The sequence below is a fragment of the Marmota marmota genome, unplaced genomic scaffold, assembly GCF_001458135.2.
Source record: "Marmota marmota marmota unplaced genomic scaffold, marMar, whole genome shotgun sequence".
In the NCBI taxonomy this organism is placed as follows: domain Eukaryota; kingdom Metazoa; phylum Chordata; class Mammalia; order Rodentia; family Sciuridae; genus Marmota; species Marmota marmota.
The window spans coordinates 16,173,901-16,245,641 of record NW_026000205.1 but is presented as its reverse complement, the minus strand read 5'-3'; the positions used below and the strand labels follow the sequence as shown (position 1 = coordinate 16,245,641).

At 45.2% G+C, this 71,741-nt stretch overlaps 2 protein-coding genes and 1 long non-coding RNA gene across 6 annotated transcripts in view; 2 read left to right on the top strand and 1 right to left on the bottom strand.

Annotated features, from left to right (window-relative positions):
- The window catches only part of Plekhf1 (pleckstrin homology and FYVE domain containing 1), a 9,463-nt gene extending 4,152 nt beyond the window's left edge, over positions 1–5,311 (top strand). For all 3 annotated transcript variants that reach the window (XM_015496942.2, XM_048791017.1, XM_048791018.1), the window contains exon 2: positions 3,716–5,311. In XM_015496942.2, the coding sequence (XP_015352428.1) occupies positions 3,733–4,572 (840 nt within the window). In that variant the 5' untranslated portion in view covers positions 3,716–3,732 and the 3' untranslated portion in view covers positions 4,573–5,311. The remainder of the gene's footprint in view (positions 1–3,715) is intronic.
- Positions 5,312–23,388: 18,077 nt separating this feature from the next.
- On the bottom strand, positions 23,389–33,571 carry CUNH19orf12 (chromosome unknown C19orf12 homolog). Of its 2 annotated transcripts, none has more exons than XM_048791015.1 (3): positions 32,923–33,571; positions 29,427–29,597; positions 23,389–25,260 (listed from the first exon to the last, which is right to left on the bottom strand). In XM_048791015.1, exons 1-3 carry the CDS (start codon positions 33,179–33,181, stop codon positions 24,995–24,997), a joined length of 696 nt encoding a protein of 231 aa, XP_048646972.1. In that variant the 5' UTR covers positions 33,182–33,571; the 3' UTR covers positions 23,389–24,994. The 2 variants fall into 2 exon arrangements, with proteins under 2 accessions (XP_048646972.1, XP_048646973.1); XM_048791016.1 differs by lacking the exon at positions 32,923–33,571 and adding an exon at positions 32,890–32,908.
- LOC107151532 lies at positions 33,557–58,836 on the top strand. Its single transcript, XR_001504706.2, has 4 exons — positions 33,557–33,712; positions 52,886–52,985; positions 56,066–56,143; positions 56,675–58,836. It is a non-coding gene; the product is annotated as an uncharacterized LOC107151532 (long non-coding RNA).
- The last annotated feature ends 12,905 nt before the right edge of the window (positions 58,837–71,741 follow it).

The following is a 71,741-nucleotide window of genomic DNA, read 5'->3' as shown; positions in this document are numbered from 1 at the left end:
CTAAGTGGAATCCTGCAATATTTGCTATCTTATCACTATCTTATTTCACTTCATATCTTCCAGATTCATTCATGCGGTAGCATGCATTAGAATTCCCTTCCTTTTTAAAGCCAAATAATATTCCATTATATGTATGGACCACGTTATGTTTACCCATTCATCTGCTGAGGGCACTTGGGTTGCTTCCACTTCTTGGTTATTATGAATGATGGTGTTGAGTATGGAAGTGAGATATTTCTTCAAGTCTCTGCTCTCGGTCCTTTTGGATAGAAACCCAGAAAGTAGGATTCCTGGATCAGATGGTAATCCTATTTTTAATTTCTTTTTTTTTTTTTTTTTTTAATATTTACTTATTTTTGTTTTTGGCGGACAGAACATCTTTGTTTGTATGTGGTGCTGAGGATCGAACCCGGGCCGCACACATGCCAGACGAGCGCGCTACCTCTTGAGCCACATCCCCAGCCCCCTATTTTTAATTTCTAGAGGAACCTCCATATTGTTTTCCATAGAGGCCACACCAGTCTGCATTCCCACCCACAGTGCACAGGGTTTCCAATTTCTCCACATCCTCACCACCACTTGTTATTATTTTTTTTAAATAGTAGCCATCCTAATGAGGCTCCCTACCATCTGTTTTTATTCCCATGCATTTCTTAAAAACTTTTTAGATGTTAAAGAAAACATTCGGCATTTGGTTTTTTGGGATTGGCTAAATAGTGGGATAGGAAGAGGAAGCATGGGTGGAATAGACTAGATAGGGCAGAGGGGTTGGAGGGGTAGGGAGGGGGCATGAGGTTATTAATGATGGTGGAATGTGATGATCATTATTATCCAAAGTACAGGTATAAAGACACGAATTGGTTTGAATATACTTTGTATACAATCAGAGATATGAAAAATTGTGCTCTATATGTGTAATAAGAATTGTAATGCATTCCTCTGTCATATATAAGTAAAAAAAAAAATTAAAAATTTTTTAAAAAAGTAACTTGAGCATGTCTGGCAAAAAAAAAACAGTCAAACAACTTTTTAGATGTTATGCAGCTTCTGCACACCTGGTGTCCCATGATATATATATATATATACTGTTCTGAAGGTTCCTTTTTCCCACTCTTTATGTGTTGCCATTAGCTCATTTTGATCTGCATATCCATTGTTTGGATAGACCTTGCTCATAAGGGACTTCAGTTGTCACTGCCACACAGCAGTCACTGTCCTTTTTGAGTCTCCCTCCTCTGCTCTATTCTGACTCATTTATGTAGAGAAATTATCCAAACCATCCCAGGGCTCCCAGCCCACAGCCTGATGGAACTTGGAGGTGGCACTCTGGAATGTTAAGAGATATGGTTCTTGTTTTGCAAAATTGTCCATCAGCCAGGGATCTGGTGCTCAGTCATGGCAGGATGGCTCAGAGTGTCACTGATAATCCACTAGGTTTGCAAACTAAAAATAGCAGTTCTTATATAAGGTGGTGTGGGCAGCACTTTTCAGGGCATCTTGTGACCTGAAGAGGCAAGTAAAACATGACTCAAGGGACCCAGCATTTCTTCTTGCACAATGCCTCCAGCCCCCATATTGAGGCCCTGCTCTGGATTCCCACAGGTGGTCTGACTTATAGAATTGCAGCTTGGTGACTCAGAAATAGTATGTTTGTGATCAGCAAGGCCAAGGACATGCATATGAGGTCAGCTCTCATCTGCTTTCCCTGCAGTTGAATCACATGTGGTGGACTTCAGGAGCTTTAGAAAGGTTGAGTCATTTGCCACTCACTTATTGAGTACTTACTGTGTGCAAGGACACACTTCCAAGAATTGGTAACACAGCAGTAAACAAGAAAAGTCTTCTTATGGAGATAAAAATTAAGTGGGGGACACAGAAAATACATAAGCAAATAATGAATAGACAAGAAAAGACCAGGTCCTGATGTGGAGACAAAATAATAATAGTAATGATAATGATAATGGCATCAGTGAACTTTTTCTATAAAAGGCCAGACGGTAAATATTTTAGGCTTTGTAACCATATGGTCTCTATCACCACTACTCAACTCAGTCATTGCAGCATAAGAGCTGCCATAGACCATGGCGGATAAATGAGCATGGCTGTGTTCCAATAAAACTTTATTTATAAAAACAGGCTGTGAACCAAATTTAACCCTCAGACCCCGGTCTTCCATTCCCTGTCCTTGGCTGGAGGAGAGGCTGTCTGAACTGGAGTTCAGGGAGAACCTTTCTGAAAGGGGGATAGGAACTAAGAGCTGGTCACAGGAAGAAGCTGATATGGTATGGTCTGTTCCAGACAGTAGCACCTTGCTGTCAATACAGTGGTAGCATTGTGTGCTGACTTGGCTGGATTTGCAAGATGAAGATGATGAGGCTCACTCATGGGTTGAATGCTCATGGTACAAAGGAGATTAAAGACTGAGTTCTAGACTTGGAGTTTGAAACACTGGTGAATGGTGGTTCCAACTATGAAGAAGAGCTGAGAGCAACAGGCTTTGGGGAAAACTGAGCTGAATTGGAGGAACTTATTAGATGGACAGGAGGAAATCCATGTTTATAACTCAGTCAAGAGGCCAGGACCAAAGGCTTGGCCTAGAGAGTGACAGCATTCAGCTGGTCTCCAAAGCTATAAGTCTGGTGGGCTCAGAGGGAAGGTGTGTGAATGGAGCTGTGATGAGCTCCCAGGCCACCAACACTTACTGTTTGGTGCATGAGCACAGGGGCTCGGGTGGTCTTCATACCGCATGGTGGAAGGCTGGGTATGGTGCCAGATAAGTGGCCTCCTCACTTACTAGCAATCTGTTTCCCTTCTATAAAGGGAAAGGTAACCTACCTTCTAGGGTTTGTATAAGAACTGAGATAAAGTCATGATGCTTGGCATGGAGGGAGCTCTCAGCACCCGGTACCTGTAATAATGGTGGTAACCACTGAACACCCTGAATCAATGAGGCAGTTGCAGGTCTGTGATTGGTTGGGATCCCAAACACCATATGCCTGGGATGCATTGTTCCAGTATGTGTATCTGCATCCTTCCTGATGCCCTGGGAACAGCTGACAGGAGTTGGTCACTCTCCCAGGTTCTTAGTCTTTTGTCCCTGGGTGGACCCTATTGAAGCATGTTCACCCTATCTTCTAAGATCCCCCAGTAGGCACTAATCCTCCATTGCCCACAGCAGTAGCCTGCCGAGTAGCCCATTCATTGCTGCCTTTCATCCCTGACTGGCCTTTATAGTCCTCTTATTGGGGAATTCCTCTTCACCTCTGGATAATTTCTTTTCTTCCCCCTCTTTTTTTGGTATCAGGAATTGAATCCAGGAGTGCTTAACTACTGAGCTACATCCCCAGCCCTCTTTTTACTTTTTATTTTGAGGTAGGGTCTTGCTAAGTTGCTTAGAAACTTGCTAAGTTGCTGAGACTGGCTTTGAACTTGTAATCCTCCTGCCTCAGCCTCTACTCCTCAGCTGGGATTACAGGTGTGAGCCATCAAATGCAGCTACCTCTGCATAATTTCTTATACTCCTCATATCAGGGCTGGCTTCTGGGGTGGTGAGTTTCTATGGTTGGGTGGCTAGACAGGCGGGCTTGCTGGGGCCCAGTAGGACAATAAGTTGTCTGGTTTGATGAGTTGAGGGTGAGCAGTGTGGTTCTGATCCTCAGTACCCAAATACAGCTATGCCTGGGCATGCTGATGCCTCCTTGTCTGTCTCCTACAGCTGAGCCACTGGAGAAGATGGTGGACCACTTGGCCAACACAGAGATCAACAGCCAGCGGATCGCAGCAGTGGAGAGCTGCTTTGGAGCATCAGGGCAGCCACTGGCCCTGCCAGGCCGGGTGCTGCTAGGTGAGGGCGTGCTGACCAAGGAGTGCCGCAAGAAGGCCAAACCACGCATCTTCTTCCTCTTCAATGACATCCTGGTGTATGGCAGCATCGTGCTCAACAAGCGCAAGTACCGCAGTCAGCATATTATTCCACTGGAGGAGGTGACGTTGGAGCCACTGCCAGAGACCCTGCAGGCCAAGAACCGCTGGATGATCAAGACAGCCAAGAAGTCCTTTGTGGTGTCAGCTGCCTCCACTACAGAGCGCCAGGAGTGGATCAGTCACATTGAGGAGTGTGTGCGGCGGCAGCTGCTGGCCACAGGCCGCCAGCCCACCACAGAGCATGCAGCACCCTGGATCCCTGACAAGGCCACGGACATCTGCATGCGCTGCACACAGACACGCTTCTCGGCCCTTACCCGGCGCCACCACTGCCGCAAGTGTGGCTTCGTGGTCTGTGCTGAGTGCTCCCGAGAGCGCTTCCTGCTACCACGCCTCTCACCTAAGCCGCTGCGGGTCTGCAGCCTCTGCTACCGAGAGCTGGCTGCCCAGAAGCGGAAGGAAGAAGAGGCAGAACAGGACAGGGGCTCCCCAGGACAGCTGGCCCACCTGGGTGGGGCTTTCTGTGGAGCATCCAGTGGAGATGACGATGACTCCGATGAGGACAGGGAGGGCAGTAGGGATGGTGACTGGCCCAGCCACGTGGAGTTCTATACTTCAGGTGTCTCCTGGTCAGCCTTCCACAGCTGACCCTGGCCTGCAGAACTTTTGCATCCAAGCCAGCCCCATTGCTCAGGCCCCTAAGAGGTCAGTTCCTGAGCTGCCTGGCACCCTGGGACCTTGCCCCATGGTGGGCAGAGGTAGGGATGGCTCTTTCCCTCAGGATTCCCAGTGCCTTTTTGCTGGACATTGGCATTCCTTTAGGCCCACTCAGTTCTACTTTCCATTTAACAAGCCCCAGAACACTTAGACCTCTTAGGAATAAATGCCATTTTCAACTCTATGTGCTACAGCTGCAGCTCCAGACAACCCCTTGAATTATACCACCTGGGGTGCCCCAGACATTTAGGGACCAGAGAGGGGTAAAGAACACAAAGGGAAAACAGGATGATAGTGAGGGTCCACTGCACCAAGGCCTGAGCTGCAGAACCTCACCCTAACACCCCTGGACAAGCCTACCCCATGGAAGAGCATGAATCTAAGGGATGCCTTCAGGAAACCAAGGCCTGCCCACCAGCATGCTGGTGCCCACCTGGCCCTGCCAGTCCAGGTGTGGGTACTCACCTAAGCCAGGCAAGAGAACTGCTGCCTAGGACAGCCTGATAAGGACTCTGCCTGTCTTCCTTCCTTCCAGTTCTTTATATCATGTCCCCATCTCCCCATCTCTCCCTGCAGCCAATGAAATTAGTGTTTTCTGTTAGGATTCTTCAATTGCAATGACGGAAACCCTATCCAGACTGACTTACTAATAAAAAGGTTTACTGACTTACGTGATTGCAAAGGCCATGTTTCAGACATGGCTCAATTGGGGGCTAAAACAATGCTGGGGGTGGGTGGCAAAAATCAACAACTGTCTACCATGCTGGGCACCCTGGGAATGCTTGCAGCCCCGTAGAGACAGACATTCACACCACACTTTGGCCGGGTGAGTTCTCCAAGGACACAGACCCATTTGGGTGCTGTGACCGTGGCCCGGTGCCCATAGCTCTGTAAACTTTGGTGTAGATTATCTCAATGGGTGGACTAAAGGAAACAAGGAGCCATTTGTCTGGCTGTACCTCTCTCCCATGCACTCTCCTCTCTGGCCACTGGAGGTGGTGCCATCTAATGAGGAAACTGAGCCCCAAGTGCAGCTGCTAGCCTTGCTCAGAGTGAAGTGAGCCTGAAACTTGAATGCCATCCTCCTGATACCTGATCCAGACACTGGCAGGAGCTGCAGGGCCTTTAAGACAGTCTCCTGCAGATTCCTGTGTGTCAGTCTTTCCCCAGTGCCTCTTTGACCTCTCTTAGAGTGGGGTCCCTGTCAGCTACAAGTGGTGACTTTGGGGTTGGAAAAAGCTACTCCCAGCCCACCAAGCTTGCTGTTGAAACCCCACCATCCGTTTCCCCAATGCAATGTGTCCTCTCTGGGCCGGTTCTCACATATCACATGCAAACAGAGCCTCAAAGGTCAAGTTGGTGCAGATTCTGATTCAGCAGCTCAGGCCCAGATCCCATGGACCATATTGGGACAGTAAGGCCTGCTGTTGACATGTAATCACACTTTGGGGTGGGGTTCACCCAGCACTCTCCCTACATTGGCAGAGTGACCAGGTTTGGGGGAGGCTCAGAGGCGCTTCCAAGAAGGTCTTGTTTGTTTGCAGGCCCTTTCCCTCTGTGGCCTCTCTCAACCACACAGACTGGTTCAGGCTGTTCTGCCTAAGCAGACGGCACAAGGCCAGACAGGTCACAGGGTAAGAGGCAGCTTCCTGAAGACACATCTGGTGCTCTTAGAAATCTAGGTCAGGCAGCCCCACCCCTTCCCCCTGGACTGGTGGCAGGATAGGGGATATCAGCTCTAGTACTGGCCTCTTGTTCACAGCCCCACTCCCCTGGAACCTCCTTTGTCTGGAAACCCTCAGGGTCTAAAGGGCAGGAAAGGGGATGGCCCACAGCTGATCTCAAGCATCACCAGCCTCCTCCACTTGCCTGCCAAAGTGGTCACAGTGTCAGGACCCTGGGCAGGCAGGACAAGCTGTCTGAGTGCCATGTGGCACTACAGGGTCTGGAGCTGGAAGGTGCTGGCTGGGCCCTCAGCCCAGGATTCAGGCCTGTTTCCTTCTCCCAATGGACAGGGTAGAGCTGCTGCTTCCCTGAGCTCCAAGGCATTGGAGTCTTTAAGGACACAAGGACTCAGGGTGGCCAACAACCTTTGGAGAGCTCTCATTCACGGTGCCTTGCTTATTGATGTTTGCTGTAGGCCCTACCAGGTGGTAAGGACACAGCTATGAGTGAGATGGATGAGGTCCTGCCTCTCAAGGTTCTTTGGGCATAGAAAGGGGTCAGGCACAGCACTGAGACAGGGCAGGTACCGGGTTCAGGGAGGAGGGGCAGTACTCTGAAGAGCTGAGGTCACAATGACTAGGAAGAAAGGGGTGATATCATTTGGAGAGATGGTGTTAAAGGCAGAAGGAATAGCAAGTGTGAAGGCTCTGAGGAAGGAGCCCTGTATTCTGGAGCAGTGTGGCTGGAGTTGGGGCCAGAGAGTGGTAGGGCCAGCTTGGGGGAGGCTTTCAGGACCAGCCAGTCTGCTCTGCTTTTGAGAGTTTGCCCTAACACTGTGTGCAGAGGGACGGGGAGGAGAGAGTGGAGTTGGGCACTCATGGGGACCCTGTGACCTTGAACTTTCCCTGGAATTCCCAAAGGGGGAGACCACACTCCATCAAGGCCACCCCTGCAGCTGTTTCTGCCTGTGGAAATGGACAGAAGGCCTTAACTGTCCTCCCTTCTGTCCTCAACTCCTCCTAAAGGGTTGGCCCCTGTTCAGTTATGCTGAGATGTTAAAAAAATATCTAGCCTCTTGGGTGACAAAAGAGGGAGTGCTAGAAAGCAAAATGACTGTTAGGGCTGGATGTTTGCTCCAGGCCAGTGTGTGAAGTTGAGTGATGATCAGTGACCCCAGCCTATGAAGCAGAGAGGGGACCATACTGGCAGGAAATCAGGTCCTCTTGAAGTATAAGCTATGGACCCACCATATGAGCCTGGGAAAGAAGGCACTGCCTGAGACTGTCTCCAAGTCCTAACAGGTTTGTTTCCCTTGAGATAACTTCCTCAGCCAGCCTGTGTCAAGGGTCAGGCCAGCCTCTCTCTGTTTCCAGAGAGGGGTATACCTCTGGGAGCAGATGCAAACTGCTTGCTTTGGCCAGGCAGCACAGGTGCTGGGCCTATCTTGCTGGTGGGTGTCATTGTCAGTAGCATTCTCAGGTAGGGAAGGTCATATGAGGTGCTGGGAGTTGTCCTTAGTCAAGGCCACACAGCTGACCTTTCTTCTTGGCCACCACCCTGCCCCAGGCCAAGGGAGATCAGGGTGCTCAGGATGGACTTCAGTACCTCTGCTCATTGCAGATGTCCCCTTTCCCTAGAACGGAGCTCTATGACTGGCAGGAGCACTGGGCCTGCTGGGCAGGATCCAGGTCTGTCTCTGCTGCCTGGAGGCTTTCCTGCAAGGCCTGGCGAGGACACAGGAACCAACTGTCCTGCCAGCTAAGTTCTCCCACCCACCACTCTCAAATCTGTCCTCCCAACTGTGCACGGATCTATGTCTCTGCCAGAAGTCAATCCTTCTTACAGGCAGCATCAGGTCCCTGGAAGAGGCCTGCCTTGCCCCTTCTCTTGGAAGAGGCAGAGGGACAGGGGAGAGGGTCTGAGGGCCAGGCCCATGTATCTGAGGGGCATTGGAGCCCCTCTGCCACCACCTGCTTGACCATTCCTGAACTGCCCTTGCAGGAAGAACTAGCCCAGAAGGGAGCAGCTCCAAGTGGAAAATGAAGTGGCAGCTGTGGCCCCAGGACATCTGGGGACAGGTGACAGACAGGCCTCCCTTTAGAGTTCAGCAGGGGAGCAATGTTTCTGCAATACTCAAAGGGAGGCCTTTACAAGGGTTTAATCAAGTGGCTCCAACCTGTGAGTGTTGACTGTTGGGATTTTCAGAAATCAAGTTTTCTTAACCTTCCAGAAGTCAGGGAGGCAGGACCCCAAGAACCTTGTCCCTCCGTGATGATGGTGTGGGCTCCTGGTGGTGGTAACTGCCATTACTGCCACTGTGGGCTGGCTCCAGGAAAGCAGAGCCAGGTCACACAAGGCCCTCCTAAGGCCAAAGGAGGAACCACCTGAGCCCCGAGAGAGGGAAAGACCGAGCAGAGGAAGGATTTCCTACAACAGCCAGGAGGGCTTCCTGGTGAGGTGGGATTTGGTTACACCTCAAAGGTAAAGGGCTTTATCAGAGAAGCGTGGTCTCCAAGAACCCTGGGGCTCACGCTCTTTTTTTGTTTGTTTGCTAATATAAGACCCCAAAGGATAAAATTTCAAGATGAAAACATAGGGGAAGCACTTTAGAACATTAGTATAGGTGATAATTTTTTGTGTATTATCCCAAAAGCACATCCAACAAAAAATGAAACAGACAAATGGAATTCCATCAACCTAAAATGCTTCTGCACAGCAAAGGAAACAATCCACAGTGAAGTGACAATCTATAGAATGGCAGAGAATATTTGCCAATTATCCATCTGACAGAGGGTTAATGTCTAGAATAGGTAAGGAACTTGAAAACCAACAACAATTTTAAAAAAACCCTAAGTAATCCAATTAAAAATGGACAAATGATCTGAATAGATACTTCTCCAAAAAAGAACTACAAATGTCCAGGAAAAATTTTCAATATCAGTAGCCATCAGGGAAGAGCTAATCAAAATTATAATAAGATGGTATCTCACCCCCTTTAGAACAGCTACTATGAAAAAAATCTGGTGAAAATATGGAGAAAAAGAAACTCTCTAGAGTTTAGTACAACCATTTAGAGAGAGCAATGGGAAGCTCTTCACAAAATTAAAAACAGATCTACTATATGACCGAGCAATTCCACATCCACGTATAAATCCAAAGGGAATGAAGTCAACATCCCAAAAAGACAGTGGCACACCCATGTTTATACACAATAGGTAAGATATGAAATCAACCTAGATGCCCATCAATGGATGAATGGGACACTAGGATTTTTGTTAACCATCCTATCCTGTCCTTGACACTAAACATTTGTGAATGAATAAATCAAGTAAGAAATGGGGCTGGGAACACTGAGGCAGAGGGGTAGTAATGAATCAGCCACTGAGCTCTACCCCTGGAACCTCCTCTGTTGAGGCACACTGGATGTTCTCTTCAAGAACAGGGCCAGTGGGAAGGCTCTGCCCAGGGTGGGGGACGGCCCTTCCCCCAGACACTGACTATGAGTTGTCATTTAGTTAGGGACAGGAAGTGCCCATCCCAACTCCCACCAGGCAGAAGTTTCTGGAGAGTTGGTGTCTGGCCTGTTCAAGGGCTTCCTTAGGGATGTCAACCAGAGGAACTGCAGGCCTGGCCCTTCCCCTGCTTCAGTCTGTTCTCGAACACAACCACAAAGAGGTTGTAGGAGGAAGTCCGAGCCACTTAGACTCAACCACCATGACAGAGAACTTAAGGGGCTAGTCAGGGTGGAGTGACTGAAAAGCTGACCCAGTTCTCAGCCAGGATCTGAAGTCTCCAGGCCACAAGTGCAAACCAAGGTGGCCACTTCCGCTAGGCTTAGCTTTGACCTGGGCCTACAGGAAGTGACCTCCCCTGTGGGCTGTGAGCAGGGGAGAGGCCTCCTCTGAATGTGGAGCTCTTCACACCTAGCATCAGCAGGCTCTGTGTTGCTCCTAAGCCTGCCTCCTTAGCCCTTGCCTCTCTCTGCATCCAGCTCCCCATCTGTGAGGGGTCCACACCCTCCATGTGTCCTCTGCCTCAACCCCAAGCAGACCCAGTGGGACCCATGCCCAGGAGTGGAACCAGAGAGCAGGGGCAAGGAAGGGGCTCTGCCTTTCCAACCCTAGCAGATCCAAGCTGTGGCTTCTCTGGGCTGCTCCATGCCCACATTCCCCTGGCTCTGACCTTCACTATAGAACCCAACACAGATGCTACGTCCCCTCTGCATACTTCCTGGACTGCCACAGGATGGTAGGCTTGTCTCTTGCTCCCAGAGACTTTAAAGACCTTTCTCCAGCTCTTCCTTCCTTTACCTTCCATGAAGTGCCTCAGTTGGGCTATCCTCTGTTATCTGGCCTTGGAGTCTGAGCTCCTGTGGGAAGGGGGGCTTTTCATTTATCTGCAGCCTCCCTGACCCCCCAGCCCAGAACCCTGCACCACTGGCCATTTTACAGATGCTACCTATGAAAGTGGCATTGTGATCTCCCCTAGCTTCTGGGGGATGCTGAGAAGATGTCGTAGGGACCACAAGTCCACATGTCCAAAACTGATATAGTCACTGTCTGCATCAACACAGCACCCAGGCATTCCAGCCAGACCCTAGGATGTCTCCCTGACCCTCTGTTGATTCTGCCCCCTCCCACACTCTTCTAGGTGACCCAGGCTGAGAATTAAGTGAGTCTGGTGTGTCCAGGCACCTGAGGAGCTTCCTTATGACCATGGGGAAATGGCTGAAGCAATGCCCAAGAGGTGAGCATGGTGGACGCTATGCTGGACCTTCTAGGGAGAGGCCTTGACCCCTGGAGGGTGAGCCAGGGTGCATACCACACTCCTCCAGCCCTGCCCTTCCAGAGACCCAGGCTCACCTGTCTGTTTCTCCTTTCCTCTTCCCAGACTCCCCGTTATAAAACCTCTATTCCCCTCAGTTAGTGTAAAAAGGAAGAATAGCCAGGGAGCTCCCACTCAGAAAAGGAGAATGCAAACTTGAAGGTGCAGGGCTGGGGCTGGGGCTGGGCCTGGGGCTCAGCAGCAAGGCACTTGCCTGGCATGTGTGAGGCACTGGGTTCGATTCTCAGCACCGCATATAAATAAATGCATAAATAAATAAAATAAAGGTCTATTTAAAAAAAAGAAAAGAAAACTTGAAGAGGATGCCAGGCCTGCTCCCCATTTTTCCTTCATTGTTTGGGCTGGGAAACTGAGACTGCAAAGAGTGTACCCACCCTGGCGTGCAGAATCAGGACAGGATGAGAAGTTCTGACCAGGGCATTCTCCTCTGTCCTCCTGAAGTCCCTCCCCAGTATCCTATCTCCTGGTGGCTCCCCTCACCATGAGACTGTAGCTCTGACTAGAATGTTCCAATGTTCAAAACAGATAGGCAGGGAGGGAAGGAAAGGGGTGTTGGGAGAGTGCCCAGATGGAGCCAGACATTTCTGGACAAAACAAGGGAACATTTCAATCCTTGAAGCATCGGCTTGGGGGTCCTCCCAGACATTCTGCCCCAGAGAGCAGGCTTTACAGCGAGCAGTTCCTGCCCACTCTGCCTGGGAGTGACTGGAGGCTTGTGCCAGGAAAAGTGCTCCTTGGCGCCCAGAAGGTGCCAGGGGGCTCCCCTCCACTCTTACTCAGCACAGCCACTCTAAAATGACTCCTCTAGCTGCCCCCAGCAACACAGGACTGTAGAAACCCAGGGATCCAGGACTCTAACACATGTACACACGTGGAAACTTCATGTAGTTTGCAGATTACCAATACCCTTAATTTCCCCATGTTCTTTTTCCTATTCCAAACAGCCACCAAACCTCCTGGGGATCTGTGCCCCCTTCACCCACCCAAGAAGTTAAGCCTTGGAACCTTCCCAGTCCAGCCCAGAGCCATGTTAGCCACTTGCTGGCATAAGCCATTTCCTGAGCATTTCCTCCCCAAGGCCTGAGCTGGAGCTGGTCCAGAGAGTTAGGGTTGAAGCAGATCCATTCAGCCAGAGCGGGGAGGGCCCTGCGGGAACTACAGGGAAAGCAGAGTGTCAGGCCACCCAGTCCTGTGTGGGGGCCTAGGCTTCTGACAGGACCCCTCTGGGGTACTGAATTGTGCAGGCCCCAGGCTCCCTGAGCTCCCTCTCTTCAGTAATTTTGCTGTTTTCTTATTGAAACACCAGCATGCTCATAGTTGCTGCCCACCTGCTGCTGGAAGTGAGTTCATGGTACGGTGGGTACTTGTGACCCCTCTCCCCATGCATTATCATTCCTCCTTCAGGTGGTCACATTCTAGGGACCTTCCTCTTCCCTGCCTTCAGCCTCATTTTGTACAACTGACCCCTGTAGAAATGGGTACAGCACAGGGATCTGGACAACCAGCATATGCTATCCCCTGACCTTGGTCTGGAGAGGTCAATAGCATCTTCTACCCATGCAGATGGAGAAGTGGTCCCTGAGGTTACATCAGGTGAGTCACAGTCCAGCTCTCAAGAAATGCCAAGGAAGGGAACCAGGCAAGCAAGGGCTTGGGGTCTTTGCACCCCAAAAATGAGGCTGTTCATAAGCAGGCTCAGTCAGGGGAGATTTCAATTCAATTAGGGAGAAATCCACCCACAATGAGCAGCTCCAAGATATGAAAACAGAACAGTTAGAAGCACAATGGCCACAGTGATTGTTCCCTCTATTCAAGTCAAAAACAATGCCACATCTCAGTCAGCTGCCTTCCAAGTTGATTATCACGAGTCAAAACGCCTAGAAAGGAACATAATTCAGACACAAACCTGAAACAAAGCCCGCCCAGTCCTCAACTGAAGGAACAGTGATTCAAGAAGGCTGAGCGCCTTCAAGGGTTTACTTTGTTAAAGCACCAGAGTCCTCCCCCATCAGGCCCAGGAAGTTTCTGCATATTGATCTCCTCTCCAAAGGTCAAGGAGAAAGTGATTAGGAAAATCAGTGTCTCCAAAGAAATTAGCATGGGGTGGAACACACAGGTCAGAAGAGAGGGCAGTCAGTCAACTGTCTGGTTATCTCCTACTTGGGACTCTGTATTTCTTTCTTTTTTAATTTAGGTATAATCTACCTCCAATTAAGAGCACAAATCTTAAGTATACAGTTCAATGAGATTTTTTTTCACACATAAACTCAAGTATATAAACACCACCTAGATTTCCAGCACCCCTATAGGCTCCCTCTAGCTCTTCCCACCAGTGGTCTCCAAAGGTTAAGTGGATGGCATTCTAATTTTTTTTTCTGTTTTTAAAATTTAACTTCATATAAATTGAATCACCCACCTTGTGTATCTTTTTGTTCTGATTTCTTTTGCTCAACCATGTCTGTAATATTCCTCCATATTGTTTTGGGTATTCGTAATTTGTGGTTTTTTTTTCATTGTGTTATGCTCGAATTCGGGACCCCCCAAAAGACCACCAGAGACCCAAGATCGATGTAAGCAGCAAAGAGGAGTTTATTGCAAGCTAGCTCGGTCCTCCATGCGCACACACAGCAACTGGTGACACTGAGAGGCCCCAAGCCCAGGGTTTGCAGCAGTTTTATACATTCTTTGGAGAAGGCAGGGACCTCCACATACATCATAGCATCTCTTAGCAAATCATCACACACCGCGGGAAAATCAAATAACAACTCTAAAACATGATTCGCACATTCACTGGCGGGAACAAGTTGGGTAGGGGTGATTGGTCAGTACAAAAGGGGTATTCATTTGAACTGATTGGTTTAAGCCAAGAGGGGTGTACATGCTGAACTACATGGTTTCCCAACATGTTATCAACCACCATAAACTACTGGGAGGGTCATCTGGCATCCCAGGTATTTCCCTGTCTCATGCTGATTGGTGGCTGCTAGGGGGTTGCTGTGGATCCCCACCTAGCCTGACTGAGTCAGGGACACCTGGCGCAGCAGATCTCTCCTGTTATTTGCAGATAAACAACTTAGCAGGGTGGGAATGTGCCTAGGAGTGCTCTGTGGGTTTTTCCAAGGACAAAGGTGATGTCCCTTCCTTGGACAGGCTTTGCTCTGAGGTAAAGGCTGGTTTTTCAATTGTGGTAGAGGATCCCACTTTATGACCCCTCCACAATTTCTTGTTTATTCTTATATTTCCAGTTTTGAGTTATTATGAATAAGGCTGCTATAAACATCTCTGTAGCTGTCTTTTGGTGGACATAAGCACTCTTTTATGTTAGGAACAGGATAAGAAGGGGAACTGCTGGACCATGGGTATATGAATATCTTGCTTTAGTAGAAGTTGTCAGTCTTCTGCAGTAGTTATATCAATTTATGCTCCCACCAGCAGTGCCTGAGAGTGCCGTTGCTTACCAAGCCTTGGTATTATTTGGAATTCGGGTCTCAGACACTGTCCTGCGATGGAGGTGGCCCGTTGGGTTCATCAGGATGCAGCTATTTCTTGGGTACTTGGGCAGAGTGGGTGTCTGAGACTAAGATCCAGCTGGGGTCAGGCCTGTTTCCAAAGAGGCAGTCAGCATGTTCGTGGGATGCATGGGTCAGCATTGATGACACAATGAAAGGGAAGAAAACTGCCTGCCAGCTTTTTAATCTTTTATTTATTCATTCAAGGAGTGTTTATTGAATACCTTCAAGCACTGGGGATATAGCTGTGAACACAACAGATAGAAAAATCTTTCTCCTCCTGAAGCTCACTCTAGTGAATGGAAATGGATAATCAATATAATTTAAAAATATGTTGCTGAAGTAATCCAGAGTGTGAATAAAAATATGTTGCTGAAGGATCCATAGAGTGCCCAAATGTGGCACCCTGGTATGCTGGTTATTTTAAAACTCAAGTCCCAGGTGCTGGTTGAGAGTTTACTCTGATATTTCCTTGTTGGTCTAAAGACTTTGGTCCCTTACTTGAATTTTCATTATCTAAACTCATATCTGCAGGAAGGAAGATTAAAGAATGTCACCACTACTGGCAGATTTTGTCATAAGCTTTTATCCAACTCTTAGGCCCATTCCCAAGGAGAATTTTTCACGATTATCTGAGCATCAGGCCCATTCATTCACCTAAATTCATTTGCTACCCATCAAAATTGTCATTTTCCTCTCCCTTATGAAGAAGGGTGTATGAGCACCTGGACTACATTGAGCTACTGGACTACACTTTCCTGTGATTGTCCCCTGTGCACATCAAATAAATTTGTGTAACTTTTTCTCCTCTTAATCTATTGTCAGTTCATTCCAGGGACTATTTGAAGAGGGTAGGGAAGGCTTTCCTTCACCCATTATACTCTCTCCTATCTCTGACATCTTTTCCAGCACTAGGAAGAGTCTCAACAAAAAGGGACCATGCTATTTGGAAATACTCAGGACTTCCCCGTATTATTAGTTCAGCTCTGTTGGTGTGCTTTTTTAATTTGTTTTCCAAACAGACTATCTAAACCCTCTTTGCCTTAATATAGATTTTCTCATTTGGGAACAAAGGATATAATGGAGTATATCACAGGTGAAAAGTGTTATGGATAAATAACAAAGCAGGGGAGGAAGACAGTGAGGGCTGAGTGGCTCTAATTTCAGAGAGTGGCTGGGCAAGATGTCACTGCAAAGATGAATTGGGTCAAGGCGTGAAGGAAAAGAGGCGGAAAACTAAGCAGATATTTGGGGAAAGAGCATCCAAGGCAGAGGAAGCAACAAGTGGAAATGCTGTGGGGTGGGAATGTTCTGGCATGGCTGGGAGCAGGGAGGAGCCCATGTGCCTGCAGCAGGGAGTGAGGAGAACATGACACAGGTGACGTCAGTCAGGAGGTACAGGTGAGGGGAGATGTCCCGGAAGCCCTGTAAGGACTTTGGCTTTTCCTTGGAAAGATACAGGAGACAAAGGAAGGTTTTCAGCAGAGGAGTGGTGTGATCTGACTCACCTTGGAGCAGGATCACTGGTTTTGAAGTTCCTTAAAAGAGTTGAGGGCAACTGGGAGACCACTGAGGAGCTGAGGACAGAGGCCTGGACCACCAGAGGTTTGGGGAGGAGATTCAGTTATGGACATATCTGAAGGTAGAGGCAGCAGAATTTCTAGTAGATTAGATATGGGATATAGGGGAAAGACAGAAGTCACAGCAACTGGAAACACAAAGTTCCTGGTTTCTGAGATAGAGAAGCTAAAGGAGAAGCTATTTCTGCCCCTATCACTCCTGCTGCTGCTGTTTCTGCTTCGGTGGGTTTGCAGAGGAGGGGAGATGGGTGTCAGGAATTTGTTTTTTTTAATATCAAGCTAGAGGTGCCTATCAGACACAGAGAGATTGAGTGGGCTGGAGAAACGTCTGGGCTGACAAATACTTTGGGGAGTGACTGATGAGTAAGCAAACCAGGAGCTGGATGACAGCCCCAGGAGTGGGCAGAGACAGAGGGGAGACAGGGCCCAAGAAAGGAGCCTGGGGGCACTCCAGCATTTTCAGGTCAGAGAGAGGAGGTAGAAGCAGCAGAAGGGAAGGAGGGAGACCTTGAGAGCATGGGGCTACAGAGGATCAGTGAGGAGGAAGCAGTCACTTGTGCCAAATGCAACCAATGGCTCAAGTAAAATGAGGTATGGGAACCAAATCCCAGGTTTTAGTAACATGGAGGTCAGTGGTGACCTTGGGGTGGACGAAGGTAGAAGCAGATGCCTGCCAGAAAGGACTGAGAGGACAGGAGGAGGCAGACTGGGGAGAGTGAGCCCATTACACTCTCCCTTGAGGCATTCCATCACAAAGGGAAAGAGAAAAATGGATGAAGGGGAAAGTAGGGCCCAGGCAAGTGTTTGTTGTTTAAATGGACTTACTGAGATATAATTTACTTCCCATAAAATCCACCCCTACTTTAAAACATACAATTCAGAGGTTTTTATTATAGTCACAAGACTGCAACCTTCACCACTATCTAATTGAGAACATTTTCAGGAAAAAAAAAGAGAGAGAACATTTTTATCACTACAAACTGAAACTCCACAATTCTGAGCAGTCACCTCCCTCAGCCCAGCCCCTGGCAACCACTGATCTACTTTCTGCCTCTATAGATTTGTCTTCATATTTCATTTCAATGGAAGTACACAACACATAGCAGTTTCTTTCACTTACTATAATATTTTCAAGGTTTGTCCATGTCATAGCATGCATGAGTACTTAATTCCCTCTTAGGACTGAATAATATTTCATTGTATGGTATAGACCACATTACATCTCTGTTCATCAGCTGATGGACATTTAGGTTTTACACTCATGGACTATTGTGAATAATGGTGCTAAAAAACATTTGTGTGCAAGTTTTTGTGTGGCTGTATACTTTCAATTCTCTTGGGTACTTACCAAGGTGTGGAATTGGTAAATCACACAGTGACTCCGTGTTTAACATTTTGAGGAGTGGTCAAACTGTTTTCCAAAGCAGCCATACCCCTTTTACATTCATACCAGAAATGTAGGAAGATTCCAGTTTCTTCCCAAACATACTAACAGTTACTATTATCTTTATTTTGCCCATCCTAGTAGGAAATAAGTGGTATTTTAATGTGGTTTTGATGGCTGATAGTCTTGAGCTTTTCATGTGCTTATTGCCTGGTTTTAAGTTGTCTTTTATTATTGTTGTGGGAGTTCTTTAAATATTCTAGATACTAGTCTTCTATCCGATACATGACTTGTAACTATTTCCTTCCTTTCCAGCCTTTTAATGTTATTGGTAGTATTGAGGCACAAAAGTTTTAAATTCAGTGAAGTCCCATTTACCCTTTTTTTTCTTTTGTCATTTGTGGTTTTGTGTTCCTCATCTTCCACGGTCATAAAGCATTATTCCTATATTCTCATCTACGAGTTATAGTTTTAGTTCTTTCATTTAGGTCCATGACCTATTTTGACTTACTTTTTATATAGGTCAAGGGGTCTAACTTTATTGTTTTTGCAGGTAGTTATACAGTTGTCCCAGCACTATTTGTTGAAAAGACTATTATTTCTCCACTGACCTGTCCTAATATCCTTGTTGAAATTTTTTGTTGTTTTTTCAAATATGGGAGAACTAAAGCGCACGCTGATGGGATAGAAATGTAGAGAGGAGGAAATGGTGACAAAGGAGGCAAAGGAGAATAGCAGGAAAAGTGTCCTCAGGTGGGCCAGGGAATGGGATCCTGTGCCCAGTGGCAGGGACAACGTTAATAAAAAATAAGGTCAGATTATAGTACCAGGAGGAAAGGCGGATGTTATATGGGTACAGATTAAGCAGTGGGCATTCTCTTCTGATTACCTCCATTTTCTTGGTGAAAGAGGAAGCAAGATTATCACCAGAGGAAAAGGACACAGGACGAAAGTCTAGGAGTCTGAGGAGAAAAGAGGTCAAGGGAAAGGAAATTTCCTGGGAAAAATCTGGGTAATTGCCAACAACACAGCAGTCACTTCTGATCTTGGTGAGGATGAACCCAATGTGTAGCCAGATGATTCACCAGGTTTTTTCTGTAGCCATGTCCAGCTGGGTAGGTATAGCTGGGCAGATGGCAGAGATGGGGCTGTTGTGCTCCAAAGCCTGTATGGCAGGGCTATCTGTAGCTGGGGCAGAAGGATAAGGCTGGTTCTCAGTGACTGCAGCCAGCAACCCACTCCCTGGGGATGTTCAGGTTCCCACGTGCCAGGTTTACCTGATATCTCAAAGCAGGAGGAAAATGTCTCCTTCCTTTAATCTGGCCAGAGGGCATGGATCAGGGAAGCCACCAGTAAACTGTCTCCTTCCTTTAATCTGGCCAGAGGGCGTGGAACAGGGAAGCCACCAGTAAACACTCAACTCTCCTACTTCTCAACCTGTCTTGTCAGCTCAGGCTGTCATAATAAAATGCCACACACTGAGTGACTTAAACGACAGAAATTCATTTTCTCAGTTAGAAGGCTGGGTTATGCGTGAGGGCTCCCTTCCTGCTTAACTGATGGGGAGAGGGTAAGGCCCCATCTCCAAATACCATCACGTTGGGGATAAGGACTTCTATATATGAATGAAAAGAGTCCACAGCACATCCTCATCTGCTCCCAACCTCTAACAAGGACTTCAAAGAAGCCCAGATGTTGAACTTTAGAATAAAATAGAGACAAAAAGACATTCTGAACCTTTCAGGGCAGTTTATATCATGGAAACACCAGTACAAAAGGATGAGAACATTTTTATTTTTATATTTCTATTGTGTATCATATAGATACCAATACGGTAACCACTGGCCATATGTAACCTGACACGTAGCTAGTCAGACTTGAGATGTGTTGTTATGTATAAAATCTACACCATTTTGAAGACGTCATAGGGAAAAAAAATTGAAAATACAGTATCTTAATTATCTTTTATATTAATTACATGTTGAAATGATAGTATATTGATATAGTGGGTTAAAGTATATTATGAATTTAACCTTACTTTTAAAACGTGGTTACTAGAAAATTTTAAATTATATATATGGCCCATGTTTTTCACTTGTATTACATTTCTCCTGGACAGTGCTGACATAGAGAAGACCCTATATCCAAATAGTTCTCAGTCTGGCTGCCCTCCTGCCTTGGTCAATGGGCACAAGCACATCAGATAAGACTCTCATGGGGCAAACAGTGTGAGGCTGTGCTTTGGAACTCGACATTGTATGGGCCACACCTCTGGGGAAGGTGGTGTCCACAGTGAGCTTGTGAGGACGCTGCCTCAAGTCAAGATGGCCTTCAACAATTCCAAGGAGGCAGCCCCAGGGAGCTGGGGACCCATGACGGGCTCTTCACAGATTTGACTGGTTCTTGTTTGGTACAGAGACACATAGATCAGATCATTTTAAACACTAGAACCCCCTCAGGCACAAACGCCCGTAACTTGAAACTCATGCTTACCCATTCTGTACCCTCTAAGTCATACATCAGACGGAAAGCCCACAAGGAACCCCAGAACCATTTTCAATTCCTCTTTTTCTTTTTTTCCCCCTCCAAGCACACAAGTATGGATTCTACATAAGGTATATAATGTAGATGGGAAATTCCACTGAATTTCATATACCCATCCCCATTTACTATTTATTAAAATTAGCTATTAATACCATATTACATTACATACATAAATAGTTTTAACTATTTCCCTGTTTTTCAACATTGGAATTATTTCCCTTTTTCCTGCTATTATAAATAGCAGTGCTATGCATACTTCTTTCCATTTGAATTGTTTTATTGAATATTTGAATATTTTCCCTGAAGTGAAATTGGTTAGCTAGAAAGTATATGCAATTTTTATGGTTCCTGTGACTTTTTCTTCAAATTCACTCTCTCAAGTGACTATCACCATGCATCGCCACCTGTGTGTACTGTATATGTGCATTATTTCCACACAGCCCTGCCAAATCTGGGTTGGATCATTTGTATTTATTTTTACTAATTAATTGGGATAAAGATAATGCCTAGATATTATACTCACATTTATTTAATTGCTAATAAGGATGAGCAAAAAGCAGAAAAATAAGATAAATAGCAACCACATCGATGGTTTAGATTCCCTCCATCTGCCAGGATTCAAGGGTTTTCATGGCTGACCCCAAGGCTGATTCAGCTGGCCAGGCCCAAGTTCAGCTTCCTGATCTGCCATTATCATAATGGTCCAAGAGGGCTCTTCCAACTAACAAAGCCATTTATCTCCTCCCAGCAAACTGAAAACACATCAGACAGTCCCTTTCCCTGCGTGGTTTAGATGGATCCTGGCATTTCTTAATTGCCATATGTTGATTGTTCAGGATTGAGAGACATTCTGTTTTATGTGAAAAAAATGTTGCAGGAGCCAGGGCTGATGTTCTGTTCAGGAAGATCTCAGCCCCTCCCCGTAGGGAACTCCTACAGCAGCATCCTTCTGGAGCTGCACCCTGGGGCCTGGCGGGGCCCTTGACCAGGAGAAGGCACTGTGGGCCCCCTGCAGCAGGGAAAGGAGCAGGACATGCCTGGCTTTCCCACTAGATGGCACCTCTCAATAACTAATGGGCAGGATCGCTGCTTTCCAAGCTGGGGCCTCTCCTCCCCAGCCTCCCTCACTGCAATACCCCCAGCCATGCTTATTCCAAGCCAGACAGCTCAAAACACAGAAATATAAAAAAGTTAATTCTAGCTAAAAACACACCATCTGCCTGTGAAAAAATCTCTCTCAGTGCTGTCATGTCAATATCCAATGCAGGTTAATAACCAGCCTTGCGCAGATGGTTTCTTGTTATAAGCACTGGGTCTCCACACCTTTGGCCTCGGTGGCCTCCTTCTCCTGCTGGCAGCCAGAGGCCCCTACCTGGGTGATGCAGCCACAAGTGGGGTCAGCTGCAGCCCTGCAAGGACTCTCTCTCACCCTCAGCTATATCTCAGCCACAGGGTCACTGGGGGCTCTTGGCAGCCTGGCAGGGGGTCACCCCCAGCCATCTATCACAGGTAACAGGAAAGAAACAGCCAAATCAATTGGCCCCACTTGATTTAAAAGAAAAATGAATCAAACCAAGCCATCAGCAGTTACCCTTCAAATTAACAAAGGCTTAAGGCACTACCCTTAGATTTCTTGATGAGGATTCAATGAAATGTGCATACCCCAAACATCATTGGAGAATTATATTAATTATGCTGTCTTTTTGAAAGAATTTTGACTGAATATAACAACCATCTTTACATATATTACATACTTTATAACTCAGAAATATCACTTTGAGTCTTTCTGTCATAATCCAAAGATTATCAAAATCCAAAATATAAAGAGATCAGTAATCCAAATATGTTCACTGCAGCAATATAATAGTAAAAACCTGCATAAAGAAAACACTACCAGGGAAATTGTTTGGTATAGTGGAGTACTACACAGCCATTATAAAGTCCTACAAAGAGCCTGGTGCACTGGTGCTCACTTATAATCCAGGCTACTTGGGAGACTGAGGCAGAAAGATCACGAATTTGAGGCCAGCTTGGACAACATAGTGAGAACTGTCTCCAAATAAAAAATAAAAATAGGGCTGAGGGTGTAACTCAGTAGTAGAATGCTTGGCTAGCATGTACAAGGCTCTGGGATCAATTTCCAGTACCACAAATAAAAAAATAAATATTTATAAGGAATTTGAAATTACATCAAAAATATTCTTAAAGTTAATTGATAGGGCTGGGTGTGTAGCTCAGTGGTAGAGCATCTGCTAAGCATGCTCAAGGCCTTGAGTTTGATCCCCAGCACTACAAAAGCAAAAGATAAATTAATTAAAGTTAACTGATAAAGTGTTTGAAGAAGTATATATAGTGCAAGTGCAAATATGTTAGAAATATACAAACATAGCTTTAAGAGGTTTGCAGGAAATAAAACAAATTTGTTAATAGGTTTTTGGGTGTTAGAACTTGTAGTTGTTTTTATTTCATCATACTTTTCTGGATTTTTCTGTTTTCAGCAATACATATTGACAAATAAAAGGAAATAAACCACTTCCAAAGTCTTTTTAAGAGCAGAGTTAGAGGAATGCACAAGCAATGGGGAACAGAGGCTCCCCCTGGGGAGGGGACAAGGGCCACAAATCAACACTTGCACCCTAACACTAACTGGTCACCATGGCTGCCTCTGGAGTCACGGGGAGGGGCACCTTTGTACTCTCTGGTACCTGTTAAGTTTTGTAGCAAGCAATCACCTATGTTAAAGCAAATTTTTACAAAGAAGATAACAGAAATATAAATACTCAAATTACAGGAGCTGAAGCCTGACAAGCTCCTGGGAGATAGAGAACTTGAGGTTTGAATGACCTCTTGGACCCCAAAACCACAAAGTCGCAGCAGGAGTGGCTAGTCAAGGATGTCTTCACTCAGCAGGTCCTGCTCCATCAGACCCCAACCTGGTCAGAAGCTGGGACCATCACCTCCCTGGTTTTTGTTCCAGGATAGAGGCAGGCAGGTGAGGGGAGGAGCTCCAGTGGACCTTGGGTATCTGAGCTGGGACCACCTGTGTGCCCTGGGCCTGGCACAGAGTGGGACCCCATACAGGAGTATAAATTGGCAGGGCCCAATCACCCAACAAAGGAAAGTCTATTGCAGTCCTGATTTTTCCAGGAGGATCAGGGACAAGCAATTGCAGAATTTGGCATATTGTTTAAAATGGAAAAAGCATACTTGAACTCTGAAGCAATGGACCAAAAAAATCTTTATTCTGGTTTCATTCTCTTATATCTGTAAATCAATGTTTGTACCTTTACACCAAAAAGAGGGCAACTTTAGAGCCCTCTGAAGCTACAAAAATAAATGAGGGGTTGGGGATTCCCTGTTTTATATTTTTAGTCCAAGGGACCATATGAGCGACTTATTTATCAGGAGGAGAGAAATGGTTAGGTCAACAAGGAGGGCCACACTGAGTTTTTACAGATAGAAAACTGACTCCTATCCTGTTCCCTTATCAACTCAACTCAAGCTGGATACAAAGGATCAAAGTGACTTCATTAGCTCCAGGAGTATGGCCTGTGCCTGGACACTTGGTTTGTGCTAGGCCAGCCGAAGAGCAGTTTCTCTGAGATAAAGGCTCCATCCTTCCTTAATCACCCTGGGTGATCATTCACCCTGAAGTTTTCTTTATACACATGGAGGTGCTGGGACACCAACTCTCCTCTAAGCTTGCCCTCAGCAGAAGCGCCTTCCTCTGCATCCCAGAGAACTTGTGCTGCAGTGCCTGGAGAGAGCCCTGATGCCATCCCTGCCCTATCCCATGGCCTGGGCACAGAGGTACATTCTAGAGTTGCTAGAGGAGGCTGGGGATGGTGCATGTACACTGGCAGCACATGCTGGGCCAAAGCTGGCCTGGGAAGGCCTGACTCAGGCATCGAAACTGGGGGAACTTTCTTTCATTCCTCAAAGCTGCAAATCTGAAACCTTCACTTTTGTTCCATGTGTAACCTTTGAAATGCTAGTGATGCTATAAAGCATCAAAATACAAAGGAAAATGACTTTTCAGAAAAAAAAAATTTATTGTAATTTGTCAAGAATTTCAGAAGGCAAAGTAAATATGATATTAGGGGGATCTTTAGGGTGGGAACATTTCTTACAGATGGGTTAAGATTCCCCTATGTAAGAGCAATACTTTGTACTGAAAATATTTCATTTAAAATGTCTAACTCAAGAACTACCATGAGTTTTCATGTGGGGAAACAAGGTCCTAGGAAGAGAAGAACAAGGTGGGCAGCTAGTGGGAGATGGGCCCAGCCTGCTTGGTATTTGCAGCTTCACTCAACAGGCTAACCACTCTCCGTGATTTCTCTGAGAAATCACTGGGCAGAGAGGGGCACACTCATGACTGTGGCATAGACTGGCTCTGAGTGAGATCCTGGATCCTGGGGGGTCCAGTCCTGCAACAGGTGTCTGGAAGAGAAGCCATCTTCACAAGATGAGAGGAAGTACACTTAGCAAATCAGCTGAACACGATAACCTTCTTCCAGACTCATAAAAGCCAAGGCCTACAACGCTCAGCCTTTGCTCTCTCCAGTTTCACAATCAAGAAGTGCTGCCAGTGTACCTCAGCACACACAAGCGAGCGAGAAACACGACTTCTTCATAAATAACTGCTGGCCATGACCAGTACAGTGGTAGCCACTGCAGCAGGACCTTCTACTCCAGTGTAAGGTAATTCACTGACGATGTGCAGATTTCTCAAGGGGATTCACTGGGCTTCCCCCTAACTCCCCGTTACCTTTGGAAAATCAAAGAATTATTGAAGCGAAACCGCCACTTCTCAGAGGATCAGCCTAGTCATCGTACTGAATTTCAGCCTGCAGCTCCTTAGTGATATAGTTCACCAGCATTGCCATTAACTGATGCTTCAGGGCCTCACTGCCCATAACCAAAGTAGTCAGCTGCACAGCGTCTGTCCAATCCAAGTGTCTGATGATGGCAGTGGCTTCATTAAAGAGCTTCTGCTGCTCAGCGGGAGGCAGCTCCATTAAGATCTGTGGAACTGGCTTAAGCTGTCCACTCGTCATCCAGGCACCTAATAGACCTCCTACAGCCCCCCCTAGAAAACAAGGAAGGGTTCCATTAGTTGGGCCCTATTCATCAACGATGGCCTTAGGTCCTTGCTGAGAGCATGTCTATGGTGATGATGGGTGGCGCATCCCTGAGTGGTCAGAACGAGCTGGGCTTCACGCCAGCTCTGCCAGGCAGTGGGGAGGGCAAAGGTTTATGTGGTCTTTGGTCCATTTTGCCCAGATAATTGACACCCAAACATGCCCTTTCCTAAGCTCCACACTCAGATATAGAATGAAGCATAACCATTTCTCCCAGAACTGTGCTAACTAAAACCTTCCTCATGAGCTGAAGAAGCACCCCTCTACCATGCTTCCATAAAAATTTCTCCCCCATCACAAAGGAGATGGCTGAAGAGTGAATGCATTTTTAGAGTAAAACCATCTCTGTGGAGAGGCCAAGTTTCCTTCAATAGGTGGCTGTTACACTCCCTGCCCTTGAACTCAAGAAATTTCCAGAGAACTTATGTGGCTAAAGGAACCTGGGGACAGATAGTTTCTCTTATCTTAAAGCAATGTTTTTTATACCACACCTACAAGTTATAAAATGACAAATAACAAATTGAATTTAGTTTACTATTTCTCTTTCTTCTACCAAACAAGGGCAGGAACATTATTCTCATCATTGTTGTTGTTGTTGCTTTGTGGTGCTGAGGATCAAACTCGGGGCCTTGAGCATGCTAGGCAAGCACTTTACCACTGAGCCACATCCCCAGCCCAAATATTATTCTTTTTTAAAAAAATATTTATTTCTTAGTTTTTTTTTTAGGTGGACACAATATCTTTATTTTACATTTATGTGGTGCTGAGGATCGAACCCAGTGCCTCGTGCATGCTAGGCGAGCGCTCTACCACTGAGCCACGATCCCAGCCCTAAATATTATTCTTAAATGGAAATTTATCCTCAAATTTAAGGCATGCTATTTTGGGATTTGATGGCCTGGTATAATGGAAAGTTCCATAGGCCATGTAAAGGATGGTGCAGGGTGAGGAAAGGTGCCCTATATCAGGAGCTTCAAACTCAAGTACCTTCAAGGGTCAGGTGGGTGATCAAAAGGAGTGAAATGGGCAGAGTGGGCCTGTGGTGACCTGGGAGCTGGGTCCCTGTCTCAAGGAACAGCTGCTACCCTATGCCAGCCAACTTCTGTCATGTGGAATACCAGATTTATGCCTTTAAAACATCTCACAATTTTTAAATATCAGCAATCAGATATTTAAAGATGTAGCCTGGCAGGACTTAGTGACTCACTCCTGAAGAATAGAGAAAGGGAAACAGAAATTTTACAGTGGAAAACCCCAGCATGTGTGACCTTAACCAAATGATCAAGGTCAACTTCACCAGAGATGTCATGTACTCCCTGAAATGATGCAAGAGAAGGAAACTTCACCTCTGAGTTATTCTTTCCAAAGACCCATAACTCCAGTCTTCATAATAAATACATCAGAGGAACCTAAACTAACAAACCTAAATACCTGATTGATATTCTTCAAAACAAACAAGGTCATGAAAAACAAGGAAAGTAAAAAACTGTCACAAAACAGAAGAGACTAAGGAAAACAGGGCCACTAAATGCAACGTGGCATCCTAGACTGGATCCTAGAGCAAAACAAAGCCAACTCAAGTTTTGAGAATAGTTAACAATAATGGATCAGTGTGGGTTCCACAGTTTTGACAAAATGTACCATCACACATATTAACACTGGGGAAACGGAAACAGGGTGAAGAATGTATGGGAATTCTCTGCATAACCCTTGTAACTTCTCTGTAACTCTAATATCATTCCAAAATGAAATGTTGGGGGATAAAAACCCAAAAAATAAAAAATTTAAAAATTTTAAAAAACCTGGGCCAGAGACAACCTGCTCCCAGGCTGGGTTGAGAAGACAGGTAGTAAAACCTGTGTTTCCTAAAGCCAAGCAGGGAGGTACCTGGAGCCAATGCCTCCTCTTATATGGGGACCAGAGCCAGCCTCATATTCTGGAAGCTGAATACTGGCCCTGGTCAGGTTCACTTCTGCTTAAAAAAAAAAAAAAAAAATCCTGGAGAGGGAGAACCAGCTAATTTACAAGTTTTACTGAACTTTTCCCCATGACACCAGTGAAATGCTTAGAGCCGACAAGAGTTGCACTCATCTGCACTAAACCTTTATGAGAACATCAATATTTGATTTACAGCAGCACTTAATGCAAAAAGTCGCCAGGAATATCGACCAGCAAATTACTAGCTCTTTGGAGAAGAAAAAATTCCTTTGTTTTCTGGGTAAAATGATGCTTCCACCCCTGACCAGGGGCTGGAAGTAGTGAATCCCTGGGGTTCTCTATACAGACATCCTGTTCTCTACCAGCTTTCACTCAATCTGAATAAAATATGTGTTCCCAAAATGGCAACGGGGCACAGCTATATGATAAAATTATCTCAGTAAGTCCTGCCTTGAGCACTTAGATGGGGGTAGGGACAAAGATTTAGAATATCACTGAGGAAGAAGGAAGTGGCCTTGTCTCTTCCCTTGGTTTTCTTCCTGGACAGCAAGAAGCTGAAGTCAGGACTTGCAAATTCACAGAGCTGAAAGGGTGATATATACTGGGAAGGTCTAGGGCCACCCACATGCTTATTTTTCTCCCCAGTGTGGCCGTAGCTTAATGAAATGTCCTTGAAGGTCCATCCTACTACTGAAGGAAAAAAAGAGGACAGGAAGCCTTGCAGTGAGCTGGGAAACAGAAGCCAACCTCAGCATAAAAGTGGTCTCTCTCCAGCCTACATGCACTAGAAGACTGCAATCATGTACAAGGATTTCCACTGGGCTGTGAACTCTCTGAGGCCCCTGACTCCCCAGTAAGGCTGCCCAGCACCGAGCAGTCATTCCATAAATATCTCCTGAAGCCCAATACAGCAGGTGCCAAGCTGTCATGAGAACACCATTTAAACTATGCTTCAGGGTCCATTAGAGGCCACCTTGAGGGAGGCCTTATCTGGCTCTTCTCAATTCATCTGGATGGTGGCCAGCTCTCTGCCTCCCTCCTAGCCTATGGTTTGGGCCACAACCCTGAGCCAGATAGAACTTCCATGGCCTGGAACACAGGAATTCTTCTTGTCCGGTTATGATTTGGATATGAGGTATCCTCCAAAAGCTCCTGCATATATAATGTAGGAATATTAAAAGGTGAAAGGATTGGATTATGAGAACTGTAACTTAATCGGTCATTCCTAGTTTAAATGGACTATTGGGAGGTAATTGTAGGCAGGTGGGACATGAATGCAGGAGGGAGTGCCTGGGGATATGACTTGGAAGGGTGCATTTTCCCTGTGCTACCCCCACCAGACCTCCCCCCACCTCCAGTTGCTTGGCTGCCATGAGTGGAACAGCATTTCTCTACCTCTCTCTTCCGCCATGATGTCTGCCTCACCTAGGGCCCACAGCACCGGAGTCCATCCACCATGAACTGAACCTTTCAAACTATGAGCCAAAATAAATTTTTCCTTCTCTAAGTTGTTCTTGCCAGGTGTTTTGGTCATAGCAATGAAAAGCTAACTAATACATTCCCTTAATCCAAAAGAACTAACTTTATCTTGTTTCCAAAGAACAATGGGAAAATTTGCCAAACTTTCATTCATTGCTAGAAACTGGTTCCCAAATTGAAGCAGTTTGCTTCAATTGCTCTCTTGTTTTTGTTCCATGAACTTTTTGCTTTCAGAAGGGTGAAGGTCTCTTGAACAAATTGGCATTTGAAAGATGGCCATACAGCTTCCATTCATAGTAGGTGCTCAGCAAGTCCCAGCTACTTCCCTGGCTCCCTTCTGAAGTGACATGATAATGATGATGTGGGGAAGGGACATCCAAGGGACCCAGACGCCTTGATATCTTTGGACTAGGACACATTCCTAGGGTCAGCAGACAGCATTGGGGCAATGTTTCCTCCTAGTCTTAAGGACACAAAAGCCACTGCCAAGAATATCTGCATTCCTGAGAAATTCACACACAAGCTTCTGTTTCTAACTAGACAAATCAGATACATGAAGGTCATTTCACAGACAACCTTAACTCCGCGAACTCCTTGTACAAGCCAGGTGGTGTCACTCTTAAGAGGTTCATTCCTCCCTGTGGTTCCAAAGACTCATGACATGAGTCTGGCTGTACCTGCGAGAACCTACACTTACCAACAGCTAGTCCTGGTGGGCCACCCATCAAACCACCAACGAAGGCCACAGCCCCTGTGACCAGGGCACCCCTCCCAGAGTGCTTGACAGCTGCCTTCATCTTGCTTTCCTGGGAGACGGAGCACAGCAGCTTCATGATGTCCGACACTACGATGGGCATCTTGGGAGACTCTACAGGGGGATCAAAGGGAGAGTTTCAACAGGTATAAGATTATTTCCACCCAAATGTTACTCTTCCAAAACTCTTAAAGAAATGTCCCCATTTTCTGAGAGACTGTAGGTTTTTTTGTGTGTGCAAAAGACTGAATCCCATCACGTGAAAAGGACTTTGTCACAGAGAAGCAGGGCAGCAGTTAGTTAATAAGCAAACAGAAGCAGAAGAGGAGATGAAAGGTCTTCTTTGCCCTCTGATTAACTTCTGATTTATGAGGGATTAAGGAGCAACCCCAGCCACATGGTCCACCAGTTTATCACAAGGGAGGCACGTCTGACCTCTCTTGCATCAGCGGCCTTTCAATTGGCTCAGGCAATCCTCAACACACAAAGCCTGGCAGAGACCAGAAAGTCCCAGCCTCATGTTCTCTTTATGTGACAGGGCATCTGAGTGAGCGCCAAGCCAGAGAAGGGGAAAGGACAGGACTCTGGGACCACACTGGCATTTGCCTGCTGTGTGACCTGCAGCTGAGTATAGGATAACCTCACTTTAAGGTGGAGATAAGCCACATACATGCTGGACTCTTGTAAGGCACAAGTAAGATGGATACAAAATGACCAGTCTGAGAATGGGACATTGCAGGCTCTCAGTGTGATGGCACCAAATGTCTTTCCGATACACAACACTGGCTTCTTTAATCAGCTAGTCCTCAAAAGCCTACAGTTCTCCACATGGGACATTAAAAACAAGGACAAGATGAAGCTATAAGATAAAGCAACCAGAGAATAAAATAAATCAAATAATTCCAGGGGGTTGCAATGTAAGTGAGAAAAAGGACAGATGGACCTTTACAATAATTCTCTGGGGTCCGAAAACTTGTCATGCTGGCACAGAAATGATAGGCAGAGTGTAGCCAAGGGCAGGGTGGGCTCTGTCAATCCAGGGAAGGGCAGGAATGAAGAGTCCCACACACCAGGTCTCCTGGCAGGGACAGAAGGAAAATCAGAGCAGCAGAGGTGGTGCTTCTCCCTGGAGATTCAGCTGATCCCAAGACTCTACCGTGAGCACTTTCCTTTCTTGACACACTTCCCTTTTCAGGCTGAAATACTGAAACAGTTGCTAAAAGGAAGTTGACCAAGAAATCCTGGGGCAAATTCTATGTCTCAGCAGCTTTCACCTACGTGAGCTCTTTCTGACCCAGGGGTAATCCAGAACCAGAAGTCTCCCATAAATTGTCCTCTTGATTCTGGAAGAGAATTTTCAGCCCTTGGAATGAACCCATGGACCTACCACCTTACTACAAAGACAGGTTTTCAGAAATTCTCTGCCTTCCTGGAGGGACAAGAAGTATGCTGTGCTCTAGCCACCAAAAATTTTTCTTCTTTTTCCTTTTGATATATTTTAGGTGATGACTCTTCCACAAGTGCATAGGGAGCACTTAAGATCTTGTTAAATACAAGCGCAGGTGGACTTTGGACCTTACTTGGGGCAATAGGACTCTGGGAGAGCACTACCCAGGATGTTACCTTGAATTCAGAAGTTGCCAACAAGTGTCCCCCAGATGTGTCTTTTTGGCCATGTGGGGTCTAAGATGCAGAGAACTCATGCATGCCTGTTGCGGCTCTAGCTTCTCTGTGTCCTACTGGCTTCCAGGCCCTGCCCCAGCCCCTGTGTTCCATACAAAATGAATGTCCCCTCCTCCTGCTCCCTGTAAGAGAACTCCTCCTGCTCTTCTAGTGGTCAGGACTTGTCCTCACATAAATGCCATAATAATAAAACCACATTATCACAGGGAAGGAACTAAACATGGGAGACAGAGGGCATAACTTAACTTACCCAGTGGCCAAGGTCCTAAAAAGCAATGCAGTTCAACAAAATGAGTTTTACTTCAGATGCATATGAAGATAACCAAAGAAATCAATTTTATGGTAAAACCTTTCAAAAGGCTAAAAAGCCTACTGTAAAATATCTAATCACCTTCTAGCTTAGCTCTGGTTTATAGCCAGGTTTTTGTCTGTCAATTATACTGGGAAAAGGGAGGCATAGCCCAGGTCTCAGGAAAGCCCCCTGAAGACTGTGGGGAACTTCTATTCCCGAAAGCCTGAGGCCTCTGGGCCCTGCCATTCTTGGTCTGCAAGGCTGCCATCCACACCAGTGCCCGGGTACCATTCTTAATACAGGTTTTCTGCAGAATTATGGACCTACTCTCTCAAAACAGTTTCTATACAATAAGAAAATGTTTAAAAAATATAGAAATCAGATATATATATATATATATATATATATATATATAGAGAGAGAGAGAGAGAGAGAGAGAGAGAAAGAGAAATTCACCCCTATCCATGAGAGATACATTCTAACACACCCAGTGGATGCCTGAAAGTATGGATAACACCACACTTCTGTTTGATTTATCCTATATGCTAACTGGAGTTAATCTATCCTTTTTGTTTTATGCTCTGATGCCTACTTTGCATCACTATTCTTGAGCTCTGGGACCATTATTAAGGAAAATAAATATTACTTGAATACAAGCACTGTGGTTCCATGATACAATAGCTACTAAGTGCTTAACGGGTGGGTAGCATATACAGTGTGGATATGCTGGACACAGGGATGATTTACATCCCAGGCAAGATGGAATGAGATTTTATCAAATTACTCAGAATGGTACATGATTAAAAACTTATGAACTTTTAAAATTTCATAGGATTGTTTATTTCTGGAATTTTTCATTTAATATTTGACTGCAGGCAACTGGAACTGTAGAAAGTGAAATTGCAGATGAAGCAAGCCTATTATACTCACTCAATTGTGGGTTCAATTTAGACCTCCTCTGAATGACTCTAAGTCAAAACCCACAGGGCTAATGAGACATCATTTTGCAAATACCACTTCTAACCTCCACCAGGCCAGCACCAAGGTACAAGCCTAGGACACTGCAGAAAGGGACAGCCAGCAGGCGCCATAGTGTTAAGACAGCTGGTAGAGGAAGGGGCCCCACTGCAGCTGAGTTTCAGTAGTTTCACACCACAGGCAGCAGTAGTTTTGAGGCTGCCCCAATCCAAGGGAAGGCTGATTTAAATTTCTTGCAAGAATAATTTCAGGAGTTAGACCATCAACAGACTCTTGTTTGGAAGAAAGTTTTGTGACCTCATCTCCTGAGCCTATACTAAAAATCAGTTTCCTGGCAGCTTCAGGCTTACCAGATTAAGAGAGAAGCCTGTCCTGCTACTCCCTCTGCCACCTCAATGCTGCCTTTGTCTGCAATTGCAGGAAAAGAGGGGAGGGAGGAGGGAGGAGGAATACCTCACAGGAGTGAGCCTTTCCCTCATATCACACCTATTTCAGAATCTGATTTGTCCTTAAAATAGGCTGTGGTCATGGGAAGCCCATCTGTCAGCCACAGGAAAGACAAATGCCCACTGACTCCGTAGCTTCTTGCAAGTACCCAGACTGGTCTGCTGATTTCAGCAGGGTTCTGAAAGGAACAAAGAGATAGACGTAAGCCCACTCCTTGGAGAGCAGTCTCTTTTTCTGAGTTCCACCAGATTGTGACACACAAGGAAAAGAAGGCTTCAGAGGTAACACAAACCTCCATATCCCCTGTTCTTTAAAAAATATTAGATAAGATGTGCAAGCCATTGGGTTTGATCCCCAACGAAACACACCACACACACACACACACACACAAATTAGTAAGGGCAGCCTTTTAAGAGTCAGAGTAATGACCTCGCTCATTCAATCTTCAGCACATTTTACTTCTCAAGGCATTTACAGAACTCCATACCCATTCACACCCTTGCACACTGGCTCTTGTACACTTGTCTTTCCACCTTTCTATGCCCCAGTGCAAAAGTCACCAACAAACACTGTTGGATTAGCCCACAGAGTTTTTAAATTTTAACTAATTGTTTGTCAATACCTAAAAGTAAGGTTTCAGATACATCCCAGATTACTGTTTTCTCTTGAAAAATCAAAAGACCAGGCCACACTGGACCTGCCTTCCTGTGGAGTCCAAGGAGTTCAAGGTTGAGCAGGGACTGACACCCCCATACCCCACACACACATTCAGCAGGGCATTGGCCTTTCATAGCCCTTGCCAGAGGCACTAACCTTATCTTCCTACTTGGTGAGTAAACTGGTCACTTTATAATCTCTCAAAAATATCTCTATTTCTTTTTTAAAAAGCTAACTCTTGCCAACAAAAACTAATCTTTCTTCCTAAACCACTGACACCCTTTTCTGATCGCCTCTAAACATCCATATCCTCTTCCCACAGGGCAAGGCCTGGTGTGCTGGTCTGCAATCCTCCGGGCTGAGATTTCAATCAGGCTTTGTAACACCTACCCATGCCCACAGTGCACACTCTGCCTACATCACACCCATCCATACCCACATGCACACTGACATCACCACACCTATCCATATCCACGCACACATTCTGCCTACATTACACGGACCCATACCCATGTGCACACTCTGTCTACAACACACCCATTCACGCCCTTGCACAGGCTCTGACAAGCAGGCCTACCCATACCCACTTGCACACTCGGCCTATGTCACATTCACCCACACCCACCCATACCCACGTGCACATTCTGCCTTGATCAGATCTATCCACACCTGTGTGCACGCTCTATCTGTGTCACACTCATCCATACCCACGCATCTCGGAGCTCCTGCGGGAGAGGGCGCGGGACCTGGAGCCAAGGCCCTGGGCTTAAGTTGTCAGGGCTTTAGTCCCAGCTGTGCTGCTTACTTTTATAGCATTGGCCTCTCGGTGCCTCAGATTCTTTATATGGGGAGTGAATAAGCTAACAGTGTCCACTGACACAGTGAGGTTGGTCTGGGGGTCAGGGCCCAGAGGCACTCCCAGACACGAGCACAGCTCGCCCGAGGCGCCCCCTCGTCTCGCCTCTCCGCCCCGTGGCCCCCGGGCCGGCCCGCCCTGGGCGCACCTTTACCNGTAGACTCGTGCCGGGTCGCAGCCGGTCGGAGCCCCAGCTGGGGGCGGCCTGGGGGCGGTGCCAGCGCGCGCGGCGGGAGGTCCACTCCCATCCTCCCCAACGACCCACACCGGCTGACCCAGCCCGGAGAGGACGCCTGGAGAGGAGTCCCTGGACCCGCCAGGCGGTGCCACTTGACACCCACCCCCGGTTTTGGATCCGGGGGCCCTGGAAGGTTCTCCTGGGAGACCTTGGCTGCCTTTGAGCCTTCGCTCGCGGTCTCAGACCCTCGGGGCTCTCTCCCCGCAGTCTGGGCGTGGGAGAGGGCACAGGGGCACCTGGAGGTTAAAAGTACTGGATTAGTATTTGGTGAATGTACACGACAAGGTCAGATACCAGCTAGGGGCCTCCAGGTCCGAAAAGAAGACGCCCTGGCTCTGCTCCTAGAGTTCCAGGGGTCGGGGCGGATCCCAGTTCTAGGGCAAAGCTGAGCTGGGAAACCTCCCGGGAGGAAGCAGAGGACGAGAAGGGGCGGGGTAACAGGGCGGAGGAATAATACTTAGAAGACTCTTTCCCCCAGACACCCGAGGGCTGGCGGTGAACCGTCTCAAATCTTCTGAAGGTTTTCCAAGGACACCGCACTTAACATTGACGGCAACCCTGCCAAGAAGGCATAGTTATCATTGCCATATTATGACGGAGGGAGAAGCTGGGCAAGAGCGGTTGGGCCACCCAAGGCCCCAGTTAAAGAGTGTCGGGGTGCAGATTCCAGCCTGAGTCCATTTAACACCAAACCCTTATTTATGACCAGCATTCTGCCCAGCTGTCCATGGTGCTGTGCGCGCCCAGAGAATGAACACTTTTCCCACTGCCAGGGTAATTTTTTTACTGGTGTTCTTTTCCGCCCCCGTGTAAGAAAGAACCCAAAGCACTTAATATCAAATTGTCCCTGGTTGGAGTGAAATAACCTTGTCCGTTTCTGAATAGGAGCTTTGCGTGGGTTTGGGTGACTTTCAAAAAGTGAACTGAGGTTAAGAATAGAACAATTTTGTAGCACAGTCTCCTGCTTGGGGCCTGGGTGAGGCGCTCCTGTTTCTCCGCCGGCAGCTCCCTCTGGCGGCAGATTAAAGAACTGGCCTAGCCCGTGACACCTGAGCTGGGGAGTACCTGGAGCCAGGAAAGAAGCAAGGAGGGAAGGAAACCTTGAAGTTGAAGAGACTGTAGCTGTAAGAGGTTCATGCAAATCTTCAATCCGTCGGTAACCTGGGACCTTCACTGTGCCATGAGTGAAGTCATGAAGCGCAGCAATGTCACACACAGTGCCACTTTCTCCTAATGACAGCTGAGGCCTTTGAAAACTGAGTCCTGTGAATTAGACACACCTTGGAGTCTCCATGACAGCTATATAGCTAATGTCTTCATGATGCTTACAATGACTTTATCCCTGTGCGTCCATTTCCTCATTTGGGAAATAACAATAGTAACAGGGCCCAACTCATGGCGTTGTTCTGAAGATTAAAGAAGGTAATGTGTAGGAATCCAGGTTATTCTTGTTTGTACGCTGGGGTATGAAAATGAACAGCCTCTCCAAAGTCCCAAATGAAATTTAATTTCACCCTGCCCTTGACAAAGCGCACTCTCCTCAGTGGGACCAAGAATCTCCCAGGATGCTAGATGGTACACATAGAACCAGCAGAGGAACTCAGAAAGGACCCCTCAAGCCAGGGCTCCACCCTGCACACTTTCCAGATGCTGAGTGCACCAGCTCCTAACTTACATGGATTTTTCAATATAAATCCACCAGAACTAATGCTGAGTGATCCAGCCACACCTACAAACCCTGCAGCTTCATAATATTAGCATGGCCTTGGTGTCATTTTGAAAGCTAAATTTTATTTTAGATTACTCTGGAGGAGGCAGCATAGTCAATTTAGTGTTTCTGGATTGTCAGGAATCTTGATTCAGCCTCTTGGCCATTTTCCCCAAGGCATCCCAGTACTGGATACACATGCTGGGGCCAGGATACTGCTTCTAAGTCCTGGAGGGCTGGGGAGGTCTCCACTGCTCCTGTAGGTAGCTCCAGATGCACCCCATTCCTTTCATGTGCGAAATATTCAGTGTACTGATGGGCACACACCAAGCATATTAATTTGCTCAGGCTGCTAAAATAAAGTACCACAACTTCGTGGCTTAAAACAAATTTGTTGTCTCATGTTCTGGAGGCTGGAAATCTAAAATCAAGGTGTCAGCAGAGCCATGTACCCCACTATGGATCGGATGTTGGTGTCTCCTCAAAAACTTGGAAATCTCTTGGCTCCTTGATTTCCCAGCCTCCAGAACTATGAGAAATCAATTTATGTTGTTTGTATTTTGTTAAAGCAGCCAGAATAGACTAAGACACTTGCTATGAAACCTACAGGGAAGATTTCTTTCCTGCCTCTTCCTATCTTTTGGTGGTGGCTGTCAATCTTTGGTATTCTCTCTCTCTGTATTGACACATGGTATTTTCCCCTGGGTGTTTGGGGCTATGTCCAAATTCCCCTCTTCTTATAAGGACATGAGTCATATTAAGAGCCCACCCTAATAACCTCATTTTTACTTGATTAGATCTGCAATGACTATTTTCAAATAAGGCTACATTCACAGTGACAGGGTTAGGACTTCATATCTTTTTTAGGTGATACAGTCAAACCCATAACACTAGAGAGTAAACAAGTGCCAGCTATTACTTTTATAATCTGAGCCTGTGTATGGTACTTCATGTCTACCCTGTGAGACAATAAAAATAATATCAGGCTAGGACTATGTCAAGATCACTGTGTGCAGGGGAACCATCTGCCACCTTCCTTTACTCTTGGGAGAGCTTAATTCTGAAAGGATTGATGGGGGACAAGGTGATTTGAGAACTGGCACTGATCTTGTCTCAGGCTTCATCACCATACTTCTAAATAATTAATTAATTTTCTTCCTTGGTGTTTACATCCTTCAAATATTTGTAGACAGTTATCATGTCCCTTTAGTCACCACTTAGCACCACTTGACATATTTGCTGTAGTGTTGAGTGTGCGTTATCATCAGTGTCATTATTATTACTACTATCATTATTTTTCTCCCAGCACACTCCATTAGTCCCTCAGCCACCATTATTACTCTGTGAATTTCCTCCAGGTCCCCGTCCTATAAAGTGCCAAATTTACCCAGGATAGGACATTAAAAGTCAGTAGTGGTGACAAGTAATGACTTGCAGGTCTTCTGGCCCCTTCTCTTTCATTCTCATCAGTTCCCCCAAAGCCACATTAAAAAAAAAAAAAAAATAGACACACTAAGTGGAAACAGTGTGCTTATAGTGCAAACACAGCTTCCAGACAAATCCCCAGCCTTGCTCCCAACCAAATAATCCTGCTAAATGAGGATGAGAATCCCAGCTCTCAACAACCTAGGGTTATTGGGAATACCACATGAAGAAAAGAGGCAAAAAAGTGCTTTGCACACTACAGAGCAGGAGACTGGCAATATTCTGAATGTCTTCAACATACAAATGGGCTCCTGCAAAACGTTTCCAGCATCAACTGTTCTAAAAAGCTAGGAATTCTAAGAACTTACAAATGAACTTGATAGAGCTGAGAGTCACACTAAAGTCTGCCTTTTGAAAGAATGTACAGAAATGCCCTACTTCAAAATCTACTTATAGACTTTAGTATCCAAATAAAGTACAGAACTCAATGCTGGCTAGGCCCTGGGAAACATGCTACAGATGGTCCTGAGGGGACACTGAAAGGTTACACTGCCATAAGTGACTTTAAAAAAAAAAAAATCCACCTTGTTTTCCATTTTGAACCTCGCTGAAGAGTTCTTCTGTACTCGGAAGACTTATTTTCAGTCTGAGAAGAATGAGTTTCAATGGTTCTGTTGAACATGCAATTCTCACGCAAGTATTTCTATAATTATCCTGTTTCAGTTATAATACAGTTTCTGGAACAATAGGACTTTTATTGTATTGCCATATCTGTTATAATAGATGTTTTATTACAGAAAATTATGGTAGAGTCACTATTATGATTCTGAAGTTTTTATTTCAAATTGCTCATAGGATGGGATTCTTCTCCCTAAGTAGCTTTACTTTAATGCTGCTTTAGATTTTTTTTAAACATAGGTCTGAGATTTTGTCCAATGGCGGAATTTTTTTTTTCCTCCAATAGATAATCGTGAAGTCACCCTGGTATTTTTCGCTTATTAGCTTGTGGTACACACAGCTTTTAAAAAATTCACCTGGATTTTATGTATCTGCATAATTTTTTAAATTATTGCTGAAGAGATCCACACAGCCCTTGTATTAAATTAAGCTGAAAAATCATATTTTGAGAAGAAATAAATATTGTTAGTGATAGTGGCAAGAGAGAGGTTGAAAGCTCAAGGTCCATTCAGGTTAGGTGATATCCTGTTTCAGATGGTAGCCCCAACTTGGAGAATAGTGGAGGCTAGGGCTTTCCTTGGTTAAATCACAGGCCTCCAACCCTGCAGCTAAACAAGGCCTACCTGAGATTGGGAAGTGTGTTCTCTGATTTGGATGGCAATAATTTTAGTATCCAAGAGGATAGTACCTCTGGGGAAGAGAGATCCTCACATCATGGATATCAGGCCCAGCTTTAGGCCCCATCAACCTTCCCACAGTGGAAGGATTTGCAGACTGAAAAGTCCCGGAATATCTTCCCACAGTAATCCAGCATTCTCAGAATCTGCATCTGAATTTAGCTATCATTTCCACATGTTCCTGTTAACACACACTCCCAGGCTTAGGTTCAGGAACTGCTGACAGCAAGATAAGTCTTAGTACCTGGGAAAAACAGAGGCTCTTCAGTCACAGAGTCCTGTTTTCAGATGATGTTCAGCTTTCCAGGAAATAAAAAGAGGAAGGGCTGTGCCAAAATCAGAACAAAACTCCAGGCCTCTTGACCTCGAAGCCTCTGTTCTCCTTAAAACACTACCTCTTGAGAAGAACTGGGAGGATGCTGCAGGGCATAGTGGGTGGGTGGATTTACCCTGAGTATCTTTAGAAGGCAGGGAGGCTGAGAAGGGTAAACACACACACACACACACACACACACACACACACACACAGTAAATATGGAGACATTTTCACAGTATCTTCCAGCATGGAAAACATGCCCTTAAATTTGGAGCATCCAGTTGGCCTTGGTAGTGCAGGTCTGTAATCCCCAGCTACTTGGGAGGCTGGGACAGGAGGACCACAAATTTAAGGCCAGCCTTAGCAATTTAGCAAGAACTTGTCTCAGAATAAAAAATGAAAAGGACTTGACATGCAGCACAGTGGTAAAGCATCCTGGGTTCAATCCCTAATTTAAAAAAATAAAAATGTTTGGAGCTTCTAATAGAGAGACACCTTGGAATTTTTAAGTCCTTCTTTTGAGGTTCAGCCATATTGGGAAGTGGGATCTCAGGGATTGTACTTTTCCTCTACTTTACCCCATAGTCACCCTAAAGTCTGCTTTCTACTACAGAATTTCAACTCCCTTGGGGGGTACATGCTTCTAACTTCATTTATTCTCCAATCCCCATTCTGGGACCCCTTTTTGATATGAAAGCACTGAGCCCCCATCCTCTCTCCATTCCTGCTGGGGGACCTCAGGTACATTATGCTTACATTAGGCCATGAACTGGCCCTGAATGGGGTAACCTTGGGGTAATAGATATCTTTGGCCATTTCTGTGGATGAAGAATTCAGGAATACCTAACAGGTATCCAGCATCTCCAGCCAGTAATTCCTGGGTGAAACTCTGGCAGGTGCCAGGCCCTAAACCCGCGCTCCTTGGTGGCATAAATCCCCACCACAGGATTTTCTTTGGCAGTTGCTGTCATGTTTTGTTCGACGGTCTATGAGGGGGAGCAGCGCAGCTCCCCATGCAGGGCCTGCAGAGCGCCCGGAGCAGCGCGGAACCAGGCAGGAGGCGCTCGCTGGCTCGCTGGCTCCGCCGAGATTGGCTCCGGGGATCGGAGGCCCACGCTTTAGTGGCGGTTCTGCCGGTGCCAGCGGTTCACAGACAGCGATCTCAGCGAACCAAGTGATTTCTCTCAAGTAAGCTCCTCAGAATATCTTCAGAATCCTCCAAGATTACAAGGCTCACACAATGGGAGCAAAGCGGCTTCGGATAATGCCGCAGACAATAGGGGACAGGGAAGGCAGGGGACCGCCGGCCGGGGACTCCAGGCTCGCCCGCACGCACGTGCTCGGAGCTTGGCAGCGCCCCGCTTTCTGCATCTTGTTTCTCCACCCCTAAAACAAAGGACCTGGGCCTCCTCTGTGCCGGGGGGCGAGGGAGGGCGCCACACTTGCTCCTCGCCGCGTGCAGAGAGAGAGAGACAAAGGGAGCAGTGGGAAATAATTAGGCGCGGAGGAAATACTGTTTGTGGATTTGAAACGAATGTGAATCGCGCCCCCAAACAATACCCGTGGTTTGCACCAAGCTGCTTTCTGCTAAATTTCGTCAAGTCATTTGCATTCTATTTCAATAAAATTAATGAATTATGGCCGAGTTTTTGTTTTATTTACAAAAAACAGAGTCTCCCTATCCTTTATTATTGAGATAATTCACACCAGGCAGGATGCACTGTGAATGAGGAGCGCTGTCTTCCCAGCCAGACACAGGCTTCCTTTCTGCTGAACTGGAGAGCAGACTCCCCAGGAAACTCTTCTATTTTGGCAGTCCACTTGGGACTCTGGGACTGAACCTGAACTTCAACCCCCTCACTTTCTCATGGCTGTTGTGTTGTTGCAGTAGAAGCACCAGAATTTCTATGTAGGAGGGACTCAAAGGCAACAATGTGGTTTGGAAGGGACTGGAGGGTAAGGGGCTTCTCTAAGTTGTATTTGCAAAGCAGGCACATTGTTACTAAAGTTTCATGTTGCAAATGTTTCAAAAAGCAATATTGGTTAAAAGTCTCTTTTATAAGCTTTATATAAAACAGCAAATGACAATCGTTGGTATTAAGGAACTAATATCATTAAGCATGTATTTCACTTTGTTGTGTGTGTGTGTGCGCGCGCGCGCGCCTGCGCAATATTTTATTGCTGCGTAACAAATTACTTCAAAATTTTGTGCCTTAACCCCCTTCGTTATACAGAATACAGGTATGACGATGTGAGGGAGAAAAAAAAAAAGAAGTGGGTCACATTAGATTGGGTAGAGAGAAGTGATGGGAGGGGAGGGGAGGGGGAGGGGGGAATGGAAGGACAGCAGAATAAAATAAACATTATTATTGCTGTGGGTATACACGTGACTGCATGACCAATGTAATTCTGCAATCTGTACACTCAGAAAAATGATAAATTATATCCCATCTGATTCAAATGTATGATATGTCAAGATCATTGTACTGTCATGTGTAACTAAAATAATTTTTTTTAAAAAAAATGGAAAAACAAAGAAAGAAAGAAAATTTGTGCCTTAAGATGGCCAAACATTCACTGTCTCTCACAGTTCTATGGGTCAGGAATTGGAGAGTGCTTTAGCTGGGTGGTTCTAGCTTGGGCTCTCTCCTGAGCTTTCAGTCATTGAAGAGTTGATTGGGGCTAGACTATGTGCTTTAAGATGGCTCACTGGGATGGCTGCAAGTGGATTCTAGCAATTGACAGTGAGGTCTCAGTTCCTGGACTTTCGGGTCTCTCCACGGGGTTCCTAAATTCCTCATGACTAAGAAACACTACCTCCAGAGGAAATGATACAAGAAGCAAAGCAGAAACCACAGTATCTTTATGATCTAGCTTGGCAAGTTGCACAACATCACTTCTTCAATATCCTTATGGTTACACAATCCAGCATTTGTCACCGTGGTATAAAATTAAGTAAAGGCATAAATACAAGCAGACATGGATCATTAGGGGTCATGGGAGACTAGTTATCACCAATGATTATTATTAAGACTATTTGGTAATATGTTTGTTTATTTGGTGCTAGGGATTGAACCCAGGGCCTTGCACACGCTAAGCACACACTCTACCACTGGGATATATCCCCAGCTCCCTGAAGTCATCATTTCTTATTTGTATGTCTAGTTAGTGCACACTAAAGTGGTCAGTTAACGTTTAATGTTATCCCTAGCCAACAAACATGAACTCAGGGCCCTCTCAGTGCCAGCTCCCCTTCCAGACTTTCTTCCCAAAAAATAAGGCCCCTTTGTGTCCTTGATTTTACAGAGAAAGAAAATGTAAGTGAGTAACCAAACATCAATTAGAGTTATTATGTAAAGTTGACTATGGGCTATGCTGTCACTGGAGAGTTAGGGAAGAGACTGGGCCCTGAATGCAATGGCTGGGGTTGAGTCCCAGATAGAAATCTGAAATGACACAGGCATTTTAGATTTCCTGCATGCCAAATCTAGAATGGACTGGATAAGAGGATTTTTTTAATATTATGACACCTTCATGGAGCACCCCTCATTTGTACACTCCCCTTCCCCAAAGGCAAAATCCATAAGGAAGAAACTTGCGATGACTTATTTACTGCTGTATCTCTGGGACCTAGAAAGATGACTGGTATGTAATTGGTTATCACTGTTTACTATTGTTAATAATAATAATTGATTGATGGTTGCCAACCTTGTTGTCCCCAGGTCTCCGGTTTGGTGGATGTCAACCCTAACATGAACTAATAAAAGTGACTCAGCCCTTAATCCACTTAGAGTAGAATGTTGGCCCAGAATCTAAAGATTACTGAGAGATCTAGCAAGAGCCTGCTTTTCCTGGTCACTCTACCTCCCTCACACTCCCTCCTCAGCTCCTGTAGTCTTTGCTCTGTTCAGTGTGCCTGGTCTGAATGGACAGGGCCTCCAGATCTTCCCAGGGAAAGGGTTGCTAACACAGGGTTGGTGCCACAGACTTTGAGAGACCTTGGTCTGTACTGACCAGAGACATTGAGAGGTAACAGCATAATGCTCAATTGGCCTTAGAGGGAATATTGAGACATCCTGGTTTTTGAAAGTTTCCTGGGCCCAGGTAGGCTCTCAGCTTTGTGAGCTTCTTACTAATCTCTTCTGGATGGACCACCCACTCCAATGATCCTACATTGTTTCTCCACAACTCTTCCTGGACTCCCCTTCCAATAACCAGTGAGAAGAAGCTGTTCATCCACCCCAGGTCTTAGTGATTGGAGATCCAAAGCTATGAACCTGTCTTACCTTCAGCATGGTCAAATTTTTAGGCCAGATGACCACCTTTCTTCTAAATGGAGAGAAACTGTAGGTATGAAATTTATTTATTCCTCTAACAAATTATGCAACACTCCCCTTAGAAGATGCAAGCACTCTTGTCAAGTGTTCTTGGTTTTTAATGGTTATTTTTCATCCCAGTTATACACAGGTACACATTTATACCCTCAAGGCACACTTCTGGTTAAAACAAAGACAAAATCATTTTGAGAAAAAATTGGGGGGGTAAGTCTCCTTCAATATGTTTTTGGGGTATTTTGTGCCATTGCTTTGCATGAAAATTTGTTGTCCATGCACTGGCTTTCCAGGATTGCTGAAATTGTCCTAAAGGACTTTCTCAGAGGTGGCAAGATGGAGTGAATCCCAGCCATTTTTGTAGATGGGTGGATTGAGGAAGAAGTTCAGGGGGCATTCTAGAGTGATTTGCAACGTCTCAAACAGAAATATAACATCTTCTTTTATCCCCGGCAGAGTCTGGAGCTAAATTCACACCTCTTTTTTCCTTTCCATCGCTTAAAATCAAATTCTCGCCCTTAATACCTCCTTTCAGAACTGCACCCAAATGATGATGTCTTCTCATGCATGCGAATTACCCAAAGTAGAAGAGAATAAGCCCCCACCGGAGTGTGGCAAAGCCTTTAAGCCAAGTAAATTTAAAGCTTCTAAGCCATGATTAAGGCAAAGGTGTCTTTTTATTTTAGAAGACATTTAGGACAGTTCACATCACCCTGCACAGATGCACTGAAGTCGATTGTGGGGCAAACTATAAAGAGAGCATATGTTCCCCATATCTGCTTCTGTGCCAGGTAGGATGATGGATTCTGATGTGGGACTGAAGCAAACGGTGGCATCTGTCTCCCCTGCACTCACCAGGCAACTGCTTCTCCATTTGGACACTGGTCTGACACCCTCCTTTGCTGTTCATCTGTGAAAACTGTGGTGCATTTTTATTTAAAGCCTCATGCCATAGCTTGGTGCCTTCAACACCATACACAGATGCTCAACAATTATTTGCTGGAGAAGCAAAGGAAACATAAAACATGATGTCTTATTTTAAACATGAGGTGGCACAGATTTATCCTCCTAAGATTCAAATAGCTGGTGACTTCTCCTCAGAGAAAAAGCAATGAAAGAAGCCTCTTCCGAAACAAATTTCCACTAAACCTCATTTTCGCCAAGACGGAATTTTAGGATTCACAGCAGAGCTCAGGACATGAATTGGAGCTAACACTAGGGGGTGCTATAGATCAGGAAATCCAGGAGCTGTTGGTGCAGGAAAGAGTGCAAGATGCTGCCCTTTGGATTTTGGTCTAACAAAATAAGCATTTCACTTTGTGAGAATGGTACATTGAAAAGGGCTTATGTCTTCACCATCTTGCTATAATGAAATTATTCAATATAAGCCCAATTTGAAAAGGTATGCAGCTGTGATTATATGGAATGTCAAAACTGACTGGGTTTGTAGAACCCAGGTCTGTATGATACATACTTTGTGTTTGAATCTTACATATTTTGAGTTCTTATCCTGTTTAGTCTGACACTAAATCCCTCTCACCTACCACAGTCCTCTTGGGAAAGTCGGATTTGGAGGCAATCCCAGGAAGCAGAGCTGAGGACTCAGAGTAAGTGACAGAGAGAAAGAGAAAAAAAGTCAATACAAGGATTCATTTTCAAGGCTGGTCACTGCTGTGGGCGAGAGGGCTCAGTCTTGCTGGGGCTTTGGAGGAGTACATAAAAGGCCTCTCAGAATTTCCTGCCTATCCTGCATTGGCTGGAGGCTCCCAGGGAAAGCTAGCTGCCTGAACTGTGAGTCTGAACATGTGGACGCCTGCTGAATGGGCTCTTTCTGCCATCCCACTCCACAGCATTAGGGAAACCCTGGGGCCAAAGCAAACAACACGCTCCAGGCAACAGGGTCAGGACCAGGCAAACTGCATGAAACTGTTCAGCACACGGTAGATGGAATCAGTCGAAGCCAAGAGGATGTGGGGGGGTGCACAGGTCTCATAGAGTCTGTCCTCTGAACAACTCTGATTCACTCATGCCCTGCACTAAATCCAATCTGTCACCAAGCCTTCAGGAGTTCAGCTCCCTCTGCAGTGGTTTGGATTGGTTTGAATATCCCCTAAGGGCTCATTGTGATTAAAGCCTTGGTAGAAACTTTGGGACCTTAGGCCACTGGAGACATGAGGTATTTTTTCCAGTAAACTCTTTGGTAGTCCTCAAGGTATGATCACTTGCTCTTACATATCTCGTGCCATGGTCCACCACCCTCTGCTGCCCTCACCACAGGCCAAATAGACGGGGCTGCCTGACCTTGAACTTTAAACCTCCAAAATTGTGAACTAAACAAAATCTTTTATCTTTGTAAAGTTAGCTGCCTCTGTAATCTCATTGAAGTAACGCAAAACTGACAGATACATCCTTCTACATCAACCATGCCAGATTTTCCTCACTCTTGACCAGCACTTTGACTTGTCTAAGTTGCATGTCACCTTAAGGTGACCACACTTTTGCTCTTACTCTTTCTTGCCTTGTCTCTGTTGGCCTATAGCTGCTGAGATTGTTCATTTATCTTGATTCAAAGTCAGAGTCTCACCAAGAGACATCCCAGTAGACCCCCTGACTCCTAAACTTACTCATCCCTCCTTCATTAGGTAGCAACAAGTCTTTTTCTTCATGATAATTAGCATTGGCTTTCACTGCAAATACAATTACTACTTTTTTTTTACTGTGGTAAAATATACCACATAAAAATTTTCATTTTAACCATCTTTAAATGTTCAATTCAACGGCAGTATTTACATGAACAATACTGTGCAACAATGACTACTATTTCAAAAACTTTTTCATAACTCCAAACAGAAATTTTGTAGCCAATAAGCAATAATTCCCTATCCCCCCACTCCAGTCCTTAGTAACTGCGGATCTACTTTCTGCCTTTATAAATTTACCTATTCTAAATATCCCATCGATATAAAATTGTATAATGTTTGTAACTGGATCATTTGGCATAGCCGAAGCTTTCAAGGTTCATCCCTGTGGGAGCATGTATTTGAACTTCATTCTTTTTTACAGCTGAATAAAGTCCATTGTACATATGTACCATATTTTGTTTATTCATTCATCTGCTGATGGAGGCTTGGGTTGTTTCTACCTTTTGGCTATTGTGATTAAAGCTGTGATGACCATTGGCATACAAGTATCTGTTTGAATTCCTATTTTCAATTATTTGTGGTATATACCTTCAAGTGGAATTGCTGGGTCATATGATAATTCTGTTTTACGCATGGTTTTTGGTACTGGAGTTTGCACTCAACCACCGAGCCACATCCCCGGCCCTATTCTGAATTTTATTTAGAGACAAGGGTCTCACTGAATTGCTTAGTGCCTTGCCATTGCTGAGGCTCGTTGAACTCGTGATCCTCCTGCCTCAGCCTCCCAAGCTGCTGAGATTACAGGCATGCACCACTGCACCTGGTTATTTTAAGCTTTAAAAAAAAATAAAAACTACCATACTGTTTTAATTGTGACTGTATCATTTTGCATTTCTAACAGACATGCACAAGATTCCAATTTGTCACAAACACTTGTTAGTGTCCGTTTTGTTTTGTTTGTTTGTTTAATCATAGGTATTTTAATGGGTGTAGGGCAGTATCTTGTTTTGGTTTTAATTGCATTTTGCTAATTAGCGGTGTTGAGAATATTTTCATGTGGCCTTTATCTATTTTCTTTGGAGGCATAACTACTATTCAAGTTCTTTGCTTATTTTTAATTGAGTTGTCTTTGTTGAGTTGTAGGAATCACTTATATATTCTAGATGTTAAACCCTTATCATATATATACATATATGATTTATATATGATTTCAAATATTTTCTTCTACTTGATAGGTTGTATTTTCATGTTCTTAATCATGTCCTGTGATGAACAAAGATTTGAATTTTGATGAAGTCCAACTTATGCTTTTATTCCTGTTGTTGTTCATGCTTTTGGTGTCATATCTAATAACTCATGGCCAAACCCAAGGTCATGAAGGCTTACCCGTGTTTTCTTAGACTGGTTTTGTGGTGTTAGCTCATTGTTGATACATATATTTTATTAGTACATTATAGTTACATATAATAGTGGAATTCATTATTACATATTTGCACATGTACACAATATAATTTGGTCAGTTTCATTCACCAGTATCTCCCCTGGGTGTTAGCTCTCATATTTAGCTTACTGATCTATTTTGTCAAGCATATAATGTTGGAAACACCTCTTCATTATTTTGCATATAGAATCCAGTTATTCTTCCTCCTCCTCTTCCTCCTCTTTCTATCTCTGGTCCATTCACATGAGAAGCCCAAAGTGACCAAGCAGGATTTTTTTTTTCAGTTCTAGGGCTTGAACTCGGGGGCACATAACCACTGATTCACATCCCCAGGCGTTTTTTGTATTTTATTTAGAGACAGGGTTTCCCTGAGTTGCTTAGCACCTCGATTTTGCTGAGGCTGGCTTTGAACCTCAGCCTCCTGAGTTGCTGGATTACAGGCATGCACCATCACCCCCAACCAAGCAGTACTTTTATTTTAAAGTTCAGCAGAATTTGAGATGTCCTCTAATGGAAGAGTTCACTCTCCACACCTTTCACTCTTATCAAGAATAAAGTTGTCTAATTTACCAGAGCCAACCCAGTCATGGACAGAGGATGCACACATTTCTCAAGTGTGTCTCTGATAGCAATGGTGAGAGAAACCAATCTAGCTTCCACCTGTGCCCCTCAGTTCTTGGGAACCCAGGGCCATGTATCAGCTATTGGTATAATACACACACTGTCGTTTAAAAGACAGCCACCCAATTACAAGGGACGTTGTCTCACCTCAGCACAGCCTTGTAAAAGGCCATTCTGATGCTCTATGAGGCTCTCCACTTCTGGATGAATCTTGAAGTCATGAGTCTCCCTTGCTGTGAGACATACCCCATGGTTTCAGGCAATACTGTTCAAACCTTTCTCAATAAATAAAACAGCTATAAGCTCCCAGTTGGTGATGACAGGAAGGTACTGATGACAAGGACAAAAAGTCCATAGCTAGAATAGGTGTTGATTCTGGTAAGGACTGACTACTGTCTCATCTATGGTAGCAGAAGTCTGAAGCAATCAGATTCTTGCCTGAAGTTGCCTGATCTCTGTGAGAAATGGTGCCATATCAAGGGCTCAGTTATGTTTTTGACAGATAGGGCCCTCAATAGTGGTAATAACCAGATTATCCTTAATAAGAGGAAATTCATAGTGTTGGGCTCATGCATGGCCTTATCTTTGCCCCCACAGTCATCACATTCATGGAACTACTTACTGCCCAAGCAGTGGGCTGATGTCCACAGGGTGAGCCTTGTCTCCCCAGATGCTGAGTGCCTCCTTTACAGTATGGTCCTTTACATAAGTCCAAAGATTGGCACCCTGTGTCCATTTCCATAAGTCAGTAGACCAAAAGGAAAACCTTTTGTCTTGGACTCCAATATGGCTCAGCACATCACTGTTTGCTGATCATGTCTTTATTTGAAACTTAGATATTTTGTTCCTCATGGGTTTCTTGCATTAATTTTGACTTTCAAATATTGAATTAACATGTTATTTATCTTGACTACTGATAAAATTTTCACCCAAAGTGAGCACTACCCTCGTCCTGGCCCTCAGGGCAGCAATTTATTTTTAGTTCATGCCAACGTACTGAACATATTGAACACAGTCCATCTGTGAACCAGGTCCAAGTTTTCTTCTCTGTCAGCTGGTCCTAGGGGCCCCCTCCTCTGCCATATGCCCACAAGGCCACAAGTGTGATCTGAGAGAGAAGTGTCACTGCAACACAAGTGGGTGATATGAGGGACCAGGCCACCTGTTCACTAACTTAGATGTTTCTACTAGACTTCCTTGGGCCTGATCCCAAATAAACCATTTAATTTTTTTCTTTTTTAATTGACACATAATAATTGCACATATTTCTGGGGTACATGATACATATGGGGTACATGAAATTTCAATACACACATTTAATATGTAATTATCAGCTCAGGTAATTGGCATATTCATCACAACAGACGTTTATCACTTTTTTGTTGGGAACATTCACAATCCTTTCTACTAGCTATTCTGAAATGTAGTCACAGTTATCCTCTGATGCTATAGAACATTTCAAGTTATCCCTGATGTCTAACTACTCCCCCCTATACCCACTGACCATCCTCTCTCCATCTCCTTCCTCCCGTTCACCCTTTCCACCCCCTGGAAACTATTGTTCTACTCTCTAATTCTATTATCAACTTTCATAGACTTCATATAAGAGTGAGAAAATACAATGTTTGTCTTTCTGTGCTGGTTTATTTCACTTAAAATAATGTCTTCCAGGCTCATCTATATCACTCAGGATTTCATTCTTTTTATGGCTAAATAGTATTCCATTACGTATAGGTCCATTTTTTAATCCATTCATCCGTGCATGGAGACCAACGTTGATCTGATATCTCAGCTGTTGCGAACAGTGTTGCTATAAACATGGGAGTGCAGATATCTCTTTGACATAGTGATTTTATTTCCTTTAGATATGTACCACATGGTGGGATTGTTGGATCATATGGTAGTTCTATTTTCAGTTGTTTTGAGGAAACTCTATACTCTTCCACGATGGCTGTACTAATTTACATCCCCAACAACAGTATTCAAAATTTGCCTTTCTTTACAGCCTCAGTTGTACTTGTTATTCTGGGTCTTTTTGATAATACCATTTCAACTGGAGCGAGATGATACCTCACTGTGGTTTTGATTTGCATTTTAATTGATGACTAGTGATGCTGAGTATTTTTTTCATACATTGTTGGTCATTTGTATATTATCTCTTGAGAAGTGTCTATCCAAGTTATTCACCTATTTTTAAATAGGATTCTATGTTCTTTTTGCTATTGTTTGAGTTTCTTATATATTCTACCTATTAATAGTTTGCAAGTAACTTCCCCCATCCTGGAGATTGTCTCTTCACTGTGTTGATGGCTTTATTTGCTGTGCAGAAGATTTCATTTTCATGATATCCCTTTCATCACTTTTTCCTTCTGTTGGGTGTCCTTTGGGTATCAAATCCAAAAAAAAAAAAAAAAAAAAAAAGTCTTTGCACAGACAAATGTCCTGAAGTTTTCCCCCCTTTTTTTTTCCTAGTAATTTCATAGTTTCAGGTTTTGCATTTAAGTGTCTGATCCACCAAATGTATCATTTTCATTGGATGATGGATTGCCTTTGTGCCTTCCCAATCTACGGCTTGATGGGTCTGATAATGCCCAAGTCATTGCAGACAGTTCCAGGAACAGTCACTTGCTATCCTAGGGATAGGCACTAAGTCTCTGCCAGGAACCATCACACACAGGAGCTGGCTTCACACTGTGAATAAGTTTCAGCAACAGAAGGCAGAGCCTTACTCCAGAATGCTAAAGATCTACCCTGTGACTCTTCTACTGGGGCTTGCCAGTGACTCTCCATGGCAGGGATGTCCTGGCATGTCCCAAACCACTGGGATCCCTAGACACCTTGCCAGTGTGGCAATCCCTGAATGTTTGGGGGGCAGTTCAAGGCAGTTCCTATCCTTGGCATGTGTGCATCTTCTTGCCAGGTCACCCAGAGTTCTTTCCACTCTTGCTCACCAGGTCCAGGAGCATGTCATCAGCAGTGCATCGGTGTGCTGTTCAGAATGTGTGGTGACAGAGAGCACCTGCCCATGTCAAGTGTGCTCAGAAGTGGTTGTAAACACAGGAAAGAGAAAAAAATCCCTCTGCATCACTGAAGTCCAAGAGGGAAGAAGCAGGCTGCGGTATTTAGGGGGAAAGAACGAGAAGTCACGAAGGTGTTATTTTCTTTGTGACACTTTGAGCGTAAGTTTGAGAAAGTCATTTGAGAGTGGAGTCTGTGAAGGATTCCTTTCTGGTTTCTAGCCCCAGCACATTCCTCAAAATATGGCAAAAGGTTTTACAGATTGATTAGTCAGATGGATAGATTATCATGCCCTCCTTGAAGTTTTCCCAGGGCCACCTGTCAAGCTGCCCATATAAAGCAGGTTCCCACAGAACAAAACAGCAACTTATGAAGAAACTTGAATGGCATCTGTATCTTAGATTGCAATACAATCTCAGTGGTCATTTCCTGATTTTAGGGGAAGGGGTTTTCTAGGGATTGAACCCCAGGATTCTTTACTAAGCCATATCCTCAGCCCTTTTCATTTTGCTGATGTGGCCTCAAACTTTCAATCCTCCTGCCTCGGCCTCCCCAGTTGCTGGTATTACAGATGTGTGCCATCAGGTCTGGCAACTCATTTCCTGATTTTGATAATTGAATCTTGTGGTATCAGAGAAGGTCGTATTGATATATTTAGGAAGAATGGAGAATTATATTTGTGATTTATTCAAAAGTGTTTGGGGAAAGGAATTATCTATCTATCTGTCAAAATAGAGAAAAAAATAATAAAACAAATGTGTTAACATGAAAATATTTGGGGATCCTGAGTGAAGGATATATTTAAGAATTCTTTGTCTTATTTTTGTAACTTTTCTGTAAGCTTGAGGTAATTTCAGATTAAAAATAAAATAAAAAGAAAAAAAGACATTAAGTTAATAAACCATAAATAGCCAAACTCATCAAAAGCAAAAGAAAAAATGAACAACAAATCCAACTCCTTGAAGGTGGTTATGGGACATCTTTGTTCCCGGAGAAGTGGACAAAGGCCCCAATCAGAATCCACTTAAAGTCGGGAAAAATGTGACTTGATTCTTATTTTCAAAACTGAACCTATAAACTATTGAAAATCAATTCATTTCAATATTTTATTAACTCAAAATAAATTATAATCACCAGTATGTTCTAATTCTTAGGACAAAGAATGAAATTAACTGTTGATTTTATTCTTGGGGACAGGACCCTTCTTAACAAAAAGCACTTGATAACCTGATGTAACATGTCCTCCACGGGATGGACACAGAATGTTCATTTTTCTAAAAATATTTCAGGCTTCAACTATTGGATATCCAAATAATTCCCCTTTGAACTCTTATCACATAAAGGTCCTTGCCCATTTTCTTTGCTTTGATTATCATCTGCTCTAACTCATCTAGGTGCTCAAAGGCTCCGCACAGGATCCAAGCAGCGTTCCCGTATCGCCGGCATCTGCTTTGTGAAACCCCGCATCTTTAGCAGCCCTGTTGACCTCATTTGGTAAATGATCTTCATTCCATCATTTTATTGATAGAGGCTCATAACATGCTGCATATCTTATCAAGATGCTGATGAGACAGAAGGACTTTGGTGTCAAGAAGCTTGAGTGATTTGTGTGTGTGTGTGTGTGTCTATATGTGCACACCCATGTGGAGCATGCTATAAGGACTCTTGGTTCCCCTGTGATGCGTAACTGTGCCGCACTTCACTAAGGGGCCCCGGACTCTCTCTAAGCAGGTCTGAGCCACAGGGTTGAGGAGTGGTAGAACCCAGGCTGGCATTCTTCCCAGGAATTGGTGGGAAGCTTAGAAGTTACCAGGTTTATCAGTTCTTAATGAAATCAAGTACGTCCCTAAGGCCTGCTACCCGGTTTTGCTATTGGAGGTTGACAGGAGAGAAAGAGAGATGAAGAAATTTGTAAAAGACAAGCAGTTTCTCCAATATAGTGATTCTAGTTTTTTAATAAGTCAGAATCCTCTTATTTGGTTCCTGGAGAGATCTTCTGTTTTTAAATTTTAGGGTTCAAAACAATGAGTGTTAAGTAAAGTTGGGGCCTTTAAAAAATGGGTTCAAGGCTCGAAACTGGTGACAATAATCATAGCCACCCTTTGTTGCCTCTGGGTTATGAACTTTACCTCTGAAATTACTTCTTATCTCATTGATGTGAAAAGCAAAATTACTTCATTTTACCAAGTACTGCCTTCAGTCATTTGATGTTGAATTTCCACATTCCCATCACTTTAGACCAAAGAGTGTACCCTGTTGCTATGTCCACGCAAGTCCCTGGCTCCCAGGAACACTTGTTGAACTCTCTAGAGGGTTCTGCAGATTCTTGCCCTGCGGGCCCACAGGTCCTGAGTTCAGCAAGCACTCTGGCTGGAATGAAGTGAAGCTGCCTCTTGCAACAGGCTCACCTGGTCTCCACCCATGACTCATGACTCATGCTGCTGGGCTCAGGGAAGGAAAGAAATCCCACCAGGCCCAGGACTCCCAAGCTGAGCACCCCACACACGAGTCCCATATTTACTGCACAGGACCAAGTCGCCCAAGGACAGAATAGAGCCCTATTGCCTGTGTCCTTCCTCGCCTGAGAGGTCAGACCTTTTATCCTTGCCTGATGAGAAGGAGGTCCTCCAGATTAACAGGATGGCTCACAGCTTCTCCACATACCCCAGGAGAACTGAAAACAGCCCAGGGTACAAGGGTCAGAGAAATTCCAATCTGGAAAGGGCCACACCCGGCTCTGGAGCGTCTCTGTACCCATCTGACTGTTCCCCTGCTGACTGTCAGCCCCTCTTCCTTTGTTTATGGTATGCAGCCAACACAGGTCTCTAGCAAAGCCTGCAAGCTCCATGGTTTCTGTTCCCCACTGGGAACAAAAAATCCTGTTACAGATGCATTTTCCAAGGCTCATTTATAAGAATTCATAGCTTACTCTTCAATAGCCTTTGATAATGTACAGGATAACCTCTACCTGCTCCCCTTTCTAATCCCTGTTTCACAGAGGCAAAAACAGAAGCTCAGAGAGGGTAAGAACTCTCCACAGGGGCACACGGCTAGTTAAGTTGCTGGCCTAAGACTTTGACTAGGCATAGTTTGACCTCTCACCTGCCAGTCTTTCCCCCCTTACTCCCTCCCTTCAGGTATCTGTGTGCACACAACACCCCTCAGGCTCAGATTGTAAGATATCCAGCAGGGGAGTAGGAGGGAAGGAAGGGCCTGGGCCCAGCTCCTATCAGCTGCTATGCTTTGGGGCTCAGGGGCTCCAGGTCCTAGCCTGCTTCTCAGAGCCCCACTAAGGCTTAGGTATATTGAGACAAAGGCCAGAATCTGCCATGAGGTCACCCCTCTCTCTCTCTCTCTCTCTCTCTCTCTCTCTCTCTCTCTCTTTAATACCTTTATTTATTTATTTTTATGCGGTGCTGAGGATCGAACCCACTTGCGAGGCACACATGCGAGGCAAGTGCTCTACCACTGAGCTACAGCCCCAGTCCCGAGGTCACCTCTCTTAATAGATATTTTCATTAAGGAACAAAGATCTCCTTTTTTTAATTTTACTTTAAAAATAACAAAGAGCAGCTCTGTACTACAAGGAGTTGCTAGAGAAATAAGCTTTAACTCAAAGTGTCCTCAATTGTAGCTGATGTGCTACCTAAAATCTCATCATTTGTGCAAGTCCTTCTACATCAAAGTGCAGAAGTTCTCCATGGTCCCAGTCAGAGGCAAGGCTGTGACCTGGACAGGGTGGCACAGTCACCCTTTGGCACCTCGCAGTCCATAAACCCAGAATGTTTGTTTGATCGGATGACTGTCCCCTGTGGATCCAAAGGATGGACACCGGAAAGGTGCTTGGATGTTGTGGAAACTGGGGGGATTGTCCAGGAGAAGTGGAAGCTAGCTGGGGAGGAGCTCCTGAGCCTGCAGGGGGAGCCCCTCACCATGAGGCTGACCGCCCTGTTGGAGAGTCAGGGACTTGGGGTCGGTGTGTCTGAGCCTGAAGGGCCTTCTGAACCTACTAGGACTTGCTCATCCTAAAAGCTATGAGAAGCCACTAGGGAAGCAGGAAGGAGGGTAGGTCCACAGAAAATTCATCAGAGTAACTTTTAAAAGCAGGGCCCCTGTTATGCATAGAGCAGGGTCTGGGGGCAAGAGGTCCTGGGTCTGGATGTCTGTGTTCTCACAAACCTCATACATTAAATCCCTAAGCCCAGTGACAGACAGGGAGGTACTAGGAGGTGGAGTCTTTGGGAGGAGACTAGATTTAGGCAAAATCATGAAAGTGGGATCCTTATGATTGGATTAGTCCCTTATAAGAAGAGAATATGATCAGAGTCTCTCTCTCTCTCTCTCTCTCTCTCTCTCTCTCTCTCTCTCTCTCCCCACCTTCCTCTCTCCCACCCTCCTTCCCTCCCTGCCATGTGAGGACACAGCAAGAAGGCTGTACCATAAGCCAGGAAGAGGACCTTCCCCAGAACCCCACCATTCTGGTACCCTGACTTTGGACTTCCTGGTTTCCCAGAACTGGTGAGAAACAAATGCCCATTGTTTATGCTCCCGGTTGATGGTGTGTGTTTTCACAGCTGCCTGCGCTGATGGACACGGGAGAAATGGGGAAGGAGTGGAGCATCGTGGAGCACTGTGGAGCACCGCAGCAGACGGTAAGAGACAGTTCTGCAGGGGTGAGCCCACCTCGTGATGGTCGGTGGTGGGGGTAGGAGGAAAGGGCAGTCCCACATGCCTGGTCTTGTGCAAGGGGAGATGGCAGTGGTGGAGGGAAGCAGGGGTGTGGTCCTACTGTGGAGGGTCCCGCTCTGAAGCACTCCAGACAGTAGAGGTCTAGATAAGGAATGGCCAGAGAAACTGCAGGAAGCTAGGAGGGTGGGGAGATGCTGAGGCTGGGCAGAGTCTCCTCGGGAGAGCCTGTCCATCAACACATCTGTCTCACCTGTCTTTTCTCCACCTGTCTGGATGTTCTGTCCAAGATGACCCTCTGGCTGTGCCCCTCCATGATGAAGGTGCTTCAATTGCACCCCACTCACCTCCTGCCCAGGCTACTAGCTTGTGTTGTGTCCATCCTTCACAGCCCTCCTCAACTCTCCCCAGTTCTTTCTTAGAACTCCCCCTAGTCTCTGCAGTCCCCTTCTTCTGTCTTGTGCAAGAGCAGAGTGTATTCTTTCCTGATTCCCCAGGAGGTGAGCTCCTCACATACAGTAGTCATGCTGCCTTCTCCATTGGATCTTTGGCTTTGAGCAAAGGGTCTGGCACCCACTAGACAACTGGAAGTTTTGCTGAATGACTACTGGATCACATGCTGTCGCCATAATTAAAAGCCAGCACACTGAGACTGGCAGGTTCGTTTAAGTAACCCAAAACACGTTCTGACAAGGAGAACTGCTTAGAGCAGAATGCATTCTACCTTGGAAGGTGATGAGCTACCCATCCCTAGAGGTGCCCAATAGGAAGAGGACTGGACATTGTCTAGGGTGGGAAATGGATGAGGAGATTCCTGCCCTAAGGAAAAGCTCAGACCACCAGCCCCTAAGGACAGTTCCTGCTCTGGGGCTTCCCAGTCAGAAGACAAGGTAAGAACAATGATTATCAGATGCTGATGGATTCACAGTCATAATTCCAGAGTCTGGCACTTAGCTTAATCTGAAAATATTTGCCAACCTATTATGAATAACAATATTTGCAGCTTAAAATGCCGACCCTCCGCAGTTCAGGAGTGAGAAGCTGTGCTCCACTCAGACAAAGATGTACGCACTACCATTAGAGCAAATTGACACAGCAAGCTGACAAGGCTAATTGTGGGAATCTCAGTCACATTTGCCACCCCAGGGGCCACTTTGATAACTTGGCTAAATAAACACAGGAAAGTCCAGGAAGAGTTTACAGTGCATCTGGATGAGGGGAATTTTCTAGCCCCCATCCCAGCTCCCTGTCATGGACTGAAGTTTTAAATCCTCCCAGATTCATATAATAGAATCCTAACCCTCAATGTGATGATGTTTGGAGGTGGAGCCTTCATGAATAGAGTTGGAATTCTTATAAAAGGGACTCCAGAGACCTCTTTGCCTTTTCTGCTTCATGAGGATACAATGAGAAGTTGGTAGTCTGTAACCCGAAAAACCAATCTGTCTGTCAGCCTCGTCAGAACCAATCATGCTGGCCCCCTGACCTTGGATTTCCAGCCTCCAGATCTGTGAGAAATAAATTCTTGTTGTTGAGAAGCCACGCAGTTTATGGAAGTTTGTCAGAGAAGACTAAAAGGAATAAGATATTCCCCTTACCCATCTCCCATAGACCCTGTTCATTGTTGTGGGGTCTGTATTAGTCAGGGTTGTCTAGAGGAAAAGAAGCAATAGAATACATATGTATAAGCGGGGACTTATCCACATGGTATTGTTATATTGTGTGCATGTACAAAGATGTGACAATAAATCCCATCATTATGTACAACTATAATGCACCAATAAAAACATGGGGAAAAAAAGAGGGGATTTATTAGATTGGCTTACATGATCAAAGGCTGGAGAGTCCCTCAATGGCCATCCACAAGCCAGATGGAGAGCTGCTCACTCCAAGAAGCTGGAACCTCAGAACAAGAGGGACCCACGAGGCTGCCCCAATCTGAAGGGGAAGGCCTGGAAGCTCCCTGGTGTGAGTCCCTACTGAAGGGTGGAGGAAGATGGAGTCTGATGTCTGGGGGTGATGGCAGTGACCATGGATGACCCACTCAGGAATGGTCAAGTTTGTGTACGTGCTGGTGGGCTTTCTCCTTCTTCCTCTTTGGTCACCAAATTCAGGGGGTTCCTAGTCCCCACCTCAGTATGCTGTCCCACATGCCAGTGGTCACTGAAAACATCCTCACAGACATGCCCTGAAGTGCACTTTACTCATTTCCTAGGCATCTTGCAATCCAACCACATTGCACTCAAGATTCACCATCACGAGTCTGCCCTTGTCGATTGACGCCTGTCACATCTCCTTAAACCATGCTCTAATTCCAGCTCCGGGGTGGAGGCAAAGTTTTGTTTTTGTTTTTGTTTTTGTTTTTGTTTTGTTTTGAGCAATGCTTACTCTTCTCCTGATATCCCATAACTTCACTACTACAATGGAGACTCAATAACACTTAAATACTTATTAAGTCAATAAATGTTACATTCTATGATAAAGGAATAACAAAGGAAACTAAGATCTGCTTAATGTATGTGCATATATGCAAAAACAAACTCTTAATAAAATAGAAAGTACTCATTACAATCCTCATTTCTGTAACTGGCCATACGGTTGTAGCTGGTATTTATAAATGCCTTCTTCTATTACCCCTTCTGCAGTTCCTCTGCTTTCAGCAAGCACCTTAGCAGGTCTTGGTTCTTTACGGGGAGGGGTGACCCATACCTTTGTACCTGAAGGTTCGGAGCCATTCAACATCCTGCCTGGATTGTGTGGTTGTAGTTTCCCATTAACCTTAGTAATAGGACATGGTAATATTCTGAGAGACCCTAAGGGATCCCCTGCATTTCACATACTTTTCTTATTCCCCACCCCCAACAGCCCACAGTGGTCTGGATCAGTCACCCCTACCAACACCTTAATTACCTTAGCCTATTGACTCAGAGACATGAGGAGCCCAAAGTGGCCAAGAGGACACCTTAACTTACAGTTCAACAGAAGCATCGTTGTGCTTCCTAGTAAAAGCATCCCTGCTCTGGAACTGAGACTTCTAGGCCAGCAGAGCATAAGGTTGCAGGTTCAGGAAGCAAAAATTTTGCTACCGGGTCACTGGGGGTAATGGTGAATGATACAATTCACCATTTATGAAGCTGAATCCTGGATACTGAGGAAACGGTACAATACGTTGAACATTGATTCAAAGAATATACATCCCACTGGAGAACCTCGCCCTAGCCCTGCAAGGCACTGCCCCCTAACTGGCACTGTAACAGCATCTTCAAAAGGACTTTCCATTATTCTATCAAACAAACTGCTTCAGAATGGTAGGGAACATGGAAAGTTCAGTGAATCCCATGAGCACCAGCCCACTGTCACACCTCTTTGCCTGTTAAGTGAGTTCCTTGGTCAGAAGCACTCCTGTGTAGAACAGCATGATGGTGGATAAGGCATTCTGTAAGATCATGGCAGAAGGATAACTGGCAGGAAAGGCAAATTCTTACCTAGAAAAGTGTCTATTCCAGTAAGAACTTGTCCAATGTCATAAACCTGCCACCAGGTTTCTGGCTGATCACCCTGGGGCAACAAGGTCATATCAGGGGCTGAGTGTTTGCCTCTGCTACTGGCAGACTGGGTACTCAGCAGTGGTTATAGCCAGCTCAGCCTTGGTGAGTGGAAGTTGAAGTTGCCGAGCCCATGCATAAACTCCGTCCCTGCCACCATGGTGACTTTGTTCATGAGACCATTAGGCAATGACAGGAATGGGTGGAGAAAGAAGGTTAACTGCTATTCATAGATCAAGTCATCTTATCCACTTTATTAACGAGCTCCTCTGCTAAGGAGGCAAGTGAGCATTTACATGGGACACAAATATCTTTACATCCTTTGTCTATTTGCCTCTTCCCCAAATCTCTTTGTCCCCAATTTTCCAATCATGGTCCAAGTTCCTGATCATCCAGCCAAACCATCTGCTATGAACCAAACCACAGCTTATGAACCAGTATATAGTAACACATCTGGTCATTTTTCTTTCCAAGCAAAATGTACAACCAGATGCACTGCCCAAAGTTCTGCCCACTGAGAAGATTTCCCTTCATTGCTGTTCTTCAGGGATGTCCCAGATAGGGGATGATATGCTGCAGCTGTTCACTTTTGGGTGGTACCCACATATTGTGCAGAACCATCTGTAATCCATCTGTAAATCAAGTCTTCCCTTCTTCTATCAACTGATCATATGGTATACCCCATGAGACCATAGGGTCATGCTGGGGCACAGAAGGCATTGCAGCAGGAGAAGGAACCATGGGCATTTGGGCCACTTCATGCAACGTACTTGTGCCTTCAGGACTCACCCAGGCCTGATTACATTTGTACACTTCCATTTAATGATGAATTGCAGCTGTGGACATCCAACTTTATCACTTGTTGAGTCAGATAACACCCAGTCCATGATGGGCAGCTCAGGTTGCATAACTCTGTATTCCAGGGTCAAGTGTTCAGTTTCCACGAAGGCCCAGTAGCAGGCCAAGAGCTGCTTCTCAAAGGCAGATATCTACAAAGGGTGGCAGGGCCTTGCTGCAAAATCCCAAGGGCCTCCTCCTCCTCCTGCCATGGGGACCTGCCAAAGGTTCCAAACAGCATCACTTTCTGCCACCGTCACCTCAAATATCACTGGGTCTGCCGGATCAAATGGCAAGCACCCTTAGGAGTAGCCTGGACCTATTGTTAAAGTCTTTTCCTGTTGTGAGCCCCACCCAAAATTAGCAGTTTTTCAAGTTCCTTGGTAGATGGGCCAGAGTAACACATCTAAGTGAGATATTTGCTGCCTCCAGAATTCAAATAGGCCTACTAGGTGTTGCACTTCTTTCTTGGTTGTAAGAGGGGCCAGATGTAACAACTTATCCTTCATCTGAGAAGGGATATCTTGGAATGCCCCACACCACTGGACTTGTAGAAATTTACCTGAGGAAGAAGGCCCTTGAATTTTAGTCGGATTTATTTCCCATCTTCCAACATACAAATGCTTTATCAAGTCCAGAATGGTTCCTACCTCTCACTCACTTGGTCCAAATAGCTCAATGCCACCAATGTACTGATCAGTGGGATACCTCGTGGAGAGTTGATTGCGATCCCTGTAAACTAAGTTATGACACAGGGCTGGAGAGCTGATGTGCTCCCGAGGTCAGTCAGTGAAGGTATATTGCTGGCCTTGCCAGCTGAAAGCAAATTGCTTCTAGTGGGTCTTATGGATAGATTATGGAGAAAAAAACATTTGCCAGATAAATGTCTACATACCAGATACCGGGAGATATGATAATCTGCTCAAGCAAGGAAACCACATCTGGTATAACAGCTGCAATTGGAGTCGCCACCTGATTAAGCTTGCAATAATCAACTGTCATTCTCCAAGATCCATCTGTCTTCTGCACGGGCCAAATAGGAGAGTTAAATGGGAATGGGGTGGGAACTGCATTCACATATTTCAAGTCCTTGATAGTGGCATTAATCTCTGATCCCTCCAGGGATGTGATATTGTTTTTGACTTACTATTTTCCCAGGTAGAAGCAGCTCTAATGGCTTCCCTTTTGCCTTTACCACCCTAACAGACCTCACTCTACAGGTTAGGGAATCAATGCGGGGACTCTGCCAAGTTCTTAGTTTATCTATCCTGATTATGCATTCTGGATCTAGAGAAATAAGTACAGGATAAGTTCAGGGACCCAGAAGACCCACGGTGGGTCAGAGCTTGGCTAAAACTCCATTGATTGCCTGACCTCCATAAACCACTAATCTGACTAAAGGAACACAATAATGTTTTGGATCTCCTGAAATCAATGTCAGTTCAAAGCCAGTGTACAGTAGCCTCCAAAAGGTATGAAGATAATGATGATGATTCCTCAATGTACAGTTATCCTGGCAAAAGGTCCCTTTGAGGAAGGGTGGGAGAAAGATTTAATGGTAAAATATTTTGGTAATGTGCCAGGGTTCTTTCTCAAGGCTACGTGGCCCCTGCTTCATTCTGGGTCTATAAATTAGCTAAAGTCTGGGAATTGGTTAAGAGGTCATGATTCTTTGTTGTTATGACTCAAGATAGACTCTCATTCATTTGGCCTAGAAATTTTCGGTTTATGCAGATCAAGTAAGAATTCACTGTCTATGCACTTCTGGGAACACAATGATTAATTAGCCAATGCCATAGATCCACCCTTTCTCTTTGGTTTTGGGTGAGTAGTAGATGAGGTAAGCACCCTGTTCATTGCTTCTCCTTTGCTGCCCATTATGGTAAGTACAGCCACCTTACCTTTGCACTCCAGGATCCAATTATACTCACTGCATTTAAGTTTCCCAGTTGAGTGACTGCAGCTCCCACAGGAAGGTCTGGCATACAGAGAAGAGCAATGACAGAGCTCTTCAAGGACGTTGGTACCACCCTCACAAAACTGTTTCTTACAGTACTGATGAAGGGCAAATCTTCTGGACTCTCTCAGTATGGAGGAGAAGGTCTTACATGGCAAATTCACTCCAGCATTCCAATCTCCTGGAGCCTCTGAATCCCATCATCAATAGTAAACCAAGGGCCATCACATATTTCCAGCTCATTCACAGTAGGCCATTTTTTGATCCATATTTTAACCAGCCAACCAAATAAACCATTAGTATCTTTTTAAAACTTTGTGAACTGAGACATTAAATCCAAAATCTCTGCTTAATGGGCACATATCATTTAAATTCAGCCTCACCCAATTTTATATTCCTTCCACCATTATCCCACACCCTTAAAATCCATTTCCAAACATGTTCCCCAGACCTCTGCTTGTCTGCGTTAGAAAAATCAAGAAGTTCCTTTGGAGTATAACCCAACTTCTCAAGAGTCACATTGTGTGCCTTGTCTCTAGGGGTCTGCCAAGACTGGTGATAGGTCCAGAGGCAAAAATGGATGGTGAGGGTGAGTCCTGAGGAGTATCAGCATGCACTGATTGGCAGCCACATCATGGAAGGTTATTTACTGTTTCCATGAAGGATCAGCTCCCTCCGGGAGAGGTGGAGAGGCCAACACACAGGGGACGGAGTGGGGGGAGATGCTGCTTCCTCTGGCAAAATAAACTCAACAGAATTTATGAGGTCAGTGTCCCTAGCCTCATCAGGGTCCTCCCACATAGCTCCACCCCAATTTATATGACCCCATTCATTTCAAATCAGTACTCTCACTTTAACTTCAGATACCGTCAGAGGATGAGAGTTTAGCTTTCATTGTAGCTCAGCTAGTTGCATGATGAGGGCTTGTGTTTGTTTTTCATCCTATGGCTATAGGAGAAAAGATCCTCCTTTAAGGCCCACTTAAGAACACTATAGGTGGTTTACGACATCTGGAGCTGGGAAATTAAATTTCTGATCTCATTCTTTCCCATTGCTACTTAATCCAGCAATGCCAATAGCAATCAACCAACATCATGATGTGACCGGAGTCCTAGGTCAGAGGCCCGATTCTGGGAATCCAAAAAAATCAAGTCTGGCCACTCACCAAAAAAGACAAACAGAAAGGTAATGAAGAAAAGCAGGAAAGAAACTTGAATCATTGTAGCTTCTCCAAAAAGACAAGATGACCCACATCCTTAGCCCTCTCTTTGAAGGACTGACAATGACTTTGAGGTTTTATAGAATGTGGAATGAGTGCAAGGGCTGGGGGTTTGCATAGCTGGGGGCTTCTCACAGATGATCTTGATCAGGTGTGGTCTGTCCACCATCATCTCAGGATGGGTCAGGGAAGGCCTTTTCAGAGATAAGAAAGTTGCTGTTGCCCGGAGGGGCAGGTAGCTTCTATTCACCACAAGATATTAACAGATCTTACCTATTGTTCCTGGAATCCAAGGAGACTCTTTGAAAAGGAGACAGATGCAAAATGGAGACAGAGATGTCAAGTCCTTAATTTTGCTTTTAGTCACCCATCGGATATTTGCAGGCAACAGAGTCTAACGTCTTTGTTATAATTGTATTCCTTGGTTTTTCCAGAAATGTTCAAAAGTATCATACATAGTCACTAAATGCCATACCTCTTATAAGGGACAAATTAGGAGCATCAAATGCATTCACTTTGTGTATCGCTTTAAGTAGTTCCTGCCATGGATCATCAGTGCTTTCTATACTAATAGAAGCAGAATCTCTAGCAACTTTAGCTCTAATCAATTTAGAGAGTCAACTTCAGAAACCACAAAACCAATTAAAGAAATCCATGCTCACGATTGGTTTCTCTAGAACCATTCTTGATACCAAAATCTGTATTAGGTTTCTCTAGAGGAAAAGAACCAATAGAATATATACAATTATAAAAGGGGTTTATTAGATTGGTTTATATAATCAGAGGCTGGGTAATCCCACAATAGCCACCTACACATGGAAGAGCCAGAGAAACCAGTAGCTGTTCAGTCCAAGAAGCTGTCACCTCAGAACATGAACAACCAATGATGCAGCCCCAGGCCAAAGCTGAAGGCCTGGAAGTTCCCTGGAGACTTGCTGGTGAGAGTCTACTTTGGAAGGCTATAGAACCCAGAGTCTGATGTCCACAGGTGATGGCAGAGGCAACAGATGCACCTGTTCAAGAAAAATCAAACTTGCATCAAAGGTGTGGCTTCCTCCTTCTTCCACTTTTGTTCCATCCAAGACCCCAGCCTATCTCGGATGGCGTTGTTCACACTCAGGGCGAGTCTTCCTGTCAGTTGGCAATCCCGCATTCCAGTGGTCTCTGGAAACACCCTGATAGACACACCAGAAGTTTACTTTACTCATTTCCTAGGTGTCTCTCAATCCTATCAAGTCCACAATCAAGATTCACCATCACAGGGTTCCTGGACTGTTTTTCCTCGGGTGTCTAAGTGATACCTGGGACATCTGCATAACCAGGTGCGGGTCTGGAAAGACCCTGGGGGTTGTGGGATAAAGGCTATGGGCTAAAATGGTGACCATGATCTCTGGAGTTCCTAGGCATTAAGTTCCACACATTTATGGAGGAGGGATCTCTCTTCCCCAAGGCACATCTCTTTCCCAAGGAATGGCCAAACAGCCACCCTAAGCTCTGTATCCTCAAGAAGAGATTTCTTCACAGAACAGGGGCAAGAGGAGGCATGCAGCTGGGAAGGGCCTCCTGGTAGCATGTGGCAAAATATGCAACTCAAGGCACCTTAGGAATGAAAGGAAATTCATGATCTGTCATTACTGCTTCAGGGACAGCTTGATTCAAGGCTCATTGCTTCTGAGTTGGTGCCATCCCTCAGCTGCACAGCTTCCCGCTCACACCCCAACACCCGGGATGCTGAAGCAAGAGCTCTTTCTGGAGTTTCAGGGGTCCTCAACTCTCTCATTGGCCCAACTTATATCTTCCCTAAACTTTCATTGTGACCAGGGGCTTGGAATATGACAACTGGCCGCACCCACAGCGCGAGAGCAGAGAAAGATGGCTTCCCAAAGGAAAGCAGGGTTGCTGGTATTCGCTTTCCATCAATATGACAAAATATCTGAGAAAATCAACTTATGAGGTTTAATTTGGCTGGCAGTTTCAGAGGTTTCCATCCATGGTTGCTTGGCCCTGTCGCTTTGGGACTGGCAGATCACTGTGGTGGAGCAAAGCTGCTTACTTCATGGTCACTGGGAAGCAAAGAAAGAGAAATGAAGAGCCAGCTTCTTGGACTGAGCAGCGACTGGTTCCTCTGACTCTCCAGCCTGCAGATGAGTACGGTGGGCCTATCCAGCCTCTGATCGTATAAGTCAATCTAGTATATATATAAATTATAAAATTTATCGTACATATGATCTCTGGGTAATCCTAATACAGATATTGTTCCCAGGAATGGTTCTAGAGAAACCAAAGTTCAACCAAAGGATGAATTTCTTTAATTGGTTCAGAGCACGTCTCTAAATGCTTAACTTCTTCCCACTAGGCCCCACCACAAGCTCTCAATAGCTCCATCAACCAGGGACCAAGCCTTCGACACACTGTCCTTTGAAGGACACTTAAAATCAAAATCATAACAGTGTTCTTATAAGAAAGGGAATAGATGCTGAGCAGAAGAAAATGTTCCATTAAGGGAGAAGAAAAGGAAAGAATAAGAGGCAACTACCTTGGTTGGTCCAGCAAGCCAACCATGAAACCTGGGGTTCCTAGAAATGCTCTTGTCAAAAGGAAGTGCTGGGGGCCACTGTAGACAGACTTAGAGCAGGGAGAGGAGGTCCAAGAAGCTCTGGCCTGTCCACGGTAATGCCGATGGGGCTGAGGATGTAGCTCAGTGGTAGAGCATGTGCTCAGTATGCACCCGGCCCTGGGTTCAAATCCTGGAAACACCACCACCACCACCCCTGCCGCAAAATGCTTATACTTCAATTATCCAGAATTTTTCTCCATCAAGAATTAATAGAATGATTAAGGAAACGCCTCTCTTGGGCTTGAGGACAGTAAAGGGCAATCATTAGTGTAACAGTGCCCTGGTGAAGCCTTGGTCTCACCTGCTCAGCACGGCTGGTCTCTGGGGCAGGTCTCGCTTTCCTTCTCCTTCATTCCATGGGTTTGCTCAGGTACCTGCCATCACCAGCCCTGTTCTCCCCACCACAGTTCAGCATGGTCCTCACTCTCCAGAGCTCACATTCAACTTGGGGAAGGTAGTCCACAGGGAATGGTTCAGATCAAGATGCACGGACAGAAGGAAATAAAACAAGGTGAGAAGAGAGTGAAATGCCAGGAAAGCAAGGCCCTTTGGAGAAGGGAGTCTGGGAAGGCCTCCCTGAGGAGGGCACCTCCACTGAGCACCAAAGGGCAAGAAGGAATCACCATGCAAAGATCCAGGCAAAGAATGCCTGGATTCTTTTTTCCTCTCACTCTCCTAGAGCGAATCATGAATGTGCTGCAGGCAGAGGGGACAGGCAGAGCAAAGGCACAGAGGGCGGAGGGGAAGCTGGGCACTGAGGGGCTACCTGGGGCCCTGCAGTAGCATCCTGGCCCCCACAGCGAGCCTGCCCCTGCTCCCTGATCACACTGTACATGGGAACCAGAGACAGAGCCTGGGATGGCTCACTGGAGTTGAACAGAAAACCCAGAAGGTCATTCATTTTCAAGGTGGCTCCCCAAACAAGGAAGTGGACTTTTAAAGCAAACAAACGATAAGCCACCACTGAGTTGTTAAGTTGACCAAATGTATTATTTCTTACCCAGAATATCGCCCTTTAAATCCCCAGCAGGAAGGAGCAGGACCGTAGGTGTCTTGTCAATTTTCTCTTTGACTTTAGGCAAGAGTCTGATCGGGTTAGGATCACCAACAGGTGTGAAGATGGCCTCTAGCCAGGTTGGCCCACTCAGGTGTGTGACCTTCCGGAGTCTCAGGTGGACCTCCACAGAGCCCATCCTGCTGAGAAGCTCCAGCCTACAGCACACTCGTGATTCGCTCTAGGAGAGAGTGAGAGGGAAAAAAAAAAGATTGAAAACAGATCGATACAGATAGGGATGGATAGATAGATGACAGGTAGATAGGTGATCAATTATAGATAGATAAAGTGATAGAGATAATAGCTGCCATTCTGACTGGAGTGAGATGATATCTTAGAGTAGTTTTAATTTGCATTTCTCTAATTGCTAGAGATGATGAACATTTTTTCATATATTTGTTAATTGATTGTATGTCCTCTTCTGACAAGTGTCTGTTCAGGTCCTTGTGATAGAGATAGATGATAGATACAGATGACTGAGACAGACTGATGATAGATACAGAAATTTGAAGTTATCTTCTGAAAATGAAGAGCCCTCTACCACTATGGTTCCTGATAGGGAAGATTTAGGGGTTTCCATGAGTTGCTGAGCGCCTCGCTTTTGCTGAGGCTGGCTTTGAACTGGTGATCCTCCGGCCTCAACCTCCCATGCCACCAGGATTACAGGTGTGTGCCACTGTGGCCAACGGAAGGCAGCATTTCTGTTACCTGAGAAGCCACCAGGCACAGTGCCCCATGGCTCTGGGGCATTTGGCAGGGATGGTCACAGTAAAAGTAAGAGAGGCACAGCAGCAGGCTACCAAACTTCAGTCCCACCCACCTGCAGATGAAGCAGCTGCACACCTGGGAGCCTGAATCTAGATGGTCAGCAACATCTGTGGATGTTGGAGTGGGGTCTGGGCAGTTGTGAAGGCAGCCAGGCATGGGACACTTTGCAGGTGATCTTACTCAGTGTTTAGAATGCCCCGTTTGCCCAACTGTGAATCTGGAATGCCACAGACTCTGCCTGTGTTGCTGGGCTTGGCTGTCACTCAACATTCAACAGAGATGTTTGGAGTACATGCTCTGTGCCAGGCTTCAAGATCATGAGAGACAGGGTAGATGCAGGAGAAATGCTCTGCTGCTGGCCTCAGCACATGAGGACATTGGTTTGTGGTGGTGGTGTTCCCACCTTTCCTCCATCAGTCTGTTTATCTCCCCTAGGACATGAAGCCCACTCTGAGGGCAGAGACTATGCATGGCTTAAAACGGTGTGTCACTCCCCAAACCAGCACAGGGCTTGAAAAAAACCACATGCTCCAATGCTTAATTATTTTATAAAGGATCTTTCAATATTACAGGGATAGGAGCGTGTGATGACCAGATCTGCTTTGATTTATCCAGACAGAGCCTGTACAGTGTGGCACTGCTAGGGAAGACCTGAAAGGCTCTAGAATAAATGGAGGACAGATGAGATAGGCCACCAACCTCAGAGGTCTTTTCAGAGTCCAGAGATTTTCTAAGACATACCCCTCCCTCTTCATCTAGAAAGTCTGGGCCCCCGCTGCCCAACCTTGCCCACTTCTATGAGCTCTCAGCTCTGTCCTCACAGACCCAAATCCCACTTCCTAGAAGGTCACTGCTCTATGGCCTCCCAGTCCAAGTTCATTGCCCCTAACCGTAGGTCTGGCCGGGCTAGCTCCTTGACAAGCAGTAGTCAACAGACTCCCATGCTTGGGAGTGGTATGACCTACATGCCCAGTGCCCAGTCTGCCCCTTCCTCCTTCTCCAGGTGGGTTTGGGCACCCTGAGTTGGAGGGCACAATGGGAGCTTGCCTGGCCCGTCTGCCCCAGGTGGGAGGGGCCTGCATTGCACAATGTGCTCCTGGGGCCCTCAGTTTCTGTTCTGTATTTTTACATTGTAATTATTTCATATATGGCCTTCTGATGGACTCATTTACTGAGAAGCTAAAGATACCCTTTAAGGCCTAAAAATAAACCTGAACTGCTAAAAATTCAGCATTTCTCTCCCTCGCCTCCACCAGCTGGGCCTGTCTGCTTTCACTCCAACACCATCAGGAGCTACAAACAAGATTTACAAAAGCGAACAAGTTTACACGGGCCTGATTAGCAGATTCTCTTTTATCTTCAATTTGCCAAAACATTTTGGAGTTGTTATTATTGAGACTTTCTTTCTCTCTCCCTTTCTTTCCTTCCTCCCTCCCTCTCTCTTTTCTTCCTTTCCCTTCTTTTTCTTCTCCCATCCCCCTCACTTTTTTCCCAATCACTTCAGTTTTGTGACTTGTGTGACTTTATTTTAATATTTGGAAAAGTTTTACCAAATTCTGTCTTCCCCTATTTTCTCCCTCTGATCTGTTACACCCTCCTCTTCTATCTTTAATTATTTTAAGACACTCCCCCAATGTCTACGAATACCCTGTGAATCGCCTGAAGGCCAGTTAAGAACAAACCTGCTAAACCAATAAATTACATTTGCCCTCATTTCCAGAGGAACCCTTTTACATAAATATCTGCTATAGAAATAAATCAGATAAATTAATAAGTACTCCCTCCTCCCTCCAAACCAAACAATGAACAGTAATGGTTATCAGACCAGTTAAAAGAATAAACCTATTAAATAAATAAATTTGCTCTACACCAATTTATGTCACCAATGTACTTAAGGGGAAACCTTTTAAAGGAGTAGATTTACAGTGCACACACAGATCTCCACTGGGTATGTGTAATTATGCATAAGAAAGGCATTACTTTTAAAGTGGATGAATGGGCGATACTTTTTTGATTTACTGTTTGAAACAGAAAAATGGTAATGGCATGAAATAAGCGTTTGCAAACCCATTTTGGAAGACAGGAAATGCTTGATTTACCTAGGGCACCCATCATGTTCTGTATTTCAGATCGAAGGAGATAAATGGCAAGGCAAATGGATATTTGGGGGGAAATCTATAGCCTTTCTGTCAACTCTGCAAGTGAAATGTTTGGAATAAAAATGCAGTGTCTAAGCATAAGGGAAGAAGGCATGATTTATCTGCAAACTGGCAAATGCAAGTGGGCAATGCTTACCTGGGAAGGTGAGGACTTCAGACATGAGGGACCCCAGGTCCCATACACAGATCCTGATGTCATTAGATAAGAAATCTGGTATCCAACTAGTCCTGCCCTTTCCCCCACGGCACCTAAAGGATGACTCCATTGCTGTTCTTATTCTGATCTCTTCCTTGTCCTTAAAAACCCTTCCCAGCCCGGCATGGTGGCTCAAGCCTGTAATCCAAGTGGCTCGGGAGACTGAGGCAGGAAGATTGCAAGTTCGAGGTTAGCCTCAGCAATTCAGAGAGGCCCTAAACAATCAGTGAGACCCTGTCTCCAAATAAAATACAAAAAAGGGCTAGGGATGTGGCTGAGTGCCCCTTGGTTCAATCCCCAGTATCTTAAAAAAAAACCAAAACCCTCCCACCCATAACACCATGTATCAAAAGAAAAGATGGCTGTTGGGTGTTTTATAAAACGGTAGAACATTATTTTCACTGAGACCATGAGGCCATAGGCATCATTCACTAATCAATACCATGTCCAAGTCTTTGTCTAATACCACCTGTGTTCTAATACCACCTGTGGGACTTGTTACCCGCTGCTCAGTCTCCTACAGGACTTCTGCTCTTAATATAGCTCAGTATCTTCCAAAGTAGAAATCAATGTCCAGAAACAAATTGGGTAAGGACCTTAGGAATCATGTCTACAATCATATAGAACATTGAAAATACAGCTCAAACCCCGTTTTCCTAAATAGCATTCTGCTTTCCTGAATTACCTGAATCATTTCAGTAACTATTTCCTTTTGGACACAGCCTCGGAGATGCAGTGTCATGCAGGATGGGATCAGGGCCCAGATTTCAATTCCAGCTCTGCTTGTCAATCGCTGGATCCGTAATTTTCTCTGAGGTTAATTTTCCACATCTTCATAGCCAGTGATGATTAAAGGAAATAATGAGATAAAGCGACTCCCCATGTTGGGTAGTCAGTAAATAGTGACATCTACTACTTTGTTGATTTTATCATTAGGGGAATAAACTAAGTGCATTAACCAGGTGACAGAATGCATGCTCAGCTTTGTTCTAGGTGCTCTGACAACTGAGAGAACTAAATGCTCTGCCTTGAAATTACATTTGTTCTTATATATAGGTCATATTAAGTTATATCCATTTGTGCTACCACAGCTCAGAGAGAAGGGATGGGACCTGACTAGTGAGTTGAGTCAAGATAGAGACTAGAGAGTATTCCAGACAATGGACACAGCCCAGGCAAAGGCCTGGGGGCAGAAATGTCCATGGACAAGGT

What these genes read in the sequence shown, in the direction of transcription:
- CUNH19orf12 (XM_048791015.1), bottom strand. Translation starts at nt 33,181, where the DNA reads ATGGAGGTTTGTGTTACCTCTGAAGCCTTCTTTTCCTTGTGTGTCACA. An exon ending in CAAATCAGATTCTGAAATAG is followed by an intron (nt 29,598 to 32,922) that starts GTGTGATATGAG and finishes ATCCCCCTGTAG; the next exon opens with AGTCTCCCAAGATGCCCATC. An exon ending in CCCACCAGGACTAGCTGTTG is followed by an intron (nt 25,261 to 29,426) that starts GTAAGTGTAGGT and finishes CTTGTTTTCTAG; the next exon opens with GGGGGGCTGTAGGAGGTCTA.